Consider the following 71,487-nt stretch of genomic DNA (forward strand, 5'->3'; position numbering starts at 1 on the left):
AACATTTGCGCTAAGCCATTTCTAGCGGTTAACTCTTCCATTGACGACAGTCGAGGTCGATCAATTCAAAAATTGCTTTTTTACTTGATAATTCTGACAAATATTGAAAGAGCTTTCTTTGAGAGATCATTTTTTTATTCCCAAGTTGAAAGTTATTTTCATTAAATGAGGCGATGATATTCTACGTAAATGGACTATGTTGTCAGATACAAAAAGTTGGAGAACTTGAGGTACGGAGAATATTATATTGTTTTGTGATAACGTACGATTTAAAATTTACATTAATAATAAAATGTAAGAATAGTTTCAGTATCAAAAATGTTTTTCATATGTCTTATTTCACATATGTTTTTATTTATATATTTTTTATCATTTCGAACACGTATAAATATTGACGATTAAGAAGAAGACTGAAGATGAAGAACATTAAGTCTAATGTTTTACCGAATATTGTTTTTTGGAACTTTAATTTTTAATTCCTACTAAGATCCGATATAATTCTTAATAAATTAAAAATACTTAAAAAAATTAACTAAAATACTCGCTTTCACAAAGTGTTACATTTGGAGCAGTTAATTACTTCTGTTTCCTCAAATATGTAAATGAATTAATTAATCATTCAATACTAATATGAATAATACTAAGATACTAAACATAGGCGCTTTGCATATCGTTATATACTCTACTTAAGACTTGTCAAACTATGTAAAAGTAACGCTTATTCGTAGTAGAAAAAATTTCTCATAATAAATATTGGTAAGATAAAGTTATTAAAATTAATTTCTTTAAGGAAAATTGCATACTCGGTTGCACATTTATATGGCTATTCCAATTACTAACCATATTGAATTACTTTAACTAAATATATGTTTTCACAATATTCTTAAATATGTTATTTAAAAAGTTATGAATTAATAAAATAAAACTCAGATATAGACACTTCTGGTGGGTGTGATAACACCTCACAACACAATACGTTGTGAGGTGTTTGTGGCAACTTAAGAACTTAAGAATTTTACCATCCAAGTGATCTAAAAACGTCGCATATTATTGTACTGTTATGTTCTGCCATTTTTGAGGTAGAGAATCAAAATTTCAACTTTTTTCTAAGTTCATCAAATAAAGTTTATTTAAAAACTTTGAGCTAGATAAATTGAGAATGAAATTTAAAAATTTTTATAAATGTTATTGTATATAATAGCATTCATTTGAAATAAGGTATGTAAGTTATGTATAACATTTTTATTAATTCAAGAATCGATTTATATTTGAAAATAGCAATCAGATAATTATAAAGACAACTCCTCGTAACATTTATTTCCACCAAAATTCGTCATTAAGCAACACAAATTATTGTTTCCTTATCATATGTTACTTTCACGAACAACGCTAGTCACTATAAATTTTAAAACATTTAGATATGTAGTGAAATACTGTCTTATTTACTCAAGTAACATAAAAGATCGTACATATTGCCTATGTTCTTGAGCAACAGAATTACATAAATAGATTTAATCGAGCTCATCTAAATACAAATATATCTCAGATCATCAAACACTTTCTTATTTAGTTAAATAACATCAAAGATCCCACAGAGTTGAACAACTGGAAGTCATGAATATATTTAGTCGGGTTTGTTTAAATACGAATATATCTCAGTCTACCTTTGCGTCCACTTTTCTCATAGTTTTTAAGATAGATCAAAAGAATTTGGAATTTTCGGAAAGTAATACTGTTTATTTGATCGGAATTTTTAAATCCAGCTGAGAGATTATGATTTATAACTGTCGTATAAAATGAGCAAATATAAATAATTATTTGATTTAATTGAAAATTAGCTACTTTTATGTAATATACAATATTGTTTTTAAGTTTCATTCAGATCTGTTGTTTTTTAAATATTAAATTCTTTCAAAATAATGTTTTTAAACCCAAGTTCCTAAAAAAAAATTCACATATTACGTAGCATAGGATTTTATTTAAGATGTTAAATTTTTTAAGTTATATTGAATAGCATTACCAAAAATTGAAAGGGCTTATTTTATATTCATATATCATCGATATAAGTTAATAATTCAGATACAATTTTTTGTATGAGAAGCTATTGCATATGTCAATATATTCTCTTCAAATATAGTATATGAATATCTCCAGCTAGAATTTTCATTACAGTTTGAATCAAAACTAACGATTCAGATTTAAACATAACTTACATTAAGACTGAAAAGTTTTCGGAAATTCTCATTTAAAATTCGCGCGCTGTATATTTTTCGATATTTTAAGTTTATGTAGTTTGGCAGCACTGTCCTTAATTACTATGCCAAAAATGAGCTCGATCTGTCAGACAGTTCGTTTACGGCAGCTGTTGAAACCAGTTCACCTCAGTAGTGCGTTGCGAAATGTCTTCGACGGTCGTACGACCGTCCTGGAAGGCTTTGTACCACTCATAAACTTGAGTTTTCGATAAAACTGATTCCCCATAAGCCTTTTGTAGCATTCGCAACGATTCTGCACACGAAATTTCGTTCGAAACACAAAATTTGATGCAAACTCTTTGTTCAATATTTTTTTCCATTGTTTTTTTCGCAACGCCCTACTGAGGTGAACTGGTTTCAACAGCTGCCGTAAACGAACTGTCTGACAGATCGCGCTCATTTTTGGCATAGTAATTAAGGACAGTGCTGCCAAACTACATAAACTTAAAATATCGGAAAATATACAGCGCGCGAATTTTAAATGAGAATTTCCGAAAACTTTTCGGTCTTAATGTATAACAAAAAACTGTTTTATTTCTAAATATTTTCTACTTAATTGGGTTTTTGAAAAACAAGCTTATAAGTATATTGCATTTTACTGCTAAATTTAAAGTGATTTATTAAAATTTTGGCTAAGTTTTTATTTAAGACGATATACCAGTATTTTTTCCCATATATATTTGCCAACACCTTTTCCCTGAGATCAGTAATTTTTACAATTTTTAAAATGGATGTAATAAGCTTACATTTTTATACCTATTCTTTGTAAACTTATTGTTTATATATAATTATTTTTTATGTTTTGAAATAACTTATAACAGAAGTTAGCCTATAGAACAACGTAAGATATATTGTTTTTTATAGTACACTTAAACTGTATCCCGGTACGTAATCAATATAAGACAATGAACTAGTATCAAGGTATACAACCAGGCCATGGGCCATGATAATGTACAACTGTTAATGACAATTTAAAATGAAATTGTTTTAGAAACCCAGGGTTCTTCATAGATGTTATGTTAACATGAGAGTATAGTAATAGTAGAGATAGCTATTCATAACGGTTTGATTATCATAACTTATTCTGTGCAAAAATATTTTATAGAATTACACTAATATAAAATATAAATATATAAAATAAGATGATATAATATAAAATAAGAATTAAAATAAAATAAATTTAGAGTTTTGAACTGAATTTCTCTGAGTATACAAGATTGAATAGTAGGTTATACTAGTGAAAATTAATGCAAATCTATCTGGTATATTTTTATTTTTTGGTTATGCGAGATCTAGATATTGTTTCCCTGATTTCATTTTCTTGTAATGATTTAATATAAAATTTTATGATTATGATAAAATATATGTATCTCGATATTTGTTATATCAGTATCAACCTATAAATAATTTACTAAATCTGACCTAATCTGATATACTAATGCATCAGGGTTTTCTCGGTTCTATTGTTATAAAATAGAGTGATTTCGAATATGTGTGTATTCAAATGCTTTATATGAGCTTATAGATACCATAGATGTTTATGTATTAAGGTTTTCTTAGTTCTGTTGTTTCATAGAGTAATTTCGAATAGGTTTGTATTTGAATTGCTTTGTATTAGTTTATAGACACCATAGATTCTTATGTATTAGGAATTTCTTGGTTCTATTGTTTTAAAATAGAGTGACTTCGAATAGATCTGTATTCAAATTAGTTTATGTTTGTTCATAGATATTATATATACCTATATATTAAAGTTTTCTTGGTTCTATTGCTTAAAAATAAAGTGTATTCAAATTGTTTTATATTAATGGAACATTTATTATATTTATAAACTATAGATAATGTTCCCCTCTTTGAAGAGTGGTTTAGTTTTATTTGAAACGAAATCATCATATACTGGTATATAAGTACCAGTTCAATGGTTTTAGCGATAATGTGTACTCATGAAGGGACATAATATATGTAGGTATGTGTTTTATATTCTAAATTTATTAGCAATAATTATTTTACATATCTTTGGAAGTTATTTTTATTTCAAATTCTGTAGTTAGTACATTATCATACGGATAGCTTAAATCTAAAATTGATATATGTAGAGTTCAGTTAAAATATATTAGTAACATCTGAGCCAATATCAAAAATGAATGTATGTGATTTTAAGCTAAATTTGTCGGTAATATTTTAAGAATCTTTGATTGTTAATTAATAAAAATGTATGTGATTTTAAGCTAAATTTGTCGATAATATTTTAAGAATCTTTGACTGTTATTTAATAAAAATGTATATAAAATATATATATACATAATAAAATAGTGGGATCAATATTTTCATGATATCTATTTCGTCGCATTATATAACGGTTTGCTGTTTCATATACAGTTCCTCAAATATCTTTTAATAACTCTAATAGAAAGATATGATTCAAAGATATGATTTCTCGATAATAGAAATTATATACATTTGCATATTTACATAAAATTTTTATGAACAATATTATGCTATTTCAGCTATTTTACATATAAAGACAATGTTAGTTTTCTTAATATATTCATTATAGAATATATAAATTTACCTAATATATTTCTTGAAATTTTGTATGTAGCATATATTTACCTTGAAATGGGTACCCAGATATGAAGGGACGCATATTTAACGGGTTCGCGCTGGTCATATCCATTGTTAGCGATTATTATTAGTACTTAGGAACTTTAAAAATTTTCCAAAATATATATTTTGGAAATTATTTGTTTAATAAACTTTGGTAAATTAAACGCACCAAAAAAAATTGCACCCAAATTTCCACTTCATTTGTATTTTTCATAAGTACGGTTTTTTTTTTTTTAAAATAACTTTTAATTATAAATAGAATTCTTTATTATGATATCATTTTTTAGAGCACAATTATAAAAATCTAACAATTTGCTTCAGTTCCTTCAGGAATGAATCCATAATAAACAATATCGAAATTATATACATAGCGCACGTATTTCCGTCGGATGTCCATACATTTTCAAAAAAGTGTTTCTCGTTACATGAAGCATTTGTTGTTTCGCGCACCTTCACGATCAAACAGCACGACACTTGGTCCACAACTAAAGAGCGCGCGAGCAAGCTGATAAATTAACGAAGCCAGAATGCAAGATCACGACGAATAAACTGGTTTGACGAAATATCAATACAAAACAAAAAAACAAAACAAAAAAAACGAACAGTATTGGGTTGTTTTTCCATTAAGCTTGTAAATATGCGCCCAAAGTGGGTTGGACTTTGGCAACAATAAGAAACAATAACAAAAAATTGAAAAAATTGTAGTAACACAAATAAAGTAGAAACTTGAGAGCCGGTTCGATATCAAAAACATTCAAGAGCGCGGTGTGACGCGATATACAACAATGGCAACGATCAATCGCGGTGCTATAACGAAATGAAGCGAGGAAGACACAACTTTACCACACTAAAGTGGTTGTGTGAGTTGTTTTGGCTTTTGTGTGTGTTGTGTGTGTTTATGTGGGTTATATGCGGGGATGACTTTCAATATGTGTATGTATGTGCAACTATAAAAATATACTATATTGAATTGAGTGCATATCAAAACCACGCCTTGCATTTATAACACATTGATATGAACTGCAAGCGAAGCATGTATTTGTAACATTCGAAAAGGGTCTGTGTATTTAGATCGACTGTAACGTGATTGGTTGCACAAAAGGGAGTATTTATTACTTATTGTTTAATGTTCGTCGCAAGTTTAAAATATCATCTTCAATAGTTTTTATAAATGTTTGGAATTGTTCGTGTGCAAGCAAACACTTTTTCCCCTTTCTGTTTTAATTAAAAAAAAAACTACAACAAGAACAACAACAACAATAGGGTATAAAAATTATACGCGATGATCGTAGTCCTGAGGAAAATCCACAATGAACTCAACATCAATGTAAATGTTAACGAAGCAGCAGTAACAGCAGCTGTCAGTTTTGCTGCTACTGTCATTTATACTGTTACCGCTGCGCACTGCAATGGCTGCCACTGTGGCTTTGAGTTGCTTTGAGTTTTGACATCAGTGAAATGTATGACATTTGTCGTTTGCAGCCAATTAAAGCGTGAAGGCTGCTGCCTGCCGTTGGACCAGGATATACAAATATGTAAAATTAATTTCGAAATGCTTTTGGTGCACGTTTATTTAGTACTAGACCGGGTGCTGGGGTCTCTCTGCCTGTTTAAGTTCTCTGTTGGTTTGGCATTTTTGCACCCACGTAGCAGTTGACATAATTCTTGCATTGTATTCCATTCATGGATAGGTCGTTGTTCCTTGCTCCTTTGTTTTTTTGTTTATTTTTGTAACTAATTTTATGAGGGTTGTTAGTGCAAGTCATTTTTCTTTTCTCCAATAACTTTTTTCACAGCTTTCCTATTCCGAATTGTCAATGTATTTGAAGTTAAAAATTTTGTATGAAAACTAAACGAACTTAAGTTTATTAAACTTAACATGAAGAGATGACATGACCATTTATTTATTTTAATATCTAAAATTTAAATTTAAGTTTTTGTATGTTTTAAGGCATAACTTTAATGGAAAGCATTTATTCCTTACTTACTTAAATGGCCATAACATTCTGTTATCGGGTTTTGGCCTGCTACAGCACTGTTCTCAAAACACACTGCTGGACTTCTTCATTAACTTGTTCACTAAAATGAAGACATGGTTTACCAGTGCACCTTCTTTCTCAAACTACTTCTTTCTCGAAGGTTTGTTTTTCCTATAAGTTTCCACAACTTCTGCAATGATTATTAAAAGAAAGCACTATTAAAAGGCATTATTTTTTACGTGTGGTTCTAGTAATCGTTGTAGTATTCCTGCGATTTCTTCCAAAGAGTTCCTAAAATTTGATTCTGTTATATGAGAGTCATATTAACAGGAAAGTTAATGTAGATCTTAGTGTCTTCCATTCATTATTGGCAAGCTGAAGAAAAAGGAGGTAAGTACTGCTCTTAAAAATTTCTCAAGTACTCAGATAAAAGTGACGTCAGCTATGTCTATATATTCCTTCTGTCCAGACGTCTGTCACTTTCAGTCTGACAGCGTTATTGTAAACAACATTTTTAATATAAAGATTAATGAGTAGCAGATATAGCATTACGATTAGGGTGTCTGAAAGGGCCGTCCTAGGTACTCCTATAATGCCAACAGATTCTGTTTTGTAAGTTCTGGTGAGTTTTTGAGTGTTATAACCGTATTTGGGTTGTCCTCCAAGCTTTAGCAACATAAGTGAGTATTGGAGGCACAATGGTTGTGTATGTCCAATGTGTAATATCGGACAATGTGAAATTCAGGATAAAACATTTATCCATTTATTTCTATCTTACAATTGCCAGGAGGCGTGTACAGACACTTTTGTGTAATTAGGAACTAAAAGCTATTATTACCTTTTGGTTTGTGGGGGCTTAACTTAGAGGGTTTTGAAACAACATAATATGACAATATGTCGATATGATATTTTGGTTTTGGTTATTTTATTGCTAATAACATTAATAGCGCAAATTGAGCACTATTTTTGCTTTTGTTGCTCAAGATTTGATAAGTTTCTTTAATCAGTTGGACATAATGTTTTCTCAGAAATCTATTTTTTTTCTATTTTCCTTCTTTTTCTTTACTTATTAAGAGTGCATCGTCTTGTGCATATTCGTACTCAAATTTCTATTTTATTCTGTACTCTTGGTGTTATTAACATTAATTTACTATCTTATATCTTAGTTATGCGATGCTTATGCGGATAGTGACGTTTGTATGTTGTGTTGTGCGACTGATCTGTACTAGTATGCTTTCGTCCTTTATTTATTAAATTATTAGTTCATTTTATTAGTTCATTTTTTAAAATTACTAGCTGTGATATGTGGACTATTTCTGCTTGTTTGTTTTCGTAATTGTTTTTTATATGTATCAGCAAATTTTTGTATAATAGTATGTATTTTTGTGTATGACATATTGTTTTTAGATCTTGACCTTTAATTTTTTTAAATATATATATGGCTTCAAATTTTATTCAATTACTAGTTGTTATTGAAATCTATTGGATATATATTTCTATCAACGAAATTGTTTCACGCCTGACAAAGTGAAAAAACCCACAAAGAAGCCGAAGTTTTGGACAACTTTGAGGAGTACGATTGTGCAGAAATGGGAAGAGTAAATTATTCCTGAAGTACATCAGCGACAAGCAAAACAAATGTCAAATACGAATACAAACTTGCATTGAAAATCCCTTTGAGGGGTGGTACAGAGCACTTGGTCGTCATGAGGGACGAATGACTTTGGGACGTAGACTCGACCGTTCTTGGATCCCAACCCAAGACACAGTTCGATATGAAGGTATAATAAAAGCGCTTTGCTACATCTTATATAGGATTGAAACTATAATACTATAATTCGTTAAATTATCAGGACTATATAATAGAAATGTGATACTTTCGGCAATTCTTTTTTCAAATCTTAAAGGCCTTTGTACTATAATTGTCTTCACAACAATTTGATCAAATTTTAATCATTTAATACATATTTTTAAAAAATTATTTCAATTAATTAATTGCCGATTGAGCCAGAGGATCTGAATATTCTATATATATTTTCAACATTTTTTATACATATATTATATTTTTTGGTTTTATGTCGTTGAATATATGTTAAACACCTTCTTTTCTTATTACTCATTTTAATTATAATATTCAATTTTTACTTAAAATATCTATCTTAAAATTTTTTTAGTAAAATTTTCAACGAATTTTATAAAATTTTAAAACATTTGGTGTTTGTATTGATATCGTTTGCCATCTGCCAAAAATCCAATCTATAAGAACTCTGTATCGCATTCAATAAGTTTCAATAGGAAAGTGTAAGTGTAAAGGATTCGGTAACAAGTATGAAAATTAATTAGAAAAGCGTGAAGTTTCCGCACATTAAGGATCAAAGTATTTTAGAAAAACCAATTTATTCGGATATTGGATCAAACAACAGTTGTTCCTTTATCAATTCAGAATAGAATAAAAAAGGATAAGGATAAGTTTAGGCGTTAACATGACTTTGGGAATTTCACACAAAAATTTTGAAAAAAAGACTCTCACCAAACAACATATTAAAATTATTTTCTTGACTCTCAAAAATTAATTATAATTTTCTCACTTCCTTTCCAAGGCAAAACTCATTCATTAATGATGCATAAAATTTTAGATTTGTAAAAATTATGCACTTCAAAACACAAATATTTTTCTAGTCCAATAAAGTTCACAAAAATTGGATCTACTTGGTGTCAATTATTAATTGCCGTTCCAAGACCATAACTAAATTCGGTTTACAGTACCAAATTACTCTAACCGCATACGATAAGGATAAACAGGATGCACGATTATTCAAATATGAATTGGAAATTTTTATTGACAGTTTTCAATTATAAGAAATTTTTCAAGCGTTAAGTGTTTTATTGGTACTCTCCATTAAGCACTTCAAAGCATGTTTATTGGATGCATTTGACATAAATTTTTTGAGAAATCCTTAGGCAAGTTCACAGGCATATGAACCTTCACATATTAGTACTTTGGAATTAAGTTAAGTCTGTGTATGTAAAAGTCAGATTGGTTTTGAAAATACTTGGCTTTTAGAAATGGAATTTATACAATTTAATATAAGTTTTTAAAAGGAATTAGTAATTTTATCAATCGTCTTAAGATGGAAATGGTCGTGTTTGCCAACACAGGGAGAATCGTGGAAATTTTAATTTTAATTAATAATATTTTATAACTAATAAGTCTGTGTAATAAATAGTCCATTTTATTAATGTGAATTCCATTAATATGGACTAACTTTGGTATTTCTTTAGATAATTCCAAAGAATATGGTTATACATTGTTTCAGACTTTGTATCCCTTTTGGCTTTTCAATGTTATTCCGTAGTTTATTCCGAAACCATTTCACAACTTTCTATTATATTCTTGGATTTCTATTAAAGAATGTAATGAATACCTATCAATAAATGTTTTAAAGCGTTAATGTTATTTATGGTTTAGGTTAGTGCTTACTGATTTTTGTAATATGTAAGTCATAAGTTCAGAACACTATTTTCAGTTCTAAACGAAATGGTCCTTTTTATAGATGCATTATCTTGTCAATGCTAGTTTTGAGCAAGAAGAACTGACTTCGCGAATGCTTTTCTTTTAAAATTAAACACCAGTTAAATTGGTAATCTGTAGTCGACTGTTTTATATACATATATGGCTTTAAAACAGGCTGTCCACAGAGTATATAATTAGTCCCTGGCTCAGCAAACTTCTGCTTAACAAATATTCCAGGCATCGTTAAATACTAACTGAAATCTAAAACTATAAGAGGAAATGTATAGCCATATTCTTAAAAAATTATGTATCTACATAAACTTTGTCTACTGTTACAATCTTCAAAATTATTATTAGTTAGCTTTTTTCAATTGTGTCTCAGATTCCCCCCTGCGGGTAAGGGGTTAGAATATTCCTGAGGTAAGGCATGCCTGTCGGTAGAGGTGACTAAAATCCCGGCACTATCCGGCAATATTTAGAGTGTAAAAGGTGGCAAGTGTGTTTTCACTTGCGTCACACGACCGTAGTGAATATCTGGTACCATAGCTGTCCTGACCAATTGATGTTGGCTGGGTTGCAGTGACTACGGTTAAAACTTGAATTTGCGCGAGAAGAATGATTTATTAATTTACTTTCTTTCGGCATGGAATTGCGTTTTCACATCAGGTGCTGTAACCCAACGATTAGCAGACGTTGAATGGGACTCGCTCCTTACCAAGCGGAAAGTTATGCCCAGCAGATAACTTTAATTGGTACCGGTGGTATTTCTTCGAATTTCAATACAAGGTATATTTCGGCGTATTATCTTGATGTGTTTGTTTTGAACACCGTGGTGTTGAGCCAACAAGGCAGGTAATCACATAAAAACTTTGGACATCTGTGTAGTAGATTATAGGAAAGCTAACATATATATAGAATATAAATTTTTAGATATATTGGACAGAAAAAGATCTGCTTGTGATCTTTTTCAGGTTGTAATTTTGAATTTCAGGTGGCAGTGACCTGAAATTGAAGTTTCAGACCCTTTTTTACAAAATTAAATCGAGCTTTTATAATTTACTTACTTAAATAAGAGATGACTGCATTCAGATATACAGAATTGAAACTGTTGCATTAAAAACTATTTATTGATATTCTCAACATGAGACACGGGAAATTTATGGGTCATAGGATTGAAGCAATCTCTGTTAAACAAAAATTTTGATTTAATTGTTTTAAAATGTCAAACAATATTAAAATATATTTAATTTCCAACACTTATCACAACTTAGGTAGATAGCAACAGAACAAGCGAATATTTTATATATATTAAATGATTTGATTTGATTTGATTCCACTAATTTTTTATTGAATTGAGATGTTTTGTGCCAGTATGTCTGTCAGTAATCAGTCGGCTTTATGTGTACTTATTCCTTTTAGGACAAAATATTTCTTCTCTTTGATTGAACGAATATCAAAAATATTTGAAATCTGTTACTTATAGGAATCGTGGATTCATGTATATATAAGGAAATTCACATATACTTAACACAATACATAGACTTAACACAATATTTAATGTGACTGTATGTTTGTCAGCAGTCAGTTATCTTTTAGTGTACTTATCCTATTAAGGACTAAATATATCTCATCTCCAATTGAATGAATATCAAAGATATTTGAAATCTATTGCTTGCTGAATTCGCAGACTCAACTATATATAAGGAAACTAAGATGTGAACAATTTTTATTTCTGTTTAAATGTTTTATTAATAATTTAAATGAATTCATTCCTAACGATAATAATGATAAATGAAAATACGAGTAAAGAATTTTAAATTTCTAAGCTAAATTATTTTGGTGCAATATGGCCACCCCTAGCCTGAATTATGGCCAATGAAGCTATCGCACGCTGACCACTTATAGCTTTGCGGTATTTTGGCCCATTCTAAAGCGCTTTTGATATTTTTTTGTGCGAACCTTTCTTTTTGAAATACCACAGGCTGAGAAATCTAACAGGTTTAAAGCAGGTGAACACGATGGACACTGTGTTGATGGTAATTATTGCAACATAATTTGCTGCTTATATATCACTATACCGAATATAAATACCACGGTTTATTTGTTCAGTTTGTCACTATCCGAATATTTCTTTTCTCTTCTAATTGTTAATTATCTCGTTTTTATTATTGGACTTTATAATTTTTATATACAATATAGTGTTATATACGATATAGTGAATTTGATTTCATTGATTTTATTGATTCAATAAATTATAATCGCTTAGTTCAAAGATTCTATTATCCTTTTGACACAAACATTTATGGAGATTACTTAATTAACAGCAATTCATATGACAATTCGATTTCCAGTTAAAAACGAAACTGCAAATAAAGCCTCTATTAATGCGTATAAAAGTCATTTAAAAAATATAAACTGTATTGAAATATTAATAAATGGGCAATAAACCGAGTTTTGTGTTCCAAACTGACTTAACGATTAAACCACAAAACTAACAAGAAATTTGATCGCACTTTTAACACATTCCGGTTGTATTGCTTATTTTTCCAGCGAAATTGTGAATGAAGTGTTAAGTAACATAAAGAAATGAATTCACACCTTCAACTTACTTGATCACTTTTTATTAAACTTTGTTGGGATTATGGAATTTTTAAGAGGAAAATGTGTAACAGTTGATTTACGGCCATAGTAAATTTGTCCGGGCAACACAAAAATAAAAATACTGTTGAACAAAATTAACTAGACTATAATCGTATATCATCCCATATGCAAAAAGTCATAAAAGTCAACTATTTACAACAAGGATCTGTTGGCGATCATTACGTTATTTAGCGTAGGAGTGCTGCACTGCGTTACTAAACAAAGTGTCATAAAATCTGCGACATTATATCTTAAAGGATGAGTTTTCATCTAACAAGTTCTGTTGCACATCTGTGGCAAAATATTTGAACATTATTTTTTTTCACACTTAAAATACTTTGTGCCTATTATGACTACTGAATGGTTCACAAAAGTGCAGCTATTGATCTTAAAGACACTTTGTCAATGCATCGTTATATCACTTTTGGTGCTATTTCAAAACAATATGATCACTTGCTGCATTAGTTGGTACCCTGCTGCCATTTGTGCCATGGATTTGTCCTTAACCTGTACTCTGTCGATGCTGTGTTTGTGTTGTGTCTTTGGTAGAATTCATCGAATCTTGGTAAGCAAATTTAGCATGAAGGAGTGAAAATTGCTTGACAATTTACAATTCAATTGTTTAGATATTCTGTATTAGGTCTATGGAGAGTAATCAGTCATGTTAACTCAGTTGTTCAATTTCGGAATGTTAACAATTTGTGACTGGTGATTCAATGAAAAAGGGTAAAATTCGTTTCATTTTTAACATGTTTATTTGTTTTTTATTGAGATTATTTCGTTTATTGCTAAATTCTATTTTATTAGTAGCTCATTTTTGGACAGATTTATTTACGAATTTTGTCAGTTCTAACGGAATTTGATTGATTGAGTAATTTCTCACATTTGTTCATCGGTTACAACTTAAAATACATGTCTTCTTTGAAGTTACACTCTAATCAATAAATTAATTTTAAAGAAGTAATGCAAATCGTTTGATGACAACAATCCAAATCATGTATGGACGACATTGTAAAATTTTGATTCGTTCAACAGTGTCATAAATTGACTGCACTTTATATTGGTTGAACTTTTTATATGTCGAAGTTCTGAAGACTATATGTACTTCATTAAAACGCTTATTTTATTTCAATACCTTCAATGCTTTGAACTAAAATCAAATTTAATGAAAATTCAAATTAATTACGACTTAGAAATAAAAATTAGATTTGGCTGGTTTAATAGACAAGTACAAATAAAAATTGCATATATTTAATTTCGTTTCTCTATAGTTGTTTTCTTACAAATGTCTTCCCGTTTATTTAGTTTAATACCAATAAACTGGAAAACACTTTTCTTAAAAAGGAAAAAAAAATTCACCTATCTTATTTTGGTTTTGCTAAAGCAATAATTTCATTCACAGAATTAGTTGGAATAACTTAGGCGCAACTAATCTACGTCCTGTAATTGTTTGACAAATTTGGGTACTAAGAACCTTTGACAATTGTCCACAATGCGCTGAATAAATAATGAATCAAACAGTTATGTTATATGTTGTACATCTATGCTGTAGGTTATAATACAACTCTTTCATATCACATATCATATCCCACAAGTGATAACCTACAAAATCTTTATAAACTATTTTTTACTCTACTTTATTATCAGAAGACACACATCTCGACCTTTGAGATATATTCTGACATCTTGATAAACAGAACAAATAATATCATCTAGTTCAACGTTCTTTAGTTCAGTCGATTCAATAGAAGCCAAATAGAATGGATTTCTTAAATAATAGCAAAGCATTATATTGGAATCTTTGATAGGTACAAGTTGCTAGGAACATATCCAGTTAGTTAACTTGAACTAACCTCAGATCTATTTAGACAAAGTTATTGTTTCTGTTGTTGATTCGAATAATTCATATTTATTGTTTTTAAATACTGATTCAGCCGGCAAGTTGATTTTTTACAAAAGAATTCGAGTTCTACAAAGGGTATTCGTTTATTAGCTGTTTAATTACTTAACATTTTATGACCAGATATACATATAAGTATTAGTTTGTTCGTATTAGTCAAGGTTCAATGTTGGAGAGACATTACAGTTGTCTTGTTATGCCATTATCTGCAAATATACTAACGTCTTTATGTAAACTTTTCAGATATTCCATAGCACAAATTTTTATGTCTGTGTGAAAAACTATGGAAAATCTTCCACAGAGAAAATTGTACTGTGATGTTTTCAGTGTATGTTAGTTGCAGTGATTGATTAGCAAATATCTTTCTGCTTTTCATAAATAGCCTATGTTCATAGTTTAAATATATATTTCTCTCAAGAAGTGTCTGTAGATGTGAGAGAATCAATCTGTTTTAAGAAATTATGTAATGCTATAAATATGTGATATCTGGATATCAGAGATACAGAGAGAATGCTTTAATTCACAGTTATTACAATCAGTGTGAAAATGATTATAAAATTTCTCTACGTAGTTTCAATACATAAACTCATAAATATTAAAACATATATTGAACGTCTATTGTTTGTTTTCTACAGTAATAAAAAGTTGGGTCTCACAAAAAGCATTTTTAATGAAATGTTATTCAAAATAGTGCTGCTACTATTAAAAGTTGCTTACTTACTTACTTAAATGGTCATAATAATTCCCTACCGGTTTTCGGCTAGAAGCAGTATGTTTCTCCAAGTGCCTCAGCCGCGTGTGCGAAATCTCCAGTCCTATACATTAAATGCGGTAAGTGCTTTCTCAACTTGATCACTCCACTGGCATCATGGTCTGTGTTTATGCCTTCTTTTTTCAACTTTAAACATCAAATACCTTTTCGCTGGACCTTTGTCATCTATTCTTTGACATGACTAAGTTAGAAAAGTCGTTAAATATTAATTCCATAATGTTGTGTAAAAGATTTCACAAAAAACTTTTTTCCCGAAAACTCCCATTGCTGCTTCATCTTATAGGTGTCATCATGTATGGTAATTGACCTATTGAGTGAAAGTTTTGTTTGTTGTGAGACAGCTCTACTCTGAGCTCATAGCAGCACCTATTGGCAATGGCGATTCTTTGTTTGATCTCCAGGTTGATATTGTTTCTTGTTGATTACATCCTTGACAGATGCGAACGTATAGACGTCAGCCACCAGTTCGGCGTCCAGTATCGCATATTTTTACCAGTAGCCGACATTGATTTCTTCCCTAAATCTAAAACAGGCAAGATACCTAAGATGGATAGAAATAATGTATTAATTCCAACAGTTAGTGAATAGTAATAAATGTCTTATTAAAAAAATGAGTTGTTAATTTGAGCTATCTTTAAACTCTACGTCCAGTACAGGTGTTGGTGGTTTTGTTTGTGGAATGAAAGCAAAGGAGGCAGTTTACGCATTTACGAAAAAAAGCATTGAGTTATGGAAGTAGCCTAACACTTTCTTCAATATTTTGTATCTTGGTTTAAAAAGCAAATGGAGCAACTCATTAATAATTTTTATTCGTTTTTTAAGCTACGAAATTAAAACATTATATTATGTTACAGAGCTAATAAACACTCTATATTATAATTTTAGTTTTCTTTAAATAAATTTATATGTATCAATATTTAATAGTTATAGTATGTATCTATATTTGGTAGTAAATTTCCACAAATGTCTCGTTTATTATGGCGCTTTATATGAATATTTTGTATATAAACGTTCCAATATTTTGTATAAGTATACCAAATCAGTTTAGGGACAATTAAAATGATTTATAAATATTAAAAACAGATGTTGATGGTTGGGGTTTGATCTCACAATAAATGCCAGCGAAAAAAATTAAAATAAAACGATTTGAAATCTTTCAATCTATAATATCTGTGAGAATGATTGATTGCTCGTGCATCGCTTCTCTACCAGCTTAGGGATTGTAGGTATGATATATGTTCCGTTCTCCAAACTTCTCATGTTAGTTAATTTTGCTATTAATTCGAATTAAAGTTAACTTCATTATCGTCCATCTAACAATAAAAATGAAAAAGATAAATATTTAAACAAACTAAATAGAAAATTTTAATGAGAAATTCCTCAGAGCATCTACACAAATACTGTAATCAGAATTTCACAAATGAGGCAAGTTCATATTCAAAAATTTAGTTTTTAACGTTATAACGAAAAGAAAAACACAATTACAGTAACAAACAATTTGCAAAGGAAAAAATTTCAATTTCATTTGTCATTTCGTTACGTTCAGTTTTTTGTTAACCATAAAAACAGACAAAACTACAGTCTCATGACTTTGATGGACCCGCCAAAACAGCCGCCTTTTTGCTTTGTGATTATTTCGGGCGCTCTTTTGTTTAGCGAAGGTTTTTATTTTATTTTTCAGTTTTTTATTTTTTATTTTTCATTTTTAGTTTTCAAGTTTAGAAGTTGTTGGAGCCTTGGTATGTGGGGACCTATGGTCGTTTCGCTTAAATGAAGTACCAAAAACTCAATTTATTTGCAATTAAATTGTATGGCACCAACTATGAGATTTTCCGTTTTTGTTGTTGTTGTTGTAGTTGTTGTCGTTGTTGTTGATATAACTCGGACAAGCAAAGCCCCGGTAAAGTACTCACACTAGAGCGAACAAGCGACTAACATTAAGCGCAATATAAAATTTCTTCATATGACAATAAAGCGTGGAAAGGGTAAAGTATTACATAGCGTTATAGTACCGTACCAAGATGTCTTTTAAGCTGTAAAAACTGAGCTAGCTAGAAAGATGGATGGATTGATGACTAAAGCATTGCAGCGCTGTTACTGCACTCGAATAGGTTTCAACGTCGCACTGTAAATGTGCAGCTGTGTTTTCTGTATTTCTAAAGAGGCAAAACAAAATGGTTAAACTAAGTTCAAATCTCGACTTACTTCACCTTAACTTCATCAGCAACTTTAGCTATAACAGCAACAGTAATATCTAAAGCAACAGCAACAGCAACAGCTACAGCAATAGCACCAACAACAACAACAACAGCAGCAGCAGCAGCAAATATAGCAAAAGTATAAACATTGCGGCATCGATGTTTGATCTTTTGCCAATGTAAAGCGTTTTGCGGCTTAAGCTTTTACTGCTTTTGCATTTTGCATTTTCCATTTTATTTGTTTGGCTGTAATTTTATTTTTAGTTAATATTATTTTATTTTATTTTACTTTATTTTTATTTTTATTTTATTTTATTTCATTTTAAGTTGGCTATATGTCATTGTAACATAAAAGTTCAATTTTAATTGCCAGCTTGACGCGCTCAAGATATTTGCAGTCAGTTTTACGATCGCTTTGGCAAATGCGCGCTCTGCCCCATACGTTTGCTAAATAGAGAAGAGTACAAAACTTTAAGAAGAAATAAAGAAAAGAAAAGAAAAAAAAACACCACAAATAAATAAATAAAATTTTCCCCAAACTAACCAGGAGAACGGCTCATCGCTTCAAAAAAGCAATTTCGATTCCGTAACTTATTTCATATGCAAAAATTGTGTGCACTCCATACGAGCACACATGAGTCCATCACACATCCATCTTACCATCTCCATTCCTTTTTTTGTAGTTTCGAACTCGAGTTTACTTCCATTTGAATAGCAAAGATACAGATTTTTCTCACACGCACCATTATTCAGCTAAGAGCACGCGCATTGTGATGCATCATCTGAGGAACATGTCAGTGATCGTTCCTGTTTGCGGATTCATTCAATTGCTCTAGCAACCCATAAACTAAAATACAAAAAACTGTATTTTCCTATATTTTACATTACTGATCCTTGGCTTTAAATGTCGATATATGTATGCAGTGGCGTTTTCTTCTTAAGAAAATACAGTTTAAGATCAATGGAATCAAACCCATAAACTTAAATATAAGAAATTTTGTTTTTCTATATTTTATATTACAGAACTCTTTGCTTAAAATGTGGATTTATATATCGGAATTTTCTTCTTTATAAAGTATATTTTAAGATCTATGGAATTAAACCCATAAACGTAATTATAAAAAACTGTTTTTGTATATGGCGGAATTTTCTTAACAAAAAATCATGTAAGATCTATGGAAACAAACCCATAAACTTAAATATAAACAATTTAAAGTAAATCTTAAAATCTATAAAGTCAAATACATTGCATAGTTTTCAAACTAATGTGATTCACATACATAAAATTCAAGTAGCTTCAAAAGTGAGCTTCAAATTTGGCAGCATACAAGTTCAACCTTTGGTACTTCCAGTATCACAAAATTATTTCCGAATATTTATATATAAGAAATATTTCCAAATTAAATACTGAACATTAGATATGGGTGTTTGATAATATGGAAACAGATGTTTGGTGAGCCAAAAATTAAATTAACAAAAAATAATTAAATTTTGTTGTAGTAATTCACTACCAACGACTACGGTTATGGCTTTATCTTTTCAGTTCTAACGCAAAACAAATTGACTACATCTTTTCCAATCTCAATTTTGATAATAAATTTAATGTCGTGTTTCAATTTAGAGGCAAATGACTTTCTAATCTCATTAGGAAGGAGTCCAAACATTTTTACTGACTGCTCTAAAAAAGGTGGTGGTGAAGAGACTGAATAAATCTACTTATTATAGGCTTCTTAATAGATAAACTACTTTAAAGTCTTTGGATTCAATACAATTTACATAAACAACGGTTTTTGAGTGCTACACATCTCAAAATGAGAGATCGACGCAATTTAATACGGAACACCTACAAAATCTGGGCATATAGTTGACCTCAAGCAAATATTGAATCTCTTGTTAAATCATTCCTCTCACAGTTGTGGAGAGAACGATAAAAGTGCTTACATCTGTTTTGCGACTATCGGGGTATGCGCGAGATTTTCAAATCTCTGAATTTTTCATATGGTTAAATAATGTGCTAACAGCCTAAGTCGATCTTTATAATCGCCTGTATAACCTACCTGAAAACATACTAAAAATTAAATTGTTTCTTCTACATAAATTTCATTTTAAATACAATTTGTTGTTTTCGTTGTTGTAGTTGCTGTAAAGCTTTGAAAGCTACAGTGTGAGACTTAAGCCGACTAAAATCACTTTTTAGGAACGAATGAGGAAGATCTCATCCATTAAACTGTAAAGACTGCCGTCTAAAATCCCATTTCAGTAATCAGGGAGAGAAGCATGCAAAGCTTTTTTATTCATATTCAGTAACAAAACTCTAGAAAAATGTGAAAACATAAAAGTCAAGTAGCGCTTTGGGTCAGTTGGTTAAGGTGCGCTGACTCTGAACTTCAAATTTGGCGGCGTACAACTTTAAACCTTGGTACTTGCAGTCTCAAAACCTTATTTACGAATAATTAAATACAAAAATTATTTCCAAAACCACTGATGATGGGTATTTGGCAATACTCGAAACAGTTGTATGGTCAGCCAAAATTCAATAAACTAAAATAATATAAAATAAATTTGTGTTGTTGTAGTTCACTACTGTTCGAAAAACCCCTCTATAAATATTCATATTAAAATAAATAAATAAAACATTTTTCCAATAAATTCATTGAACATTATTATTTATCGCTTCCATTCTTCCATGTTTCTCGAACAAACTCTGAGAGACGAAGAGTTTCTTGAAAAAAGTGTACCGCCAGTGTTTCGTGAATGGGATATCCCTCGCACATAAACGATTAGTGCATTTGCGGTAACAGAAATAAAAGATTGGCAAAAATTGAAATGTGTGCTTCGTCAGACAGCATGTCTCGTATGTTTCGCGCTTCCACTTTTATATATTTCGCACTTATTTCTCCTAAATGCAGCAAAAACTATAAAAAGAAAAAACAATAATAAAAGTCAGTTAAAGCTCATCGACGACAAGGCCAATTTGTTTGCGCCAATTTGGTTTATAACAAGAAAATAAAAAAGAAAAATGAAGCGCGCTCACCATATTACCAATCCACAACTCCACAACTCTACAACTCCACACATGACCCCCACAATACCACTTCACCTAGATTTGCTGCACTGCACTCTTCAAACCGTTTCTGCTGCCGTTTCCTTATAATTTATTTAATGATGCTCGCCTTTGTGCGAGCATCGACAACGTTTGCGGCAGCTGTGTTGAGTAATTTGCTACACTTCGCCTTTGGTACTGAGTAGCGCATGTGCACGTAGAAATGTTGCGTAAAGCGAGAGTGATCGAATGCTGTCAATCATTTGAGCTGATGAAAATGAGTTATGAGTAAGCGCGCGTTTGGGCACCTTCCGCTCCTTTAACATTATGCCATTAAACCAATCTTCATTGTCTTTGGTGTGATTTAAGATATAATATCTTTGTGGGACAAAAACAATAACAATAATCATAAAATATTTAAGGTTTTTTAAATAGTGCGATTAAAATGAAATATTGACTTCATGCAAATGTGGCATTGCTGCCAACTCTGAGTATAAAAATATATATAAATGTAAAAAAATATATATAAATGTAAAATGCATATATAAATGTACATAAGAGCTATGTCCTTGCAGCTGACTGAAAAAAAAATTAAACACCCAAAAGCCCTAGATTAAGAGGACGGCAAAGGTCGTACATACTGACTTCTGATGCAGTTCAAATGTACTTTATTCATTTGGCTTTATAGCTTAAGATTTAATTAATAAAAAATTGTTCTTGAATATAATAAGTTAAGAAGATACCATGTGCATCGTGATATAAGATTATTTAATTTATTTTATTATTTTTAAGATGTATTTACAATTCTGTATTAATTTATTACTTCACAAGACTTAGCACTACCTATGAAACACTAAGACTAATCTCAGAACTAATGACATTAAAGACTTTAAACTTAAACAAAAATTATTTAATTATACGTATTTCACTTATATTCTATCAGCCATTGGTATTTATTTAATATTTTTCTTGTAAGTAAATAAGCAGTATCCAAGTAGCAGAAGTATCTAAAAAACATTCGGTGTGGTATATAGGCAAGGAATTTATTTACAAACAAAATTAAAGAAAATTCTAACTTGAATTTATCATACTAAAACTCTTAAACTTTCTATTAAAAAAATTTTTATTTTATAAGGTAAATATGCCTTTTTTAAAACAGACCCATTCAGACAATAATTTGCTATCAGCAAATCTATGCAATAATAAAGTTTATCCTTCACAGAAGTACTGTCAAATCAGACGTAGAGTTATTGCGCTTAAAGTGACATTACATTAAAAACTAATATATATGTAGATATCTATTTCACTAGATTAGTGTACCTCTAAAATTTCGTGGAAATTGAAAAAATATAATGCTGAGCAATTTGTAAAGTAAAAGATGTAAAGATCCAACAATATACAGACATATGTATGTAAGTTGGCCGCAAAAAAGTCCAGTATTCTAATTAAGATGTCTCGGAAAGATATCAGGTTTCTAGGGAACAATGTTACTTGTAGAAAGGACGATCATGATCGAAAATTTTAGTTTAACTTCTCAACCCTGTAAAATTTTTATGGCTTAAATCAATATTTTCAAACTCTAAGGTTGAGTTTTTAAACTTACTGAAGTTTATAATTGGTAATATATAAGAAAATAAACTGTAGAAGTTGAATGTTTTAACTTTAAAGTTTAAATCGCAGAAAATAAACTGCATGAGTTGATAACATAACCCGCAAGTTTTATTTTAAAACCATTAAGATTCTATTAAACTGAATGGTTTAAATTATAAACTTATTTAAGTTTGGATAAATATAAACGAAAATTTTCGACTGTGATGAGTGCTCCCTTCATCCGTTGTGTGACTGCCCAGCATTTGCGTGGTACCGATTTACTATTTAAGGGGCTTCCTTTTTTAAGAATCTTGATCTACTCCAGAACCTCCCTTTAAAGAACATTTTAAGCTTTGCTAGAGGTTCAAAGTAATTTTTAAACCACAGGACTTTCTATACCGAAACAATACGCCTTGACTCCTTGGATATAATCTAACCTTACTTAGATAACTGTCATAAGGGTGACAATTTTAATTAAATAAATATTTATTATATTAAATAACAAATACTCAATTTACCCTTTTTATATATAACTATAAGTTAAAAGTAAAAGTAAAAAAGTAAAAGTGCTCAGGTGCACTAACTCAACTTTCCTCAACATAATAATAATAATAAGTTAAATTAATTTATTTCATTGATATACAGAAATAAATTAAATAAATTAAATTGTAGCAGCTAAATATATGATAAGTTGATTGTTAAATAAATTAATTTTTTAATTTTTATTATAATATATATAGTTCAAATATGCTAGCATTGTTTTTGAATTAAGATATTATATAAAAATCTTAACAAATATATATATTTAATATTTTGAAAACTCTTCGCGGTGGCATTCGCAATAATCATGACATCACGCTATATATATATTTACGATCATCGACTGTTTAAGCCGTTGGCTGTTCAAACCATCGCAAAAGGTGATGCCCAACTTCTTGTTAATAGCTGAATGTGGAAAATTTAACATGACCTCCCTGTTAAGACAATTCAATATTGTTGTTTATTTAAGAATCGTTAAATGGTCAATTTTTCTCATCAGATGGAACGTAAATACTACTGCACACATATAAACTAAAAATCAGCTATTGTGGGCGTAATATGGATGTAGTGCCGTCACCAGTTCAAAAGTTATAACTGTTTGAAGTTCATTGCAGTCCATTCGAATTAAATCCCAATCTTTATATCTTATCAGTAATTGCATATAATTTTTCATTTTCGAAAACAGGAATATGATATTTATTATATTTCATTAACGAAACTTTATGGTAGTCTTTTATACTATAAAGAGATAATATTAGATTTAATTCTAATATTCATTCCGTCTTTAATGAAGTCTAAAAGACTTTATTCTAGAAGTGGTGAGAGTTTAACAAAAATTGTTTTGCGAACATATTTAGACACCTTCTATATCTTTTGCCCCAAATTAATACCGGATATAAAATTGTATTGATAAACTTTTTGTGTGTTCTATTTTGAAATAAAAATTTTTGAAGATTTTTTTTGGATCCCATGCGTCGGTAAAACATATGTTACTATCTTAAATGTATTGTAGCAGTCAACATTTTCTATATAAATAAAGTAAATCTATACAAAATTCTAATTTCAATTTTATTTAGTACTGAAGCTGTGTTGTGTACAGGAAAATGGTTATGTTCAACTGGTACTCAAACAGCGCTGCAAAATACATTGGAAACGCTATTGTAGGTCATTCAATAAAAATATGTTCCTACAAATATAAACAAACAAGTATATTAAGATACCTTGAAAATCGATCATTCTTCGGTTTGATGGGTCTATTGAACTTGCATTTAAAGAAAACATAAACAAAACATTGCGCCCACTAGGAGGCAAGGATGCAAATACAAACACTCAAACCGTTACAAAATTACTCAAAAAATAGTATTAGATGAGGAAGAAGAAATGTGTGATGAGCGTAAATATATGCGGAACAGTTAAATTAGGAACGGCATAATCATGCAACAGATATTGTTCATCACATCGCATCGCATGCAATGCTCTTAGTGCTCTTGGGTTAGGACAACCTACAGCGTTGCTGATACAGCAGCTTTGCACGCCTATTAACAAGCACAAGTGGAACAGGTAGTACTTGTTTGTATAGAACATTTTGAATCTAACATTTGATCATATTCCTCTGTTTGAGTAACTGCTCAACACTTTCCAATGGTGTGTCCTGCGTTTTGTTGCGGTTCCTGTGTTAATTGTTTGTTTTTTGTAATACACAAACATCAATTGCTCATCTGAACCTGTTTTTTGCGAAAAATAATATTTCTAAATAGTCACCTCATAAACTAATCCTTAAATTCTATTTTGTTTCTTTACATCTGTTCACTGTTCATCTTACCTATGTTGTGCTGTCGACAAAAATTCCGACTGGGTATCCTCAGGCATTTGGGATTACACGCTGAAAACAGAAATGTTCGAGCATAAAGTCTAATGGTGCACACCTAATTTGAACTAGAATTTAGGGTATTCAGTCATAGTTCGGTCGTTGCGGTTTTAATTTTTTATGCATATTTCGTATTTTGTTTAGGGGAAGCGGAAATAAGTTAATTTTACTTTAACTCCGTTTGAGACCGCAATTATGAATTTGGTATATGCGTACAAAGCAATTTGAATTGCCTCTTTAACATATTCTTTGCAAGGATAGTGATTTCTTAATTTCCAAATAACATATACATATATAATATGTGCTGTATATACACATATATATGATTATTTGTTGATCTCAATAAAAAGACGTTCTCAATGTAAGGACACACATATATATGATTTCTTTGTCTATTTTATTTATTATTCTCAATAAAATAAGAACAAGTACGTTAGATTCGCTAAAAAAAATATTTTTCATTAATAATAAAAGAATTAAGAACCATCTACAAATAAAAAATGTTTCTACAAACTTAGCTAATTATCTGCGCCTTTTAAGGTTCTATCAAACATACTACTATATATAAAAGATTGAAGTCAATCGTCAATTAACTAATTAGACTTTATCAGTGTGGCTGCAGATCTGGCAAATACAACATAGACCAAATATTTGCAATGCGTTAAATTTTGGAGAATATCCTAGAAAATCTCATTCACACATATCATCTATTTGCCAATCATTTCAAATACGCTATTGACAGTACGACTAGAAACACTATATAGAGTTACTGGAAGAATCAGTTGATAGTATGAAATGCATTCATGTAGTTGATCAACTGGTCTTTCCAGTGAAGATACGCATGCGCTCTATTATAATTCGACCAAAGGACACCGAATGAAACAAAACATCTATCCAAAACATTTTAATTCATTTATACGACATGATGAAGCCAGCGAAACCGTTTATGACTTAAATATATCACTGCCGCGGTATAGCTCACACAGCTCAGCATTCTAATTAATTTCGTACTATTTACCAATCCAATCTCGACCATAGATCTTCAGTAGAAATTCTTTTATCGAATGCTTCTTCTCATTATTATTGGTTATTGTTTAAACTTCTGCATACAGCATATGAGGCATGATAAGAGACTTGTTGAACGTGATTTTTGTTTGTCGGGAGTGAATTTTATTTTGCAATTGCCAACTTAGTCCAAAGTAACATCTGCCGACAAGAGTGATTCTCTATTGCATCTCTAGGCAGACGTCATGTTTGATGCCTATGCCGCTTTTTATATGTGCAACTCCGATCTTATAGTTGTTAACCATGACATGGGCTTAAGGACGCTTAGAAGATGTTCTTGGTGACGGTTGTGTAAGCCAACAATAACAAAAAAATATAATTTTATTTAATGTCGTTATTGTTATCAATTTTATATTTAAGAAACCGGTCATTTTGTCTGAACCTTCGTTCGAACGGCTCGAAGAAATATTTCCATTTCCATTCCATCTAGTGTAATAGAATATTTCTTTTGAGTTTTTTATGTGCTCATGTTATCATGAAATGTCTCGTTATAAGAGTGCCATACAATATTTACTGTTTATTTAAAGACAGGTTATGGGATTGATAACAGAGGTTTTTCTCAGAAACTGAATATGTACTTTCTGAAGTCTCTAGAATCTTTAAGCGAAACTGAGTAAAACATTTTATAAGAATATATTTATACTGTCAGACAGTTAAACTGCTTTGATGTTCTTCAGTTCAGTTCAAATTAATTTTCTTGACGAGATTAAAACACAGGTAAACATTTTTACTTACTGCAAAATGGATAAATTATTAAGATAGAATATCTTAGATATATACATATTTCGAACAATTGAATAATCTAAATCCGTATCGCAAAAATTTCATAAATAATTGTTAAAATTTTGCTGCTCAAAACGCTTAAATGTAAAATAGAAAGGATGAGCGATATGCGGACATAATTGAGGTTCAAACTAAATGCTATGATAACCATAAGAACCTAATTGTTACCAGCCTAAAATAAATGACTTTAGAATGTACTAAATAGTAGTGAAGAGCTTCTGATTCATGATTTTGAAGCATAATCTAGACAGTGAAGACTGAACCACAACTTTATATGTATTATGTCAAATAAAATCAAACAACAATATTTTTATATACGATCAGCTTTGTAACGAATCCGGTATTCTAGCACTTAGTGGTCTTTATTATAATATCTAAGATTCGGAACTATTATGTATTACAATAGTATATCTGTACTAATAGGGATCAGTGAATATAAACATTATATTAGAAGATCAGAAATATTTTTTTGTCTCTATTTTACATATTTAAAATTGTACTAGATAGTACTAAAAGTTATTTGTATAATGTCCAAAGTATCTGTGGAGTTCAGCAAGCAAAGCAACACACAAAATACTTTTCCACTTTTAGTTAATTAAGAGATATTATATAGGTTGAAATTTTCAATTCAATTTTTTTTAATATCAATTTTTTTATAGTAAAGAATATGTTAGTTTTTTGAATAGATTATAGTACTGCATTAGTTTTTTTAGACTAAAGTTTTAAAATGTAAGAAATTACATTTTACACTTCTGTTGTTAATATAATGACTTTATTGAATAAGTCATTGTGATGAAAAAAAAACCTACACTGAATAAATAGGATGAACAATGCAATGTCATAATATTCTTTGGAGTTTCGTGCCACTAAAATGTTGTTACATTTGCATTCGAGCTCCCGTGGTAAATTCAGAATAGAAATACCGATGGTGTATCTATCATCCATTTGAGGGGGCGTCAATGTTGCACTAACATGTATCTACGTGAGACACAAATAAAACTGCAAAATATGCTAACAATTTGAAAGGTTGTGAATAAGTTTTTTCCTATTGCAGAGATTTGCTATATTTTCGCTGCTGCTATTACCGTCATTTTGTTTGAAACTTAAACTCTATTATTCCCAGAATTATTCATGAGCTGCGACATGTAGCTCAGGTAAGCAAACAAAATGGAATATTGTAAAACGTTGGCTGAGGGAAAGAATGTGGTTACATGGATTTCTCTGCGTTACACATTTGCGTACAGCATAAAAAAGTACTGAAGCATATCTGTAAAAACTTTTGAAATAACCTCACAAGTGCTATGTATGTTATTAGAAAATTTAATATCACCATTGTTCCAAAACGCTTGGTATGAAGGCATTAAAGTATGTAATTACTCTAGGTAAGGTCTTTAATTCAAAACAAAAATAAACTAAACACTAATTATGATATTAAAAAAAACTGTTTATTTAAATTTTTTCTTATTTATCTAAACTTTTATTAGTTTTTTATGCAGTATTTTATTTATTTTATTACATAAATACTCAGCAAATTTTATAAAATGTTATCTTGCTCTATAAGCATGGTTAATACTTTTTTACATGGGTTTTATTTTATAACGACGAATATTTACTTTCGTAGAGTAATATAATTTATTGCAATTTATTTATTATTATTACCTAAATAAATGTTTAAAGATGTGTGAATACTTAAGTCCCAAATAGTCTCAGTTTTATTTAACAGAGCTGCAACAAACGGGATTAAGCAATCGCTCAATCTCATAAAAATCCATGTAGGACTATTATTTTCTATTAAATATGTAGGGAACATCTAGAACTTTATGGATACAATTGTGAGTCACACACCAGGGAACCTGTTTAAATTTATTTAAATTTATTGGATTGATATCATTGCTTTAATTTATTGTTTTATAAATTTTAGCAGAAAAATATTATTCAACGACTATTATGCATATATCAAGATTACGAAAACTCATTCAGATCTCGAATTCAGTAACTTTTTGTTTTCAAATGATACTCATTTGAACGGAGTTACCAGCAAAATCGACTGAAGACCAGTTTCCCCGAATTAGAGTGAAAGTAAAATGATTGAATTTTTGTCTTTTATCTTAATTTTCCAGCATTGATCTAAGTTTCCTTCTGGAAGCAATTTAAGATGACTGGACTAAAGTAATGAATGTGGTATCATCTGATATGTAAATAACACATATGCTCCAAAGTATATATGTATATAAATTCCTTTAATTCCTAAGAGGAACATAGGGCCTCAACAAAATTTTTCCATTTAAAACAGTTATTAAATTTAATTGTCTGCAATTTTTATATATTCTTTTGTCTTTTCCAGATGTGCGCAGACCTACTACTTCTTCGATTGCCCATGGGGTTCCATTCGGTAGTTATTCTTGTGGTGGTATAGTTAGTTTGCGCAGAGTATAACTTATCCCCTTGCACTTTATTACCTCAATCTTGATTTGTGATTGGTTAGTAAAGTATAATAGTTTTTTCCGTAAGAAGTGGTTAATAAAGACTTGTAGCGCGTTAATGTGATTTAACGCAACGTCTCATGATTGGCATATAACTTAATGTTCCAAGGGTGACATGGGTGGACTTAATGTTTGAGTTGAATGTTTGAATTTTAATTTGGTGCAATATCTGGGGCGATCTCTACACTTAATTTAAGCGGCCAAAATCATGTTTTGTTTTGATAATGCGGTTTTTTATGTCATCGCTGGATTTGCTATTCTTTAATATTATACTTTCAAGATAGCAAAAGGATTCTACATTCTTAAGACCACAATTGTTGATGATGAAAGGTTCTTGGAGGTTTGTATTGATGCGCATAACTTTCGTTTTGGTGACATTAATTTTCAGTGGGTCTGAAATATTACCCTGTTTTAATAAAATATGTTTTGACTACGTTATCCTTAATGTCAACGAAAACGATCTTTTAGTCAAATATAATCTTAATATAAAATGAAATGAGGTGGGAGGAAGTTTTTTATTTTATAAAGTAGTCAATTCTGTTATACTCTACCAAAAGCTTGTCATATATCTAAAAATATGAAGGAGAAATATACTTTTCCCTTCAAGAGCTTTCAAAATGATAATCTGAAATGAAAAGAATCTGAAATTCCGTCTCAGTTATTGACAACAATCTGCACAGAAATTTTCTTTCAAATTCCTTTAAGAATGATTTGTCATTTTAAGACTAATAGAGCTATATGAGGCTATGACAATCACTGGTTTATTTGATTTCGCTTATATGCATTGATTGATATTTCACAACTTTCAGAGAAAATTCATGAAATTTGTGATTTGATAATTAACTTAAACAACCGTATTTAATTAAAAATAGCATAAAGTCTATATTTAGTATGTCTATTACATACTAATGGGTGCCTTTTTAGTTTATAACTTCAAAAAATATTGACTAGAAATTGCAAAATAGTTAATCAGCTTTTTAGAAACGCTTTAATATTTGAAAATTGTTTCATTTTAAACAACTTTTAAGTCATTATAATATTGTTCATCAGTTAGTTGCCTTTCTATTTATGTTAAATAAGTAATGTTAATGATTAGTAATTTGAATAGTTAACTCTGTTGAAGTTTTTCATTTGTGAGATATACGATTTCTCAAACTTTAAATTGTTATACTTAAAGTATCAAATCATAAAGTAATTTGCTTGAAATTCTAGAAAAATCTCGTAGGTCCGTTACTTTGAAATGTTCATGAGAACAAACTATTGAAATCTACACGGCATTAATTAATAGTGCAAATCAATTTGAAACGAAAACTAAATTTTAATAGTTTCTTATATTTATCTTATGCAACTCTTTAAATTTCGGAAAAATTGGATTTTATAATAGATTTCGGCACTTTTTTCCTTTGAAATTATTTCTTAACGCCTCCCGTGTCAAAAACAATTTAATAAACTAATATCAATGCAAATTAACAAAACAATGCAAACCAATACAAAAATTTGATGCATAAAAAAATACATGGAAAATTAAATCAAATTTTCAGATATTCAGACGACATCTTTAACATTATGGCTTAGTGGAATTTCCAACAAGAAACGTAAAAATTTATTTTGAAAGTCAGTGTTTCGTCAAAAGAACGAATTGACTTTTTGCAAAGCATGTGTAGTCAAATGAAAAATATTAAAAATACGATAATGTACACAAGTACACAGAAATAAACAACTTGAAGTAAAAAAATTGTACAAATTCGATTATGTCTTACAAAAGAAAATCAATAATGGCAAAAATTAAAAAGAACAAACAATAAAGACATCGACAACAAAAAAGCACTTGTAAAGATACTCGTTCGAAAACAGTTACCAAATGAGCAGTAGCAGCTCAGTTGTCATAATTTTTGAATGATTACCTTGAAACATTAAAAGTATCTTTTCACATACGAGAGTATCTGCATACCCATGTGAATAAAAATGAATAGCTACAGATTTCATAATGGTAACAGTTGGATATTTAACCACTTAAAGCACACACAATGTGCGGGATTTCATGAAAAGATACATGTACAATTGCGAACACACACGGGGTATAGTCAACCGAATCAGCTTTTTTTGTCTGTACGCATCTATGGGATCTACGTCAATACCACATTTGAATGAGTAACATAAAATAGGCAATAGATAATATACACTTTTCAATTTATATTCAAAAATTGACAATTGACCGTGAATAAAGTAGCAGTAAGATTATTCACTTTAAGATGAAGTTTTTGTTTTCTTTCAGTTAGGTGGCTTGCAATAGTTCAAATACTTAATATATTTTGTGGTTTCTTATCTGTGTATTAGCTATATTTTTATGTAGGATTATATTACTAAATAACTTTTTACAACTTAATATTACTTTTATGAATTTTACCAAATATTCAGTTAAATGAACCAGAATTATTTCATTGATACTGTTGTAAGCAAATTTGAAGCAAATTACGTGACGGTATCGCAATTTATACGAATGGCTCGAAAATGAACTGCTGAGTAGAAGCAGGGTTCTTTACGTCATCCTAAAGCATAAACAAACAAAATTCTTAGGCTTTCTTATTAGACCACAGTTAATCAGGCTGAAATCTTAGCAATTAGAGAAGAATGTCGGCAAATTATGAGTCATATAAAGGACGGATGTAGTGTTGTCATTTTCATTCATAGCCAGGCAGCAATCAAAGCCCTTGTATCCTTCATTACAAAACGAGCTGAACCTCATTTGTGTTGTTTGACATAGGAACATTAAAGGAAACAAGAAAGCTAACAGTTTAGCCTGTTCGGATGTTTTCCTGAATGTGTCCCTGGTGGTACCGGTTTATATTACCCAAAGAACCATTAAGAGAAGTGCTTACCACCACTTTCGTCAGCTTGCCTATAACAGATGAAAAGTGCTTAAGTCATGTGTAATTTCCAAGTTAACATGGCTCACCTATAATAAAACTAGATCTTGGAAACTTATTAAAAGAGACCACATGTACACTGTAATGCATACTGCAGTTCTTTTTGATCATGGATGTATAAGAACTCACACAGAAAAATTGCGCATTCCTCATAACCCTCACTGCAAAAGTTGAGGAAACCTACAGAAAAATAAAAAAAATGAAACATTCTCTTTGAATACCCGACTTTGACGTCCAGATAGAATAGGTTTTTAGGAAGATGCTTTCTTGACAGTTTATCAGATTGTTCATCGCTAAAGACAAAAGATCTAGTACATAATTTAAATTTGAAAAGATGCACTTAGGCTATACTCTTCTATAACGGCGAAAAATCGATAATTGAGTTAGTTGGAAGTTATCTGATGACCTGCAACCAACCAAGCAAATATAGTAAAAAAAAGATTTGTTAAAATATTTGCAACGGAGAGAAGAAAACATGAAAACGACTAAAACTATATCAATTTCCGATAAGTTCTGGTACCAAGGGGATATGATCTGTAGCTTCGGCTGTCTAGCCAATAGAGATTGACTCCTTTAAAGAACTGTTGAGGTGGCTGTAGTTCCAAAAATATGCGGAATATCTGTGTTTATTTATTTTTATTTGATGTTAAATTGCATTTTCTAATAGGATGATGTGATCTAAAGCAAAGTGGTGGTGTAAGATTGATATTACTCCCCACCAAGGTAAAAACAATTTTACCTATGTAAAATTTACATAGCTATGTAAATCACTTAAATTCTATTGATTCATTATCTTACCTATATAAAGATTGTAAATTATTTTAACTATGTTACTAGTGCTTAATTGAAAAATTGACACAATATTTATACATTTAACATCAAGAAAACTTTGCCATTTTAGCATTCACAGTCACAAATACGCAGAACTGTGTGAATTTGCATTATAAAATAGTAAATGGCAATACTGCGTGCAAATATACATAAATGTAGTCAACCATGTATAACCGTAAATATGCATTAGTATGATATCATTATTATATATAGGTATGTATCTGAATTTGATTAAATTCACAAAGTTGTCGGTTACTTTGATTTTGGCCACACGCATGTATCATGTACTCATACGTATATATAAGCTTATTACATAAATTACATAGGCTTCGAAACAATAAGAACATAATTGAAAATATTTACATTCGTTAGAACAGTGGAAAGAAACGATAATACACAGAGTAAGAGAATATTTATTCCGGAGCAATGTGAGACCTGACCATAATTTCAGCCTTTTCTTTGCTAGTTGGCAACACAAGTTTGGCAAGAATAAAAGTTCACTGTCGCAAAAGACCTCCATTATGGCTTTTGCATTGAGAAATAATTTAAGTGTTTTGGAAATTCATATTTTAAGGGTTTTAATAAAATGAATTGTCTACTACTTTAAAGATATTACTTAAATAGGAAAAGTTAAAATAGATTTAAAGCCAACGAAATTATTTTAAATCATATGTAAATATTGTACTAAAGAAAGTTTATGTGATATCGCTACACAGAATGTATTCAAAACTCATATATATTGTTAGAGATATTGATTCATTTTTCTACTTTATTTGTAAATAATTGGAAATATACATAAAAAATATTATCTGAAATTTGTTAATCACATTATGTAGAGATTTGCAGGAATTAAATTAAAAATAAAATTCAGTTATCTAAATATAATATATATTGGTGTTTTGAGTTGTATAACATCTTTTTTGAGTTATAATCAATCTACATATCTTACTTAGAATAAATGTGCATACATGAACATCTTGATGTTTAGTGGAAATATAAATGATCCCAAAAATGTTTGAATTTTACTTTATTCAATATGTACTTTAACCAAAACTCCACAACCAGAACGATGGTTCATCGTTCTTCAAATTCTAATCAATTTATAATCAATATCGTCATCCTTAGCTATACAGTCCATGTTGGACCTAAGCTTGTTTTTCGGCATTCCTTTATTTATCTCTATTTTTGGCTTTTATTTTCCATGATATTCATTTCTCTCTGATCTTGTTCCACACTGTCACTCCATCTCTTTCTCGGTCTTTCTTTTCTTCTGGTTATTTTAACTTCATAATATATAGACTAAATTAATACGCAATTTATAAACATGTCAATGTTCATAGCAAAATTTCGTTATCACAACTTATAACTTATTCTGGGGTATACATCCCATTTTTCTTGGGCATGATGGGATTATTTTCAAAATTTGTCTTAATGGTCATTTTGGACGAAGTTCACTGGTATCAGCCTTGATTTCGATGCAATGAGTACAAATTAATAGTTTTTATTTTAGTTCACTTTAAGCCATGCTAGTTCTGTTAGATAATTAATAATTAAACTTTGATTACAGTCCTCAATACCTAGAGATGCAGTTAAAAATGCAACAAGAAAAAAACATATATTAACTAAATGGGAAGAACGTGACTTTCAGCTAACATAACTGCAATGACCAATAAGTATACATTACAATCTATCATTATGCAACAAACTTCTAATAAATTTAAATATTCTTACATCCATATGGTTTTATTGTATATCAATAATGTATGTTCAATATTGTGATTATACAATGTTTTCAGTCATTCTATCGTGATCTTAATATGGTAACAATTGGAATGGTTTATCATATCATAATCATTTCGCGCCGAGTCCCACTATAACGTGAAGTAATTCGTAGGTATATTGTTGCAAATTTAAAATAAGCTTGGCCTAGAGATAACAGCGCTAATGGATTTCATTCCAATGTCCAAATTTTATTTATTCTTAAGTACATAAGATATTATTCGTTGCAATAAACAATATTTCTTTCTGTGAATGATATAAAGATTAATAAATGTAATTTAATTGTGAAGTGAAATCAACATTTTGGCAATCGTTTTTCATTGATGGTGCTTGACCTACAGTTTCCGCAAACGAGATTATAAACGAAAAACAGTTGACTAATTTTTCGTTTTTTATGTAAAATGAAGCAAATGTTTGTAGTAAGCATTTCTTTGATTAGGCGTCTTAATTTCAGTTTTCGCAAATGAAAAATTCATCTATTTAAATTCGATAAGTAGGTGCAAATAAATTAGAAAATAGAATAAAAAAAAATATAATTAATGAATTATTAAATAAATTATTAAAAATGTTTGTTGGCATGTTTATAATTATTTCAATTTTCAAAAGTTTAAAAGAAATAGTCCTAAATATTTGTATTACAATTTTTTCCTGTAAATGCAAATAAAAATTTCAACAATGACTCAGAAAATAATTAATATTTTGAGGTGTTTAATAACCGACCTTAAGCCAGGTTAAATAAATTGTTTTAAAGTATTGGTTGAAAATATTAAAGAATTATTAAAAGTTTCATACAAATGGCATAATTAAATCTTTTTATGCAAATTTTTACAAAAAGCACAATTTTACTAATAAATATTATTTCACCTTGTATGGATCTAGAGATTTCAGAAGAATATTCTGTACAAGTACAAATAAGTATAATTTTCAATAAAAATTATTAACTCACACTAATTAAAAATTGATTATTATTATTTTTATTACAAAAAGTTTTGCTTTTCTCATAATTGTCCATATAAATTTTAAAGGTGTGATACTTGTATAATTTAATTTGTTAACGCCACATTCCTAATCTGAGTATTACTGGCGCATGTCCGTTCTTAACACCTTTTAACGGTCGTGTAACTGACAGAAGTCACGCGAAGGTGTTAAGGTTTTAAATAAAAAATTCGTTGTGGTCTTATCAAATTTATCGATCAAATGACCGTCATGATCATCGCAGCTGATTAATGACACATGCTCAAAAAGTTGTTAATTTTAAACAATCAACTATGCTAATAAAAATTTAATTATATAGTATTATTAAATGTTTACACATTTAAATCTCGTGAAGGTTTTTATTTGTATCCAAAAGTTCATTCGAAACCCAAACTCAATAGAATAGAAGGACTTCATCAGTCACAGATACATAAATATTATTGAATAAGATCACTGAATTTATTAAAAAATGAATTATTATTTTGTGTGTGTGCTAAGAAAATTGTGTAGGCCAATTATTTAATCAATGACTTCTAATATAATAAGTAATCTGTATCAAACTGCCACAATTCACACTTTCCCGATAGATAGAGGGAGAAGAAGTCAACAGCGTGTGTGGTTTCTTAAGTTGCCTTTTTGATGTTTAATGAAAAGCCGCTGATCACGCTCATATAAAATTTTATTATTTATCCTTTTTATTTGGTTTGATCACACAATGCAATTGCATCAATAACTATGATGAGCGTCATTTGTATTATTTTCGGAATTTCTTTAAATTTTTGTTCTTGAATTTCATACCAAATGCAACGATGCATTCAACCATTTACCGCCACCGGAATGTCTACCGCGTTTACAAAATGAGAACACAAAAACTGAAGCGGATTCAAATAAAATGCAACGCATTGTAACGCCTGCAGTAGATGGTTAAGTAAACCACCAAAGGCGCTCTGGCATGTGAACCTTTTTTGTTTTGTTTTTCCTTTAAATTAAGAAATTTTGTACAATTCATGTTCAACACTAATACGCGTGCCGAAAAAATCGAAATTTATTTTTACGATCTGCCACAAATACCAAAAAGGACGAATTAGCAAGATCAGTTGCTTCAGAAGTCTTCGCATTTATCGCACTATTTAAAATGAACTCAAAGGCAATTATTTGTAATCCTGCTTGATTTGAGAGAAGGAGCAAAACGTTGTGGTTTCGATGTGTTAAATGTTGAAAATTGTTTCATACTAAGATCGATCCTAAAAATGCCCTATTCGCATTTTAAGCACCACAACTGTCCAAGTTTTTTTTTTTTTTTTGATTTTTGACGATTTTATACTTGTTAATGTAGGCGGCAGAGATCACACTTTATTGCCAACACGCAATGCTAAAACAAGCTGATTTTATGGGTAACGTTCACTGGAAGTCACATTAGAGGTAAAAGAAAGATGATCATTATTAATTTGCTTTTAACTGCTGTGCGTTAGTGGGAAGGAGTGAATTATTTACTTAAAATGGTTTCTCATCTTCTTTTGATCGGCGGTTACTCAACAGCGGTAGTGGCGAGTCTAATGGCCTTTAATTAATCAATCTTGGGCAGCATTGCCGTATCCGTAGGTAAAGAGCCTTTAAGCTGTTTAAGCTGTTGTTGTTTGGTTGTAATTTTAGGGCACATTTGTTGGAATAATTACTACTGATCATGCTCAGCTGTTATGATCGCATTTTTTACATGAAAGTTGACATTTGGGCGTCTACCACACATTTGTTTGAAGAGATGTAAGTGATGCATACAAATAATTCCCAACCTAAAAAAGAATTAATAATACCAAATTAATAAACATTTGTTAAATTTTTTTATTTAAAATAACTTTTGTCTTTAAAGTTATGAAATTCCGTTTTGAAAGTGATTTTTCTTTCTTTAATCTTAAGCCACCTTAAAAGCAAATTTATCTCACACACAAGTAAGTGAGAAATGGAAAACTGCAACTTTTTTTGATCTCTAACTACTTTATGTATGTATATTACTTCAAGTATTTATACACAACATTTACATATAAACAATCTGTGCTGGAATTTTTAATTTCAAGAATTTTTCAGTAGCAAAACACGTCAATCACATTTTAACATCCTAAACTGACCGATAAAATTTCATGACCTCTAAATTTTTCTAAGTTCGCAGCAAGGCTATTCATATAGAAGGGGAGTACAAAAAAATGGCATAAATTGTGTAGATTGCGGTCGTATATTTTTTGTTATAACAAAAAAAAACCATACAGAATAAGAATATTTAAGAAAAGTTATTTTCCTGTCAAAAAAATGTTCTTCTAAAATAAAAATTGTTGAAAAAGTTCACTTATGCCATAAAAATGTTTAAAATTTTAAGGCTGCGATTACTGCGAATATTATGACTAATAGTAAAACTATTAATTACAAGAAAAACGTTGTTGTTGTTGTGATTTGAGTTAGTGCTATTGCGCACTTTTACTCTATTGTGGCTGGGGGGCTTATCCCTGCCCCACACTAAACTTTAACTATACTAGACACATCATTTATTTATTTTTTAACTGATGACGGACCGTAGATCAGCATATCTTCCTGTGCGTCCTGAGGTGGACTTAAGGTCAATATTTCTCTGTAAGGTGTTACTTACATTTATAGCATTCCGGTCAGAGTAGATCAAGCACGTGTCATCTGCAAAAGCGCCATTGACACTGGGCTTAAGGTGGGAATGTCTGCCCTATATATATTAAACAATGTGGGTGAAAGTGGCGACCCTTGAGGTACACCTGAATTGCTCTTACGAACAATATAAGCGGACGAAAGAGTGCTATTAATTTTAGTTCGGAATTCCGTTGCCGAGATTTACCATTTCTGTTATCATTTAAGTAGCATGTTTTAAGATCGTTTATTAGCTATTACCGTTAACTGACTTGTTTGCTAGATATTCATGGCACATTTATCAAATGTGATCTCTGCACACTTTTTTTATATGCAGAAATTTATGTCTGAATAGTAATTGATTCATGATATTCGTAATATTATTTGTCTTTTAAGACCAAAGACTAAATGCCATTTTAGAACAAAACGAAGAATTGTCAAATTGTTTATTATTGTATTTGAGGCATTGGACTAAAATTCTTAGTTAAGTACTCTCCAAGAACCCGAAAAGACTGTAAGAAAGTAATATGCGGATTTAACTAATAAAATTCTCAAAGAAAATAAATTGGTTAGTGAAGTTAGTAACTCTAGAATCAAGAAACCATTATGTTGATTTAATATGACATGGCATAATAAAAGATATAGACCAAATTCAGCGATTCATCTATGGAGTTTGCCACAGATTCATTCATATCTCTACTCTTACTAAATATTAAATGAAAAGTTTAATTAATAAAGCCCCATTACAGTATTAACAATTAACACTATGAGTGTGAATTCAAAATAAGTACATCAAATAAGACATTAAATTATAAGAGATCTAGTCTATATTTGTGGGTCTCACTCTGTGGAATCTGTAAGAGATTTACTCATAACCCTAACGTTACTAAATATTAATTTAAGACTTAACTTAACAAACCCCACCATGAATTAACAATATGACTGCATGTTCAAAATCTGTACCTGCATTTCGTTTTGTTATTATATATTGCAATTGTTCCGACAAACGATTTCATACTAAATTATGAAAAAGTATGTTTAATTGATAGAATTTTTTAATGGGTTTGTGAATTATGAGCGATGTGTTTAGATAAAATTGAATGAACAATAAAGTTACTGATAATTAACTTCGAAAGCAATACCATATTAGATGAAGTTAAGTAAATTATTTTTAACATCATTTAATAATTGAAAAAATGTTATCACAGGATTAGTGCAATTAAACGAGAAAACACCGTAAATAAAATGAGTTAATTTAATTAAAAGATAACATATGGATTATAAATGCCGAACACAAAACAAAACAGTTGCAATCAATGCATTAACTAAAATGGAATCAAAGAGGCTTTAACGGAATTTTCACCTGATGCCACAATTAAACTCTTAGAAATGATAAAAAATTTCAAATTTACAGTAAATATGAGTAAATAGCAATAATTCCAATCACTTTGACATGTGCCGCCCCAAGAAAAAAATCGATGACTAATTACAAGGTATTCATGAACTCAATGTAATCTGTGCTTCGTACTTTTAAATTTTATTGAACAGAAGCGCAAACTATATTCGAGTTAAAGTGTTAGATGGGCCCCGGTGCCGGTAGTATGAAATTATTTTCAATAAATTTAACTAATTTATTTAATAATATCGAATTTCTAGCGAGAAATAATAAATAATTTAGTTAATTTCTAAATTTATTGTCTGTAAATCGTATTAAGAATCATTGTAGAGTTTCCTTTTAATATATATATAAGTAAAATGTAGTTAGAATTACTTTAGAAATGATGCATTTATTTATGAGATATAAAGAAATCATAAAAACTAACAGATAATATTTATGATGTATTTGAATAGGCCAATTGATACTAAATGCGCTCCATAACCAAGTAATTATTGCTGCAGTGCAGCATGCCAGTGCTGTTGAATGCTAAGTCATTGAAGAAAAGTAAACAAAAATGAAATTGTAGCAAATCAATTTTCCTCAAAAACCATCAAAAACCAACACAGTACCGAGAGCTCTGCAACTACCAGACAACAAGACAACACCAGTATGAGATTAGAATGAAAATATGTTTTTAATTGGAAAAGCTTATAATACTCTAAGCCAACTTTAAAATTCTCAAAATAATTCTGCCACTGCCGAACTCAACAGACCACAAAAATTATTTAATAGAAAGAAGCGCACAATACGAATGACGACAGCAACGGCCAACGGCGAACGGCGAACGACGAACCGCAAACAGCAGACGGCAATAGCTGCAGCGCAGGCCGTACCATTAGGAGAATCTCTTTAACGGACAGAACCTTTCTTTTGGCAGCGGTTAGAATTGGTTGTTGTACAAGTAAAATAGTATCTACGAGTATTACAGAGAAGATATATGCATTTTTGTGCATAACTAAAATGCATCACAAAAACGCATTTGTCTTGGAAAATAAATCACACAAAAATAACAAAAATTATTTATGCGATATGAAATTGATAAGCAGCATAGTAGAAAGGTGACCAGTTCGATGAAAATCAAATAATGAAATTTATGGGACTTAGATAGACTTTCTAGACATTAACGTGTATATAACTCAACGTTAAATTGAATATATATTTAGTATATGATAAATTGCTGATAAAGACAAGAAAATTTTTTGTAGTATAGAATGATGTTTTAGATAGTTACAACAAATGTGTTATGCTCATATATTATTTAAAATATTGACAGTATGAAAAATAAAAATTATTAAAAAGTATTAAAATAAAATTAAAGAATTTAAAAACATTGTTGTAATATACAATTCCTATAAAATATATACAAATTCTTTGATCTTAAGGTTTCATATATAAAGTTATTATTTGTGGTCTTCAATAATATGATAGAAAGAGACTTGTTCTTCAAACTAGATAACAAGGTTGGGTTTAGACCTAACGCAGAAATCCAACCACTTAAGATGACACACTAATCTTTGCAAGTGTATTCAAATCGGTACAGATAGCACTCCAACTCGTTGCTTGTTTATTATTAAGAAAACTTATGTCAATTACTGATAAAAGATTTTAAAAGAACTGTATAGCAGCAATGAAACCTTTATATTTCTCAAGAAGTACAATGGCGGTGCTTCAACAGACGTATTCGAGTATAAGATTGCAACAGGTGACGAATCGTGGATATATGCGTATGAGGCGGAAGGAAACAGAAGTCGACTGCATGGTTGTTTTAAGATGAACGTAATCCAATAAAAGTTGTTCGCGCTCGAAGCACTTCGAAACAAATGGTCACTTGTTTTTTCGAGAAAACTGGTCATGTAGGAACTATACAACTATATGTACCATTACTGGAACTTAAAACGGTCAATTCCAAATGTTATACAACCGTTTCTTTAACGGAAACAATGTCTACCACATCTGACATGCATCTTGTCTACCAACAAACTATCGAATTGATGGGTCATTCGCCGTACAGTCTGGGACTGATTTGGCAGATATTGAGTTCTTCTACTATGTATATTACCTATACACATATGTATATTACCTATATGATTTACATCTAAAAATCACATTGTCAATACTATTTAAGTCTATCACTTTCGTGAGATCTTAGCACACGAACCGGAATGTAAAAACTTTATAGTTATGTTTTAGGTCAGATTGTGGCCAATCTGGTACTTAAAAAATGTTACATTTGGTTTATAATGTATACTTTCACCATCAATTTATGCTCAATCCTGCATAGTTTAAAATAATTAAAATGAGAAGGAAATTAATGGACTGGTGACCGATATTTTATCAATTACGAAGGTAGGAGCATTGCCTTCAAGAAATAAGGAAGAAATCAGCACATTAATTAGTACTTTAAAAAAAAATTTGTTCTGTTTTTTTAAAAACTGGAATTAAAGACATTATTTATGTAGTACTTTAACTATCATTAATGTTAGTAAAAACAAGAATCAAAGATATCACTAATGCAGTACTTTCTCTAGGTATCATTCACAACTCCGGAAATCTACGGTTATAGTATTCCTTTGTAAACCTGGAAAAAAATTTTTTTTACTCAGAAGTTGGAAACCTAAATGTTTGCGGCCGGGTACAGGTAGGATAGTAGAAAAAATAGTATCACCAGGACTTACAAATGTAGTTATGACTATAAATATTATTCCCATGGAACAGTTCAGTTTCAGAAAGAAAATCTTTTCATTGATCTCCACTGATCTCTTATTCCCAAAGTATAAGAGCAGCTCCTAGTGAAGTAAAATCGAAACAAAATAAAATCTTTTTTGATAGCGCTTAGGCGTTTAATAATGTGTGACATAATGGGTGGATTGTCAAACTAAAAAATTATAATATTTAAGTTTTAGCTGAAATTATAACACTTTTAGATACTTTTAGATAAAGACTTCAGAGTCACGAGTGAGCGAAAGATAGATGACCCCACTGATTCAAAATTGTACTCTTAAAACATATACGATATACATATATATTCCATCAGGAAGATATGTTGGACTTCAAACTATACTTCTGCAAAATCACTTGAATTATAATAATAATTATTATAATAGTTAATCACGCAAGTGGTCACAGACACTGTTGAGTAAAAGGACCTTAGACACTAGCTCTCGTAGATAGGATTTAGTCGTATATAATAAATTAAAAATATGTATATAATATTTCAATCAACTATTTAACTAACCCACGTATTTTTCATTTTGATAATGATGTAAACAATTTTACTGTCCAATTATTTTTAAAGCTTATGCATTTTTACTGACATATCAATTTTAAAATTTGAAATAAAGGCTTTCATTTACATCCATAGAACCATATGTACCATATGTGAGAAATATCTACAAATAAAATTTTGTAATTTTATGAGATTCGTAGATCTAATTTATTTATGTGTAATCATATAATAATAGTTTATACAACAGTTTTTCATTTTTTCCCAGAACATATATAATATATTATATATAAAATATATCCAAGTCAAACTTTATAACAAAAATACAAATATAAATAAAGTCATAAGTTATATTTCATATTTATGTTATTATTAAAATATAAAACAATAATATTATTTTTATATTGCTGTATGCATTTATGTATGCATTTAAACATTATTACCACAAAACATTAATTGTAAATGAAATTAAATAATTAAATTAATATGCATTTGAGAATAAACAAATATATTTAGTACCTAAACTAAATAAATTATAAATTTATTTTTAAAAAACTAAGTGTCAATATGGACAAGTTTTTTATTTGTGCTGAAGTCAATTTCCGCAGTAGTTCCAAAATTATCTATAAAAATGATTTATTTTGGAAAAAGGTTTTCTATATATTTTAAAATTTTGCAATAAAAGTGTAATAAATCCGAAATTTAAAAGCACCTATTTACAGCAAATATAAGTACAAATCATAAAGAAAAACTTTAACAATAATTTAAATGTGTATTATACATATTGAATTACAGTAGATATCATTTTCTATTTACTAATCTAATAATATACTGTTTGAATAAATTTATATTTGTTTGATATGTATTAGCAACAGTCAAATTAAAAAATAAGTAAAACTAAATTATTCATTGCCCTAGTCCCGAGATCATTGCAATATTAACACGCGATAACTAGCATCAGAACTAGGAGCTTACATAGTTACTTACCATAAATGGTCTTATTAAACCGTCACCAGGTTGTGTTTTGAAATCCGAAGTCTCCTACACTAAGTGCGACCTTAACTTGTTCACTCCACCGGAGACATCTTAAACTTCTATATCTTCTTCCTCCAACTACCGTTTCATATTTCTTTTTCGTTGGAGCGATTTTCACGACATGAACAATTATCATATCAATTATATCAATCTCTTGATAAAGTTCATAGAGTTCGTGGTTCATTCGGATGCGACATTCGCCACCAACTGAGAAAGGAGCAAAGATTTTACAATAAACTTTGCTTTCGAAAACAGCCAGTGCTGCTTCACCAATCTGTGATTGTGTCCATAGGTAGGATGAGTGACATATAGAGCGTAAAGCTATATAATAATCTATATTTATGTATATTATATTAATATATATGTATATAAATTATTATAAATTGCTATAAAAAAGAAATATAAAGTTGTCTAAAAATTTATAAAAATTTTATATTTATTTATAATTATAATTCTAAGTTTGTAATTCCTAAACTAAATTTTTATTACTTCTACAAATAAAAATTAATATCTATTTTTCTGAATTCTCCATCTGTTTCCAAAAATCAATTTATAATTTGTTGTCCAATATTGATAGGATCTATCAGATGTTAAACTTAGCTAATAGCAAGAGATATTCGTATAAGCCACAAAAACATTAAAATATAGAAATAAAATGCCAAGAACATATAATGTATACGTATATATACTAAATTATATATTATTATAAAAAAATAATAGCTACAAAAAATTTATAAAAACTTATTTCTAATTCTCTTGTAATTTATACATACACAATTTTTTTTTTATTATCTCACTTACATAAATTAACGCTTATTATTTAAGATCTAAAAGAACTAAAATGTAAATTAAAAAAGAGAGTAACTAGATTTCAAAACAAAGCAAAACAAAAACATTTATCTTCAAAATATCTTATGCAATTTAAAAAGTGCAAAATTAAATCAAAATATGTCGGCTTACATCAAAACAAAAACGTTAAATAACTGTGTAAAATCAATGGAAAAACGTTTTTTTGCAAACTAGATTTCTACTTATGTGCATAAAAATTTAGTAAATATCTTGGCTGTAGGAAAAAATATATCAATCTTGTTTTACAAGTTGTGAAAAAAAGGCGGAGCACGAAAATTCATTGCAGCCATATTACTTATTTGCATTGAGAAGAGAGAGAAAAGATCTGCTTTAGCATCTCTCGTTCATACATACAGCTCACTCCGTACGGAAAACAAGAAAATTTGTGCTTTTTTCTTATCCACTCACACCACCTCAAACGATACAATAATATGAACACAGTGGGTGTTCGTTTGTACGATCATTCTACTCTAGCAACAATACAATTTATTTGGCTAAGTAGTTGTTTACTTGTATAAATACGTGTGAGCCAGTAATCCTGTTTGCTCTCTTGACTAGAGCGTGGGTTTGTTTATTTTCTTTTGTTGTTATTTGTTGTTATTGCTGATGCAAGCAAACATAAACTTGTTGTTTTTGTTTTTTGTTTTTTATTATGTTCAGTTTTGTTGTTTATCGTTGTATTCGGTCAAACAGCATGCAAGAAGAGTGGTAAACTAAGAAAAATCTGTTTTGGTGCTACTGCTGACCGTTTCAAAATCAGTTTAAGACTGACATTCAAGCAAGAAGGAACTAACGGGAAGTGTGAAAAATTAATAAGATAATAAAAATCAATGCTTATCAGAATTTTTTTTTAATTTATGGATTTTTTAAGTTAAATTGGTAAACAAGTGTTTATGTTTAAAAAAATATATTAAAAAAAAGTGAATTTTTAATAAACTCGAAATAATTAATTAAGTTGATATATACAAACGAAAAAAAAAAATTATACATAATTGAACTTAATAAGAATGGCAGTTTCGGCTTTAAATATGACACCATACTTTGCTGGATATCCTTTTCAAGGTAATTATTATTTTTAAACAAAATTTTATTTTATATTTATAAAAAATAAGTTACTATTTTTACATGAGTTTCTTTGAATTACAAATCTTGTTTTTATATCATGTGTTAAGCTAGTTTTTAGTAAAACCACCGAGTTCTGAAACTAGGTTTGATTGGCAAAACTAGGTTTGCTTGCGATAGATACTTTTTTGTTCGAATTTTGTGGCCCTATAGAATATAATTTAGGATAATCCCTAAATATTATTGCTAAATAACTTAAAATAACTTTTAATTATTGGTTAATTTTTTCAATCTGTTAAATTAAATAAATTGTTTTAAATTAATCTCGAGTGTTATGTGTTGGATCTGAGATGATCCAATTTATAACTGTAGTAAATCTCGAATGAAAAAGTTAGCCTAAATTTGTCAATCAAAAACGACATAACAATACTAGATATGTAAAATTTTTAGCTAAAATTTTTAAATCTACTATCTATCTTACTGTATATATTGAGAGATGATAATAGATTCAATAGGAGTATAGTTAATAAGTACTAATTATGTAAAATTATAGTCAAATCAAATAGTATTTCTACCTTTATTAACTGCATTACTAAATATATTGATCGATGAGAGTAGATTCAATAGAATAATAGTTAAATAGATTCATCAAGTTTATATATACTACGTTTGAAAATTTTTACTTTCAAGATTAAAATCTCTTTGAATAAATATTATTTTTATCTCTGTATATATTTTATCTTTTCTCTTCTAAATAATAATCAGTAAGGAAAATCTAAAATAATTCATTAAGTAAGTTTTTAGTACTAGTTTAACCATTTATTTACCAAACAATAAACAAAGCAACACTCAACAGCGCCAACTTGTCTGCCATATCTTATTACCATCTATTTTAAATTGTGATTATATTTATAAATACACCTATTTTCAACAAATTTTCTAACTTAATCATAAATATTGCAAAGTCATTTACTAAAAAAATATGAGCTTAACACCTTCGTTTCATGAAAAACAAGCAAAATAAAAAATAAAAAGTAAAAAAACCAAGAAAAGCAGCGTACAAATTTCATGTACAACGCCTTACTAACAACAATACTGACAAATATACCGAGAATATATCTTACAAGAAGCAACAGCAGCACATCGTCTTCATCATCATCATCATCATCATTAAATTAGTAATAAAAAATTCCAATAATCATGATCAGCTTTTTGACTTATTGATTGTGATCGTTCAAACCTGTATCCAAAAAAAAAAAAAATACGAAAAACAAAAAAAAAATTGACTTAAATATTTTCACTGCTACATGTGCACAATATTAAAGTCCACCGATCCGATCGTCTTAAACAACAGTACAGCCAATGCACATATACACATACAATTCAACTGGCTGACTGTGTTCTTTCCTAACAATAATGGAAACCAAAAACAAAATCTCAACACAACGCAACACACCACACCAAAGCACAGCACAGCACACAGCATAAACGACGGTGGGCAATGGATCTATCGATTTGAGTACTACATAAACTTTCATAAATATGCGCTCATAAACTGAACGCAGACTCTTTTGCGTTAGCAGACGTATTGGCGCGTCGGTATATCTTTGATCTTCTACTACTTGTGGATCACGTACGTATGGATCTTGCACGCTTGTATATGGGGGCACCCCTCCAGTAAATGTTTTATATTAGCTTGCACAGCTGGAGTAAATAGCAACAACAACAGCAACAACAGCACCAGCAACTACTACAATAACAAAAAAATTTTCAAATTAAAACAAAACAAAATTAAATAAAATAAAAACACAAAAGAGAAGAAGAAAAAAATTCTGTTGTACGCAGTGTTCAGAGGCTGGATTATTAGTTCGATTCCAGATTTCGATGCGTCAAGCTTTTGAATAAAGCAATGCACTTTTCTGACGGACGCATAGAAATAAACTGACAGATATTTGAGCTAAAGAATTTTTTATTCTGTTTTCGTAGTTTTCCCCTCATGCCTGCCCTATGCCCAAGCATATATTTTTTATTTTATGTAATATTCATATGTTATGAAGATCAGTTTGTTAAGCCGATCTTTAGTTTTGCCCCATAAGCCGACTATTTTGAATATTGTTGCCTTTGTTTAATTAATTGATTTGAGTGCACATCTAGCATTAATACTCGTACCATATTTTCATAAAGCATAAGATCAGTGAGATCAGCTACTATGAGCAGCTACTATGATCAGCAAAAGATCAATTAAGCTAGCTGCGCTTCTGTCAGTTTTGTTTCTCAAACAAAAAAGATATTCATTTGTATGGCAACAACATTTCCACTCGAACAAATTAAGACTTCCAACTGATTAGGCATTGAGCATTTAAGTATAATTAAATAAAATGAAATAAGATAATATATTTCGAAAGAATGCAAAATAACGTAACAAACAGTTTTAGGCCAACCGCAGTTAAGAAAGGTTAAACCAATTTTATATTTACATAACTTCAATATGGAAGATTTTTTTCTTCTATGAACTCGTATTGCATGATCATAATAAGAAAAGCCGATGCCAAATCTAGTGATCGTGTGAACTGATGCTCAACCTAGTTTTGCACTTAATCTTAAGTCGCGCACAATAGCCTATTAATTTTAAGTACTTTTGAAAAACTAAAGAATAACAAAAATGATCTTGAGCAATTTTTATCTTGCGTATTATCTATTTGAAATACTACCCCCGCTTATGCCTCATTTGATTTTGCATACAATATGCACTACCATTAGCATTTACTCTTATGGAAAATAGAGATCACTTTTTTTTTGAACAATGAAAGTAATTCAAGCTGAAAGAAATTACAATTGTAATACAAAAACACTGAAGATATTGAGTTCATATATTATAAACAATTCATATGCAAAAGAAGCGAATTGAAAGATATGTTAAGTGAACATTAATAAACAACAAATAAAAAATCATCAGTAATGAAGTTGGTGTTGGACTTATATTTTTTGTAAGATTTTTGGTCCTCTATGAGTTGACGATAACTACCGCATCTTAACTAGGAAGAATAATGTATGGAGTCTTAAACCTATTTCATATCAAGGTGAACAATTAGCTACGAAGTGGTAAATTCTACATCTCGAAACTCATCACCCTTTCAGATGGCCAAGTAACGTTTACCTCTTGCAAAAAGGAACTCATAAACCACTCATATAATGACTTTGAGAATAATGGTTTTAATAGCTATATGGCACACATTTTAAAGTTATATATTTTGTATGTTAGACTTTTTACCTATATTTTGCTTGTTGTAAGTTATTTAATGTTATTTATAATAGGTTTATAGCCAAACATATACTTTCATAATAAGTAAATTTGCAATATACTTAAGTAGACTCTGTGTAATTACATCCTTCCTTACAACTAATATATAAACATTTTTATTATATTAAAATAAACAAAAATAATATAATAATTATTTTATTTTTTTAGGACAAGGACGTGTTAATCAACTTGGCGGTGTATTTATTAATGGACGTCCCTTACCAAATCACATTCGCCGTCAAATTGTTGAAATGGCTGCTGCTGGTGTACGTCCATGTGTCATTTCTCGACAATTGCGTGTATCACATGGTTGTGTTTCAAAAATTTTAAATCGTTATCAAGAAACTGGATCGATACGACCAGGTGTCATAGGTGGTAGCAAACCACGTGTTGCCACTCCTGATATAGAAGCGAAAATTGAAGAAATGAAGCAAAATAATCCTGGAATTTTTAGTTGGGAAATACGTGCCAAATTAATTGAAAATGGCATGTGCGATAAAAACTCTGCACCATCAGTTAGCTCTATCAGTCGTCTATTACGTGGTGGAGTACGCTCAGAAACAGGTTCAAATGCGCATTCTATAGATGGAATACTTGGTTCTACTTCATCTGGTGATGAAAGTGATGATGAAACTGAACCAGGTGTACAACTCAAACGAAAACAACGTCGCTCTCGTACAACCTTTTCTAATGATCAAATCGATGCACTTGAACGTATATTTGCTCGTACACAATATCCAGATGTCTATACTCGAGAAGAATTAGCTCAAAGTACTGGTCTAACAGAGGCGCGTGTGCAAGTTTGGTTTTCTAATAGACGTGCACGTTTGCGCAAACAATTGAATACACAACAAGTTTCATTTGGTACAACACAATATCACACCCCAACCAGTCAGACTATGAGCGGTGCTGCATTAGCACATACACATAATCTTAATTTCTATGGCGCTGCATCCAGCCAAACATGGCCAACATTAAGTGGACAGCAATCTACTACTTCATATGAGCCACATCATACTTTTGGACGTTCGAGTGGAAATTCTGTGTCTTCGATGTCACCCTCCAGCACTACCAGTTCCGCTTCATTGAGTCCAGTACATACAAATGCTTTAGCTGGTGTTCCACAAGTAGCCACAAATACGTCTTCGAAAACAGCTACCAATTGTTATTCATACCCTGCTAATGGCGAAGCAAATACTGCAATCAACTCCTCGGCCGCCTATACTATGCCTACATCATCGACATTTGCTAACACTGCAGCCACGTCTGCTGAACAATTACGCACGCAATTTGCTTCTGCCGCTGCCTCCGGTGCTCACCATCCTTCTGTGTCATCGTGGGATAGCTATAATTTTCCCGGTCATTTTTTCCCGACTGGAAGCAATCATATGAACGGATATCATCACCAGGCTGTTATTGAAAATAAGACCTCAGCTTCCGCTTACCCATACTTTGGATTCTAAAAAATAACTATCATGTTATATAATTACTTATGGGCAAGCTAAGTTTTATAAAGACTGTAAAATGATTTGGAAATAATATCTTTTAGATGATTTGTTTTGATATCGAAAAGTATTTCTTTCTCTTTGTGCCTCTTTTTCATTAAAAATAAGTCATATACTTTGTTCCTAAGTCTGATTTTGTATTTATAAGAGTACAGTAATGAGATTAAGACTGTGGTAACAATTATGGTATGTTTATATATAATTGTTTTTGTATAATTAAGTTTTTTAATTATTCGTTATTTTTATAATAAAAAAAAAATTTGTGAAATAATAAAATTTTTAAAACGAAAATACTAGAGCTTTGTTTTCTTTAACGAATCTGTATCTAAAACAGAAATAAAATTAAAAAAAATTCTGCTAAAATTAAAATAAGATTGACCTAATCTGGGTCAATATTATGGAAAAATATTATGCATATTCAACTTATTTTCCTAAAAAACATAAAATAATTCTTTAGTCGAAGAAAGGAATAAAATTTGTTGTTTTCTTCTCATTTCAACAAGACTTTCACAACTTCAGTCAAAAAATCCTCAACAGTTTACTGTCAATAATCCATCGTTAAACGGCATATCGAAGAAGTTGTAATAAATAATGGAAGTATAATGGAAGTCTGTTTTACAAACTGATTATTTATTTGAAGGTTAAATTGATTGATTATGTATGGCATTAACACACAAATACCTCTAGCTTCTTAACAATATCAGTTTTAGACATGAAACCTGATTTTTACGGGGGCTTTAATTATGTTCACCTTTTGGGTGAGTTTATAATTACTGAATATAGTTGAAGTCGTTAAATATGTCGACTTGTTATAGGTCATGGTATCAATTATATATATTTCACTCTAACTAAACTCTAGTAGAAAATCTATGCTCCACGAGGAGAAAACGACTACAGTAAGTAAGTAAACACTAGTGCTACTTGCAAAGAATTAAAAAATTTATACTAAATACAAGAAATGCTTATGAGAAACTAGTAATATGGGATCTATCTTCTACACCACAGTCTTATTTGAAGTATGTTGAAGTATGTTACTGGACTCAATAATCTTCAGAAGTAATTCTCAAGCGATTAGTACGAAGGATTCCAATACAATTACTGCGTTATCGTAGTTACTGCCTATTGCTGAAGGTCCCCACGAAGGAAAGCGACATATGCTTTCTAACTTAGCGTATTTTATATTATTATATGCGCCGCCAATTTGCGTAACTACAAAAATGTATGTTTTAAAAGACATAGGGAATACGTGGATACGAGATTCTGTCTCAAAAGAATAACTTGTGCGTATCATATTGTATTTGTTATTTACATAATTACATGGAAAAGACAAATCGATATGGAAAAAATGCTCCAATAATGGACAAGACTTAAGCCAACACAAGAAACAAAATGATATAGATGAGATGTAGATTTCATAGCCCGAATGACAACAATGATAGAATGGTTGAATTTTTAGTGTAATTATATGTACAAATATATGAATTAAAAAAATTTCGGTGAAGTGAAGTACCAGAAGTACCAGTACCAGCATTTGTTTTTTAAAAACGATTTCCGGTATATGTCTACCGTGGCTACGAGTTAATTGGTGCATTGATCTGTCCAATTTTTAACTATCTTTTGCAATAAATGCGGCCGTATACCGTAGGGCGTCAATGATGGCATGAACATTAGCTTCCAATGCTTCAAGGTAAAAGTAATCGAGTGGCCTTAAATCGCATGAATGAGGGGTCAGTTAACAGGACCACTTTTAGAAATAAAGTTGTTACCAAATTGATTTTGCAATAAAATAGTCAATTTTAATGGTGATTCATCAACGTCTTCAGCATTATCTTCACTCCATATACGGCAATTTTGCTCATTGACGTAGCCATTTAACCAGAAATGAGCTTTATCACTAAACATAATTCTTCGACGAAGTGCTCTATGAACCTCGTGAAAAGATTAATTTTTTCAAAGTTAATTTTCACAATTTGAAAACATTGTTCTAGCGTTAAGCTATTCATGATGAATTGCCAAACCTTGTTGAACAGAAATGTCAACACAGTTTAACATTCTCAGCTGTCAAACCATAGTTATCGTTATCCATAGTTTTAATACAGCTAAAAATACACAGCTGATATTTCTGATCACCTTCAAATGTGATATTGGTTCACTTGATGATATTGATTCTTTGTAATACATATAAATGAAAATATCCGTAATTGCTTACTAATTTTAATTAAGTTTTCCAATTTTCGACTAACTGCTATCGTAAATGGAGTTGGATATATCTGCAGATGTTGCAACAGTGGATGTTATGAAGATATACGTTTCAAATGTAAACTTTGATGCTTGGCTATCATTAGAGAAACCTGTGACTGAGAATTTTGTCAGTCATATCCTTTGTGTCAAAACCAAGTAGAAGGTAGTTTCATATATAATAATAAATTAAATAAAACGCGATACTAATAATGTGGAGACTTCAATGGAAATACAGTAAAGTAATTAGTAGTAATTAGAATAAATAGAATTAATATTGATCATTTTCGTTAAAAACACTTTATAATATCAATAAACTACTGATACCAGTAAAATGTAATTTTGGAAGGATTTTATATTCGATTCGGATGTTTGTGTATATCTTTATTAAAGATTCCGAAGCATGTTATATTATGCTTAATAAGTATGATATATTAAAATTTCTAGCTATAATTTACTTCTCTTGTTAATGCATATAAGAAATCCATCCATTAATCCATCCAATGGTAATGATAATATGAACAAGCGATTGCAAAAGTCCATAATTTCTTTCGAAGATAATTAAATTTACTATACGTTAAAAATTGATTGATTATATCTGTGTAAATCAGTCAACCAACAGGTTTGGTTACCATTAGATATTATTTTATCATTAACAGTCAACAAGAAAATTATAATACATATGTGCTAACAATTGAAATTAAAAAGATTACTTCCGATTTTTGAATACAAAGAGTTAAATCCGTTTAAATATGTTATCTTAAGTTTGCTTTATTATTTTATGATTACTATTTATGATGATTTAATAATCCGTAAACCTGGTTGTCAATATTGTATATGATTTTACACCTTGCCGAACAACTTGTGTGTTCAAATTAGAAAAAAAATATATATATACGTCACAAAATGGATGTCACAACCGCACCTATTATGAACAATTCAAATAAATGACAATTAAAGAATCCCAAACAAGCAGTAATTGTTTAAATTATTTTTATAAAAAGAAGAAACACTAAAAAACCTCATCAAATATGTCCTATTGTTATATCTTATTCCTATAAGATAGATAAAGCAACTCAACTTGATAATTCGAAAATAATTTTTTAAAAAGATTATTGTCAATTTCAAAATATAACATCCACCCAAAAAAGGATGAGAATAAATGCGAAGAATACAGTACAGAAACTGAACAGTAGTGTAGACAAAAATGCAGGAAAATACGACCACCAACGACAGTCTTTGAATTTTCCGACTACTAACTGAGAGTAGCAAATTTACCGACATCGATATGTCACTCCATTGATAAAATTGAGGGAGTCTTTCATTTTTATAAGCAATTCACTTTGCATAGTCACATTAGTACAACATACACACCCTACACTATAGGTAAGAGAATAACATGCTTGTGAACTACTCTAACTTTGAAGATACTTAGATATAGCAGAATGACATCACGATCTAAAAACATGCTTTAGTTATTAAAATGAGTAGGAGGATAGCCGACCATGTAACAAGAGAATTAAGTAAGGAATTGCTCTCTCATGACACCAACATGTATCATGTTGGTCCATGATACATCTTTTGTAGAGTAGAAGGTATAAGTATTTCAATTATGTATTCACAGCGGGCGTCATACTTGCCACCTACGAAGAACACATTGGAGATCATTTGGTATATCATTGCGAGCAATTTTTTTTTACCTTAGCAAAGGAAAATTTTAGGTCAATCTCCATTTATGGTGCACAAATAAACACATCAATTAGTCAGTCAATTTCTAATGTATGTATGTGTATGTATAAGAGAGAATGCTTCTTTAAAAAAACCAGCGTAGACAGGTCCTTTACCAGAATGCTGGAATGAGGGTGATAATGTGCATCAACTGTGACAATAATAATTGATAGTTTTGTAGTTGTTGTTCTTTTATTGTTTCAAAACACGAACAAGTCTCTTCCTTTTCCTTTTTCCTGCGGTGTATCTTATAGTTTTGTAGTTGCCTTGCGTCGGTGTTTTCTTTGTCAACGATAGTGTCGCTCTTAAACAGTAGCGCTAAGATTTGTTGATTTGGGCCACCAGCTTTGATATTGTTAAATACAGATAATTTGTGTGGCATGGTGGACACTGATGACAAATCTGTTGAAAGGTTTACAATCTGATACTTGTCGAAACCAGCATGATTTATATTCATTTGATAGCTGTCTGTTATTTTATCGGTCGGTAGGATATGAAAAACCTTTTATTAACAATTCTTTTAATTATTTATAATTTCATTAAATACTATCTAATCGTGTTTGATAAAATAGTGGAAATTAAAACTAGTGAATAAAAAACGAAATGACAAACATTGGAGTTTATTTTTATAGCATATGCTATAATATCAGTTAACATAGACGAACTCAAATATTATCTTGAGGATAGAATTGATTACTTCTATATTACATTCATAATTTTCTTCAGTTGTGATAAAAAACGAAATGCTTTGGAAATTAGAACAAGAAATTATTACTAAATAAAACATTTTAAATTATGTTTATGTTATATTAGTTATATCAGTTCATTAATTAAGAGCAGATTTTTGAGTTTAAATTGATAAAATTTTACTAACCAATAGTAAATATTTTGTTGAAAACAGTTATTATACTTAACCTGCTAACGTCCCAGTCGTATGAATGAGATTTGCTTGAAACAGACTGTAATTTATGCAATTCATATATAGATTTTGAAAATGTATTTTCTTGAGTTGTTAGATGGCTGAAATGCGCTATACCCAACTTCCTGTTAGTGACAATATTGTGTCGATTTTTAGCTTAATAACAACTATTTTTTTTTATCAAAGAGAACCCAGAATTGATTACAGTTATTTGGGAATAATTGTTTATAATGGAGTGGAATAGTTGAATTACTAAATTCAAATGGAAAACTACAAGTGGCTACTATTAGAGACCTCGAACACTTCAATGCAAATAAATCCTTCATTCATCGAATATCACATTTTATAATAAAACCGGCATTTGGAAACGGTCACAGCTGTGGTTAGAAAAAATCTGCATCAGAATTAAAGGAAAAATGGCTCTTCCGTTGAACATGTCAAAAACAAACCTGTAACGAAAAACTTTAATGAAGATCAAAATCAAGCCTTAGTATTTGTAAAAAGGATATGATCCTTCTGATTAAAATAAAACTTGCCTTTATAGTTCGAATGCGGAATATCGTGATTTTTTAAAAGGAAAATTTAAATTTGTTTTCAAGTTTTCTTATCAGAGAGATAATATTAAAATTAAGAAATTTAAGTGACCATGAGAAGTCAAGCAACACAGTTGATGAAGATCTGGGATCATGGAAGATCATGGTAGTCGTTGGTCACTTTTTGTTAATGTTTCTGTACCTTGATTTATAAGATAAATTTATAAGATATTAAAAGGTGCTGTTAGAATGTGGTCAATCAAATATTTCGGTGATGAGTTTCGCTTACAGATGAGTTTCGCTTACAAAAACGCTCGCAAACCAAGAATGATAGAGGGAATGCGGAATCATTTTACCGCACAATAGTATACATCATCATCAGATGCAAATAGGGCAGACTTCTTAGTATTTTGAAGGTCAAAGTTTGCACTAGAAAATACTTGAGGGTTGATGTACTCAAGAAAGTTTTCCTAGCTAATGTATTAACTTTATATAGTTCAAATACGTACAGTAACATATTAGTAAACCTACTTGGACGTTTTGGAGATTATTTTGAAGGAGGTTGGAGGTTATTTGGATAAAGACAACTACATATATCGAAATTTTGAATGGAATTCGGAAAATTTCATTGTTTTTCAAACTCGTTTTGTGTCGGTTCAATAAAATATAATTTTAAATATAAAAATTAATCAACATATTCTCAAAAAACTTTCATAATAGTAATGTGAAATGACAAGTGATATGCCCATGAAATACTCTTAATGAATAATTTACTGAAGTTTGATTAATTTGTATAAGTCAGTTATTAATAGTCGTAGTAATAATAATATTATGTTTGTCTTAAAACTTAGATAACATTTGATTAAATTAAATTAATTGATAAATTCCACAATAAGGGACGATAATTGAATGCGTCACTTGCCGCAATGGCTCAAAGAGATAAGCAGAACAAGCCTAATCTCTTAAAATTTATTTAGCGAATATAGATTATAAATCCATTAATGCAGATACACCTTATTAACTATTATTTTCATATTCGTGAATCAACAAACACCTGTAAAAATAAACAAGATATAAATATTTTCTCACAAGATAAAATATTCAAAATGTCTTTTTGTCGTTTATGTTAAATGGTTTTTTAATAAATGTGCGCGCATTGCGAAGTTCGTCACATTTTCACGCTACAATTTTACGCTCTAAATTGGCGTTACGTAATGGAACTCAAAGCGTCTCTTATCAAATTGGATTTGTTCTTTTATCAACGCCTTACTTTTAAACTGTATGTATGCATGCTATGTATAACCATATAACATATTTTGTTTACTTTTATATTTTTTATGTCATATAAATGTTTTTTAATTAAACGGGAGTCCACACTTTGATGAATAATGAAATTATTGGTATATGATTTCAAGGCAGAATATTTCCCACATATGTCAAATTTATTTCTTTAAGAATATTTTGTTTCATCAATATAAGTGGACGACAGATTTCATGAACTGTTAATAGGTCAATAATAACTAAATAATTGTTAAGAACTAAAGCATATTACCAAGAGACACTTCTGCGTCTGTGTTCTGAACTCAGACAAAGCGAATTTAATGTCTTGGGGATCGTTTGAAAGATATAACGAAAGCAAACTTTTCGGATCTTCTCAACTTCATCTGGAAAACCAAATGGTTTAACAAGGATAACAAAGGTTAGCAACTCTTCTCGTCGCTAATATTTGAGGACATCATAATATCAACTATATGCCTCCGAGTAGAAGTGTTGGCAACTGTCAGCACACGCCTTCTAAACATAACCTAACCTACTAAGCGGGCTTTGAGGAATTGATTCAACAATAGACATTAATATCATTTCATTTAAATTTTATGATAGTTTAAAAGCGCATATGAAAATAAAGTATATATATAATATATTATTAGTTTTAAAATCATTTATGTTTGTATTTGAAAGTTAAATTACATTAATTTTCTACCATATAACATTTTACCGAAAGTCACAGATTCACTTTTTAGAGTCTAAATAAACCGCGTCTCTTACTCGACAGCTTGTCACTGGTGTCTGCCAACTAGTAAAATAAGACTGTAAAGATATCCCATAATTCAGAGGTCGTTTTCCATGAACAAATTCACATATTTGATATTTAATAAAAAACTATTAAATAATATCATAAATTTTTTTATTTTACTTAATAAAATTGATATATAAAAAAAAATATTTTGAATACTAAAATAATAGTAATTAAAAAATATTTATCATTTTTCAAATGAAGGAATTATAAATAATATTCATTATTTAAAACTTATTTTTATTATACATTTAAAAAAAATATAAATTTCGTCTTAAAATCATAAAATTTTAAATATGAATAAAGAATTCGAATATTTATCAATAAAAGCTAACATCAATTAGAAGGTTACCTTAATGTTTATTTGTTGCTTATTGTCATGATTATAATCATTTCGTTATGATAATATATATATTAAAACATAAATTAAAGGTTATTACATTTATCGTTATTTCGATTAATAAAATAATAAAGTAATTAATAATTTAATGAGTTGCTAAAATGGCGATCTGGGATTCCTTGGATTTCTATTTCGAATTTTTAAAGAGGGGTAAAATATTTTGCTATTTTACAAGTACCCCGAAAGCATTTTAAAAAAAATAAAAGAATAATAATCCTTAGTGAAATTTACTTATTAATTAATAAATTACGAATGAATAAGGTCATATATTGCAAATGAACTCATTATAAAGTATGTCAACCTGTAGATATTATTACCCTTTAAACAAATGAATTTAAAAAATAACATTCTTAAATTATTCTGATTCTGAGCTTCACTTTTAGCAGGACCCGAGTTCGATTCCTGGTACTTGCAGTCTCAAAAATAATTATTTACAAATAATTAAATACAAGAATTATTTCCAAGACCACTGATGATGGGTATTTGGCAATACTCGAAACAGCTGTATGGTCAGCCAAAAATTCAATTAATTAAAATAATACAAAAAATAAAATTTTTGTTGTTGTATTTCACTACTATTCGAAAAAACCACTTAAATTATCTTATTTTTAATTAAATCCACATTCATTGCAAATTTATATCAATTATGAAGTAAACCTCTTCACTATAATTTTTTATACCTTTACTAAATAATTCAAATCAAATATATACATTACAAAACTATCAGCTAAAGTATTCACATATAGAACTAAAGACGAAAATATAAAGAAGCTGGCCAAAGTGTCAACTAATTATCAATTTTAGAAAAATTTAAATAATATTTTTTATAATTTTATATATTTTTTATATATTTTTATTTAATTCATAAATTTGCACTGTTCATATTTAGTCTATTGGTTTGTTAAAACAGCCAATAATAGCCAATATTATGTACAAACATGATTTTTAAACATAAATATGGGGTAATGTTTCTTATCTTGATACTAAACAGTATTGTTGTATATATTTAATTCTTAGAAAATATGTTAATAGTTTGTTTGCCATTAGAGATGTGTATCGTCCTTAACCTAGTCTAGTAGTTTTTACAAATCAGCTCGATTAGCAAAGTTGTTGTCCCCAGTTGGTAGTAACGACTGATATAAGATCGTTGGTCAGTGAATCTTTCGAACAAAGGTGTAGATGATGTTTCGTCATAGGTATAGTAGTAGGTATAAATTTTTTTCTGTTCTCGAAGTATATTTATCCAGTCGTACCATTAACTTATTATTCATTGTGAATGCTAAGTATATTGTCGGGGTTAGTAATGATGCTTACACAAATGGAGAGTGTACTTGTTGTGGTCATTATTCATGTTTAAATTTGTAACTTTAAAACCTGAAATTTCGATAAGAAAGCTATATTGATACTTGGCCTCAAATATTGACTAAAATCAACTAGAAATTCAAAATCGTCTCAATTCATCAATCTGAATTATATTTTCCAGAATTTGGTTGAAGGCATAACATTACAAGGAGTTACAAATAATGATCACACAAATCAAATAGATCCTTATTGTAAGTATTTTTCATGTGAAATTTTGTTACTTTAAGGCCTGATATTAACTGAAATTGAAATTAATCAGAATCCGTTGTCAAATCGCAGTACCTAGAAATTCAGAATCATGTTAGTTTGCCAGTCTAACGTTCTCTAGATTTGATTGAAGAAATCATATCACAAATCATGCTACCCTGTCGGAAATCTGATTTGATATTTTCGTATAAGCGGGTGGTTATAATTCACTGACTACTTATATGAGCAATAGGTCTTATTTTTAAGACTTAAGTGAGTTTCGTTTTCGTAATTATGTATATCAGTGTAAATCTATTTGAGTATGTGTATTAATAAACATAATATATAAATATTTTACAATATCTCAATACAAAAATTATAGTATATGGCTGTGAAAATCGTTTATAAAATCAATCTATATCTATACATATATACCATTTTTGTAAGGCTACATTTAGACTTACGTTTATAGTAGTAGATCTGTATAAATCGCTATATCATAATAATAACTACATAAATTGTTGATTTATTTTATTTTTTCTCGTCTTGTTTATAATTTTTTGTTGCAAATGCAAGAAAAAAATGTATAACTCAAAACAAGTTACTAATGTGATTTGGTATGATATGATATGAAATTGCTTGATCAGGGATTACAAATTGATTGTTGTGTTTTATTGAAGAAAAACTGCACACGTAGTTAGGCGCTGTACATGCAAAACTCTGGAGTGCAGAAGAACATAAGAATTGTGCATTGTGGAATTGTGGATGAACGAAAGTTTTGCATTGTGCAGAGCGCGCGAAGATTCTTTGATCATTTTACGGTTTTTTATTTTTATATTATTGAATTGTATTGCGCTTAAGTCTAAGTCTTTGGATGCTGATTCGATCTTCGGCGGCTTTTCAAGCTTTACAGGCTTGCGGTTTAGTTTAACAACAGCAGCTCGGCTCAATCAATCAATTTTGGTTTATATTGCCGGGGTTAGTAATCTTCTAGTTATTTAATTAGACAGTGAGCAAATTTGATTGAAACGAAACGTTTATTAGAATTTTCCATAGATGCTTTTTTGTTGATACATTAAAAGTTTTAGTATCTTTAAAATAGGTACATATACCCGTAATACTTACTAACACATTATTTATTTCCTCATTTCCCCAGTTATAAAACTGATGGATGGATGATGTTGTATTACTTTGAGTGCGGCTTAACCCGCCACTGTTTATATTCTGCAATAAAAAAACCGAATAATAAAAATGTAAGATAAAATATAAACAAATGATTGTAGTTATTATTTTAGTTGGTAATATGCCGATGACTTATTTGGCTTTGAGTTATTGTCCAGCAGCTTCCTAGTTTCTGTTGCATCGGTTGTGCTTTGTACGAGTAGCTTTGCTGTGTTGTGCTGTGCTGTGCTGTGCTGAGGTTGATTGGTTGGTGTGAGGCTCTTGGCTCTTCTCGCACAGTCCCGACTATAAAAGTGGCTGCAATAAATTGGTGCATGTGCTTCAAATCTCACCGCAGATTTGTAAATATTCGTGTAAATGTTTTGTACGTGGGGCTTAATTTCCATAAAAATAGTATTTCTTTTATTTCTCGTTCAGTGTTGGCATTTGCGGAGTTTATGCTTTCATTGTACATTTTTTCGCCATTTTCTCTTGCTGACTTTGATCTTTTCCGACACAATTAACATTGCTGTCATTGCAATTTAAGTTTTACGTTTCTGTATTGTTAATTTTGTGAAATATTTTTTTATTATTTCAATGACAATTGCCAGTAATTTTTAAAACTTTACTTTTGTTATTTATTTCTACGAAAAATAATATCAAAAAGTATTCAATCCAAAACAAAAAAAAAAAAAAAGAAAATGAAACACATAAAAGTCCTATTTATAAATTGTGAATAAATATAAAATTAATTAATTTCCACTAAATTAAGTTTAATAGTTCAAAGTTCTATTTATAACATAACATTGTTATATTTTAAGTATTTTTCTCACAAAATTTGTTAAAGAAAATGTGTGTAAATAATAAGATAAAGGATTGGGCAAAAAGTATTCGGCGCACTTTTTAAATGTTTGATAGATAATAGATTAATTTATTAAGTTAATAAACTTGATACTAAATAAATTAATGCTAAAACGTATTCCAAGTTCGAACATACACGTCAAGCACGACTTTGGGTTAGCTGGCTATTGAACGCTAACTCTGAGCTTCAAGTTTGGCAAGGTACAAGTTCAACTCTTGGTACTAGCAGGCTCAAAAAATTATTCACGAATAATTAAATATAAGAAATAGTTTCAAAATCACTGATAATGGATATTTAACAATACTCGAAACAGCTGTATGATCTCAAACAAAAATTCAATTAATTAAAATAATATAAAAATAATTTATATTGTTTTAATTCACTATTTTTCGAAACTTCTCTGTTACATAAATAGTTTACAAACATTAACGATTTTTCTTCTATCATCCTCATCTCCCAGTCGTGCATAGAGCTTCGACCATTCTCTTATAGCGAACTCTATTACACGATTCACGGCTGATGTCATTCCAAGCGTAATTTGCATGTTCCATTTCTAATTGTATTTATCTTTTTCATGTTCTTGCTGGTGCGCCGACAAATCGACCTCTACTTTGAGGATTTCATCGAAGTCCTTGACAGGTGATGTTCTCGTTCGGTCTACGGAGCATATGCAAGCCGCTCGTTCAGAGGCAAACGCCAACATGTAAAGTTACAGCTCTTTCGCCTCTGCATAAACACTTTTTTAAGCCCTTAGACTAAAAATGCTGGAATGGCCTTAAAAGAGCTCTCTGACCAAGAAATCCATACGGGTTGGGTACCATGTCTTCATCATGGTTGCTCAGGTTTCCAGGATGCATCACGTGGATATAAGAGTAGAAATTGAAATCATTCGCGAGACGACTGTTCTCCTCATGCACCCCAAACTTAAAGTATATATTAATTAGTTGTAACAGAGCAGAAATCAATAAATTGGCTAAAAGAACTCCGTACATTTTTGGAAAGATAAATGCGGTAAAGGAGTGTTACTGAATTTATACTGTTTATGGTTGGTTTTTGCAACAGATTGCAAAAACATATTCTTATTTAATCTATTTATGAAATGTACTCCTATCATAGAAAAAGTTGATTATTAAACAGGCTGACATACCAATAGTCTCATCATTGCTAATACATTGATTTTTTTGATGAAGAACCATTTTTACAATATATCACCAGATTAAGAATATGTATGTTATAAAAACTTGGATTTAAAACATACTTGCATTACAAAGACATCGGTTAAATTATGGGTAGGGTTCTTGAAACTCAACATGCCATATTCACTACATCTTTCATAAATTGAAAATTGCCTACAATTCTATTTCGAAACAAAAACTAGGTATGTAAGTGCTTCATATATCTTGCTGATAAAATGAATTTCCACTCAGTGAATCATTGTGAAAAAGGAACAATATAAAGACATTCTGAAGACACTAATTTCTAAGTAGATTCTAAGTACATTAAACCAGATAATATCGATGAGAAAATAGCGATAGTAACAAGGAAGAGATATTTTATGTTGAGCCGATGTTAAAGGTATCATTCATTATGACCAAGTACATCTTTATGAAACCATTGGTATTATATATTGCAATCTTCCAAGGAATTGAATAAAGTTTGAAATAAATAACCGCGAAATTATTTTGCATTATGATACTTTTAATAGGCCTTAGCATTTGTAATCTGACAAAAATTGAAATACTGCTTATATATTTACTATTAATCTCAAAAGAGGATGATAAAAAATACTTATGACGAAAATATACTTTGGATTTATATATTCCATATGAAGTGAGGTTGAATATCATTTAGTTCAGACACATTAAATAGAACTTCAAAAATTCAAAATTTGTATATATTAATAAGAGTTAAAAAAAGGTCTATAAAAAATCTCAATAGATTATTCATATTTTAATAAAATTCATTTATAAAGGATATGCTCTAATTAAAAATCATTCCTTTACTAAAGATTAATACCACTAAAATATGCAAATAAATATTGAAAGCATACCGCTCCTTATGCCGTTGAAATATTTTATCTAGTATTAAAAAAATATTTTAAGAACTATTAATAATGAGGCTTAACGGTTAAAGTTTGTACATATTAAGTTAAAACTAAAATATATATTCTATTAAGTATAATAAGGATTTTACTGTTAGTACCGCAATCTAAATATTTCATTATCATTTGTTATGAAATCAGTTCACACATCCCCTTGCAGTTTTATATTTAATTAACTATGTTCAGATTTTAATTATTCGTAATTACTCAAAATGCATCTTAGTTAATGAATGAAAATTTATTTATTTTTTCACAACCATTTCTAATTTCTATTTTAATCAAAATGGCTGCAAATAACCTTTCTGATTTAATATAGAATTGAACTTATAATGGCTGCTGCCATATCAACCCTCCTAATTTCTCACATGTATTTCAGTTGAACAGTTTATCCTCATGACTAGCTAATACCCTCAACAGGAAGCAGCGTATGTGGTATACATTTCAAAACCAGGTTTGCCACACCAAGCGTTTATAACTTCCCAAAGCAAACATTCACTGAGCAAATCAAAATAAGCGTAACATCCATCCATCTTCGCGCTTAGCAAGCTGAGGCCAATCTCATAAACAAGCTTCAATACATTAAACTGCATTGAGCAGCTGCAGTTGCTGAAAGTGTCAAAAAATTATTTCATTTTATATTAGTCGAAATAATGAAATTGAATTGAATAAATACGAGAAAAACTTCAGTGAGGCACAGGCACAGGCACAATGTCAGTTTATGCAGGATATCATTTCTATGCTGGGTTCCTTTGTGATTTTTCAGCAACATTTTTGCACGCTTCACGGCAATTAACTCGTCTATCAGAGCCAGGCAAGGCAAGGCAAGCGGTACACTGCAGTGTTTGCCGTATTTAGATTGGCTGACTGAGAGTTAAACTGAGTTGGGATGTATTTACTGGATGTCGACTGTCAATGTGTAGTTTTCATAAACATTTATTACTTTTTTTCCAATCAAGCATATTCGTTTTACTACTGCTCTGTTTTGGGAAAAATATAAGCGCCCTGTATATTTTTTTCCCATAAGTGAATATCAAAACACGTACGCTATAGTTAAACGTTTCAAATGCAGTTTCTATGGTGGAAATTCGCGTGAGAGTCTGTTCACACAGCACTTGTGATTTGTATGGACAAACTACAATAGTTGTCAATATATGGCTTCGATATGGATTAGTTTTTATAGTTTCAAAACATATATGTTAACTTCCACATAACGTGATATTTTATATAAAAAATTTACGACTAATCTAATATCTATGAAATACCTAATGATAATACTGAAATTAGGTATTTAACTGCACTTTTTATTATTATTTTTGTATATAAAATTTAAGGAGAACTGACTTAATTTCAGTCGATATATATCCACATGCAAACAAATAATTCATATATATTTTGTGAAGTCTGATTAGCAAAGTTAATACTTTATTTAATTTAATTAGTAATTTACCGTTTACCTAGAGCATATTTGGGCACATCTTAAATTTTAATTAAATAAATAATATCTACCGGTTAAAGCTAATTAACTTAGGTAGTAATAAAATTGGTAATATTATGTCCATTGTAACTGACTGTTCCTAAAAGACAACGCTCATCCATACTACCTAAGAATTCTAACCAATGATCTATGTAACCGATACAAAGAAGAATTGAAAGAATTATTTAGATCTAAATTATGTGTAGATGTTCTTTCGAAGAAGTATCAGAAACGGATATCGATTACATCAAAAAATTCTTAAACAAAATAAATTGAAAAAAATGTGAAAGCAAAAATTCTTGAAAAAAAGCTGCATACCTTCTGCTCAAAAAGTATCCGGATTTTGTTGTTTGTTAACTACTCCTTAAGTAATAGACCTTTTTACAAATTTGAGCGCCATCTGTCAATTAGTTTGTTTACAGCAACTGTTAATGTGAGACTACCTCAAGTGTATACAGCGATTTTTACTATGGAAAATTCTTGTTGTACGCGATTTTTGGACCAAACACGGTACCACTGTCATCGATCAGGCACAATATTCACCAGATCAACTCAAATCAAACTCAAATTGTCCTTTTGTGGTAAGCGTTTTGAGTCGATTGAGTCGATTAAAAAGAGAATTCGCTGAAGGAACTAAAAGCCATACCGGGCCTACGGGACTACGAAAAGTGTATGGAAGATTGGGTTAAGCTTCAGAAGGAGCATATTTTAAAGAAGATAAAATAAATTTGAATTAAAATTTAAATTTGTGTGTTTTATTTACAAAATCCGAATACTTTTTGAGCAGAATATTAATATAATATTCCTATGATGGAACCTCTCTAACAAAAGACGTAATGGATTCATGGACGGTCTGAGAGAAATCTGCTGTGGAGTCACACAACTTAATCATCGATTAAAATTATTTCCTCTGGTATGTGATATATTTTGCAAATGGAAGTATTAGGAACTATGAAAAGAGTTAACTACTTTCCGTCACTTTTAAAGTTGATGTCATTATAAATCATTTATTACAATATTTTTTAAATCGAATATTTGAATTCAATCTTTAGTTTTTTCTACAAATTTGTGTAAATGGATTCATTCAAGTTAAAAAGAAAGATTCGGAGTCAAATCTTGTGCTTTCACATATCTGACCGTTTTTAATAACTAAATTAAGTTTCTTTGATATTAGTGTAAAACAGGAAACTATAAATAACGTATATTGAAAAACATTGATGGTGTTTCTTCGCTCGTCATTTGTTCTGAATAATTATCTTATAAATTATAAGTTATATTATATTCTATAAAATTAAGATTGGATTATGTGTTAACTGATATTGCTATACGAGCCCACTTAAGGTATTGCTTTAAAAGATGAGTCAACTTTTTTGTATAGATGTACCTTATGAAGCAGATCGAAAATCTTTCGGAATTAGGTAGATCTATATATTTCAATATTAAATCATTCACTTTTCTAAGATGAAATTATGTAATTGAACTCTTAGTACAAGTATTATGTTAAATATATTGGGTACTATAAAAATGTTCATCGTTTTTTGGCACATTTTTGAATAAAAGCTTTGTATTTTAATTTATATATTTATATTAAACAGAATTTCTAATAAAGTTTATATTAGCCATTATTATTTATCATTTATCATTTTGTCATTTTTCGGGTACTTTCATAATTCCATCGAACTATTTTTTGGTCTTAAAAAATTCGCATAATATACTATAATCCCAGGTATGGTCCAAACACTTTCATCACACTTATTGCATTCCATAGCTTTCTAATATTTTCTGTTATCAGCTAAGAAAGTCAAACCAATTCATTCATAAATTCCTAGAAACAACAAACAATCTTTTATAGGTTTATCTTCTAAATTCACTACTTGTAATTCTTTAAATTGACATAAAATAAAGTCAACAAAATATTTGCACTTTGAATACTATTGTTGACAATGAAGTTGGATTCGAAGGTGACATAAATGAAACTAGGATACTGTTAAGATCAGATCGGATTAAATTAGTTTAAAATTTTTAGGTATGTTCTTAACAAAGAATGAAGTAAATAGAAGGAAAGTAATGAAATAGTATAAGATTTTACTAAACTGAAGGAACACTTAAAGAGAATATATGTATGTGTTAGTAAATGATACTAGGTAGTAAAAAAATTTTAATGTACATAAAAATTTAATTAATATGATGTGGGCGTATATATGCTGCAATGGGCACTGATTTACATGTATGGGAACCTCTTCGAGTCTGCTATAGTATATACTCATAAAACTCAACTAAACAAGTAATGCAAGATATTGATTCTGATACAAAAAACAAATAATTTGTAAGTGGAACAATGGAGATTTTGTAAGCGCGTTTGCCACACGACTAGGTACATGAACACAAGTGGATTATCCTTATCCAGTAAGAAGCAACCACTTGCCACATTTCCTATATTGATTTGTATTTTGTAAGTGGCAAGAAGTTTAAGGCAGCAAAAGTAACAACATTTTAAAAACAATCGAGTGCACACATTGAAATCAACTCATCAGCTCAGAAAAAACTCAGACCAGCGATCAGAGGTTGTTGATAGGAACGATAAACCATGATAGGAGCTCTTACAAGTGCCGCCACGTAAGATCTTGCATAAAATAAAGCAACACTTTGCACTGTCACTTGTGCCCATACAATCGCATGACTCTTTCTTCTGTTGCCTTTTTGTGTCTTTTACTGCTGTCATCCGATTTTGAACATGATCCGATTTCATTTGGATTACATGCAAAATCCGGTGGTAAGTCGAGTAAACGCCTACGTGCCAAATATGTAGAATTGATTTAATATATACAAATATGAAAATGTACATATAAGACAATACGATGCCGAAAATTAAATCATGAATAAATTGCGAAAAGTCATGTTGTGTTAAGGATTTGCCAAATCCTTTCAACTTACCAATTTTGACACAATTTCATTTTTCGATCTGACTTTTTGATTTCTTTTGTCCTCTCAACTAAGTTGTATGCATTGCAATGCGCTTACGTATTTCTCGTAAAAATGAAGGATATAAAATGTTTTTATGTTTGACTGTTCTGCTTGATCTTGTCTGATCCTTGTGCAGACAAAGGATTACTACACTTCAGTTTGCCAATATTTATTAGTTTTATTGGATTTTTAGTTTAAAATTGGTTTACTTATAAATAAAGCTTATTATCACATCATCGACAGTGCTGTTGTCTACCTCTATTGGTTTTGTTGGTTCTGGTATTTCGCAAGGAAAGCAGGAAGCACCCCTAGTGCTTCCATGTCAATTCTGCAATTTAAAATCTTACTAACGTAGCTGCAACTAACATGATCTGAATGTGACATGCTAGATAAAATTACACTGCAGTTAATTAAATAAAATAATTATGTTAGCTAACATTTCACAACGTTTTTAAAAAAAAGAATTTAAAAAAAACTCTAGTTATTGAAAATAAGTAAATTGCCTAGATTCGGCACACTTAATAGGCATAAATACTTAAATAATTAAATAATAAAAATATTTTAATTAAAATGAGTGAAGCAAGATTATTATATTTAAGGATATATAATTTTTAATGTTTATAATTAAGTTTCAAAGAACCAAATTTATTGAATAATTAGCATTTAACGTTTGACCATCATAAGAATTGGTTCATATATTTTTATAAATGAATAAAGCAATGATAAATTTATTAAGAAAATAAATTTCAAGTATCTTAATTATAACGTAAAATTAATATTTTTACTAACAAAATTTGTTAATTAAAAACTAGGAATATTTCTACACTGAAGTTAGTTACTAACTGCTCACTAAAAACCAGCTAAAGACGCAAATTATCTAATGCAATTTACTTCAAGAAATATAAAGGCTATTTTATTATTTTATTATTTTAATTTTTTTTGTCTTGTTTATTCAAATTAATTTCCTTCTGAGTCAAAACAGTACTGAAAACATTTAACGAATTCTTCAAAACTTTTTTTAAGTCATTGGAGATTTGGCTTTTAATGTGTCGGTTGCAGCTTTTTGAATGATCGAAATCTAAATTAGTTACTTTTACCGCCAATCCAATGTCAAATCAGATGAAACTGGTGGAAGATTGAATTCACCAAGAATCCAAGATATATTGGTGCTTTAGCAGGCAATAAAATTAACTGATCTATAAAAATGGTCAAAATGATTGATTTTGTTCTACAGAAAGAATAATTGTCGTTATTTTGGCCCTTCTAGTAACTTCCAAGCCAAACTATAACGTTTTGTTTTTGGATCGAAAGCTAACTTCTTTGATGTCGTCACGACCCATATACAGTTTTAAGCATTATATACGTGCCTGCGTTACGTCTACCTAATTTAAAATAGAATTTAATATTCTCTCGTTATTTTTTTATTGATTTTTTGACCCATGTAAAAGAATACTTTAAAATTTTGGTAGTAAACTGATAATATGTAAACCATTATTCTGTTATAAATGTTACTGCGATAAGAGTTTAATGGAATCAATCTTATCAGAACATACTGCGTATAAAAAAAATCTTCGATTTTATCTCAAAGAAATACCGCAGTTCTTGCGTTATTTTCCCTATTTAGTTAAAGAAATAATCAGATGTTAATAAATCTGATCTATTTCAGAGAATCTGCCTATATTAACACGTAAAGCTAATATTTTTAATTATGAAATTCTAAAGTTTTCCATATCAGTTTCTCCAAATATTGAAACCCTTCTTGTATCAACCTCATTTATTTATTCACAATAAAATGTCTTACAAGACAAACAAAAAAAGAAGAATTGACTATACTATGATCACTTCAAGTTAAAATTAAATACACTAGTTAGAAGAGTATTTTATGTAGTGTTGATAAAAATATAACGTAACTTATACAAACTACTCAGAGAAGAAGAATAAATATCTCCTAAATCTGAATAGATCAAACTTAAAAACAAACTTGGTTGCTGGCTTCTTCAAAAGTATGATTTGCGATTAGGACTTTAAAACAGTCGATGAGAGCAAACGATAGATGTATGGAAAATTCAGATACATCCTTGCATATCTTAGGAGACATACTCTTACATACTCTTATGTAACGTAGAACGAGAGTTTTCCATAATGAATTAATCTACGAATCAGAGTGGTTAAACATTGATCTGGCAAATATCAAGACGTTCGTAGATACAACTAAAGTAAAGAAATTCTTCGGTAATTTTGGATAGGACAGGATACAATAGTTTATTAACGGATATGTTGGAATACAATAAATATTATACTACATTACTGAACCTCAAACCAATTCATTTTCCACTGCAAAGTGCCTAACATCTCCAGATCGTGCAAAAACGCGAAATGATCTCAGTGTTAGATCCCATTGAGATTAAATACAGAAATCAATTATTGTTTATTTCTACTTCCAGAACATCAATTCATCAATACTATTGACAAATGAGAATAGTTTTCAGTCAAAATTTCGCACCATATTTTTGTACATTATAGAACCAATTTTTATTGATCTCATTATTCATATTGGAACTTGGTATTTTGTACCAAATTGTTCCTTCATGATAAAGTTACATTCAAAAAAATACTTAATTTATAGATTAGTTGTAACAAAAAATTTTGTTTTCTGTAAACGATTTTCAGTAGGACCTAAG

At 29.8% G+C, this 71,487-nt stretch overlaps 2 protein-coding genes across 2 annotated transcripts in view; one reads left to right on the forward strand and one right to left on the reverse strand.

Annotated features, from left to right (window-relative positions):
* LOC119682606 (protein gooseberry-neuro-like) overlaps positions 1–4,932 on the reverse strand; it is a 39,513-nt gene extending 34,581 nt beyond the window's left edge. Inside the window, exon 1 of the mRNA XM_038096092.1 lies at positions 4,869–4,932. Coding sequence (XP_037952020.1) covers positions 4,869–4,932 — 64 coding nt within the window. The remainder of the gene's footprint in view (positions 1–4,868) is intronic.
* A 41,011-nt stretch (positions 4,933–45,943) lies between these two features.
* On the forward strand, positions 45,944–50,782 carry LOC119682607 (protein gooseberry). The gene is made up of 2 exons (XM_038096093.1): positions 45,944–45,998; positions 49,468–50,782. The coding sequence occupies exons 1-2, from the start codon at positions 45,944–45,946 to the stop codon at positions 50,760–50,762; spliced, it is 1,350 nt and encodes a 449-aa protein (XP_037952021.1). The 3' UTR covers positions 50,763–50,782.
* The last annotated feature ends 20,705 nt before the right edge of the window (positions 50,783–71,487 follow it).

The sequence above is a fragment of the Teleopsis dalmanni genome, chromosome 2 (assembly GCF_002237135.1).
Source record: "Teleopsis dalmanni isolate 2A chromosome 2, ASM223713v2, whole genome shotgun sequence".
NCBI classification, from domain to species: domain Eukaryota; kingdom Metazoa; phylum Arthropoda; class Insecta; order Diptera; family Diopsidae; genus Teleopsis; species Teleopsis dalmanni.

Coding starts and splice junctions, on each gene's coding strand:
- LOC119682607 (XM_038096093.1), top strand. CDS start 45,944: ATGGCAGTTTCGGCTTTAAATATGACACCATACTTTGCTGGATATCCT. Junction 45,999..49,467: donor TGCTGGATATCCTTTTCAAG/GTAATTATTATT, acceptor TTATTTTTTTAG/GACAAGGACGTGTTAATCAA.